Source organism: Notamacropus eugenii, chromosome 6 (genome assembly GCF_028372415.1).
Source record: "Notamacropus eugenii isolate mMacEug1 chromosome 6, mMacEug1.pri_v2, whole genome shotgun sequence".
NCBI classification, from domain to species: Eukaryota; Metazoa; Chordata; class Mammalia; order Diprotodontia; family Macropodidae; genus Notamacropus; species Notamacropus eugenii.
In genome coordinates, this window is record NC_092877.1 from 222,183,700 (window position 1) to 222,255,788 (window position 72,089).

Here is a 72,089-nt window from a genome sequence, read left to right on the forward strand (position 1 = left end):
TTCTCAAGTACCTATTAAGAGAACATTGAAAATTGCTATTATATGCTGACTCAGTAGAGTGTACAACATTCCTTTTCTCTACCTTCTCCCAGCTCCCAGATGTCATTGTGATATGTCTTAGTTGATTTGCACAGGAAAGTTATATTAAATTTTCAAATTATCTAATTATATTGCTGATCTTATATTAAGATATAAATAAAACAGAAAGACTAGCCTGATTTATTGATATGAGATTCTTCAGTGAAAATGGGAGAAAGTGCAGTGACTAAGTATCAAAATGACCTGTGACCAAAAAAAATAAAAATTATTGCAGTAAGTTCTGCCTAGAAAATGGCCATGAAACCTTAAAAGTCATGAGAATAGGCTAGTCCTCAGGGCTCAGTGTTATAATCATGGACAAACCAGTAACACTCAAAGCAAAAGAAGCCAGGAGTTTAAAAGGTGATTATTTTCAAATGGGATACCAAGATGCAGGCACTCTACAGGAATCCATGGAAGAAGAAGACTCTGGGAACTACAACAATGGGTAGCCAGATGTTCTCTCCAACACGTTCTACCAATTAGAAATTCACAATCTCCTCCTTTAAAACATAAACACTTCCTAACAAGTTCAAGTCTATCACCTTTTATTTTAATTAGGAAATGAGATTTTCCCGCCTTCTGTTATAGTTCATTGACATCTTTAGAATGGGCTGATGTCTTTCAACACCTAAAGAAAATGTTACCACTTGCTAGCCCCAACGTGATTGCCATATTTCTTTTCCATAGTTCTAGGACACCTAGGTCTCTAGGTGTCCTAATCTACCTTGCACAGAATGTAACAAAATTTTGGTAGTTTCTGATGCTATTTTTATGCAAAAGATAGAAAGATTTTTGTCTGAATGATAGTAAAATTAGATGGATTTATAATGAATAAAATGACTAGACACCAGGAATAGGCATTAATGATTTGATATTAATAATGATGATAGTTAACATTTATACAGTACTTTAAAGTTTATAAAATTCTTTATAAATATTATTTCATTTCATCTTCACAAAAAACTTTGGGGGTTAACTTCTATTATGTTCCCTCTTTTACAGATAAGTCATAAAGAGGTTAAATAACTTGCCTAGAATCAAACATCTAGTTAAGCATCTGAAGTTAGATTTGAAGTCAGGTATTCCTGACTCCAGGTCAAATGCTCTAACTTTGCACCAGCTAGCTGCCAACTAGGTGTCAACTTGTTATTTTGATGTCAACTTAGAATCACCCAGGGGTCTAGGAGATCTACACTCCCCTTGGTACTGTTAAACATTTTTTTAAATGAATTAGATGAAGGCAAACATCAAATTCACAAATGGTCCAAAGATGTTAAAGCCAGAATCTAACATTTTCAAATGGCTAAAGCTAAAAAAGATGAAATTCAGTAGCAAAAAAAATGTAAATTCTTACATTTGGATTAGAAATCACAAATTCACAAGTACAATATGGAGAAAGAAAGATTGGAAAGTAGTTTGTCTCTATAGGAGACAACATTGAGATTTTGCCTTCAAAAAATCTAATGCAATCTTGGCCTTTGTTGAGAGTCAGTTTCCAGTAAAAAGGAGGTGATAGGCTCATTGTACTTTGCCTTGGTCAGACCTCATGTAAATCATTGTGTTCTGTTCTGTTTGTCACATTTCAGGAAGATTATTGATAAACTTAAGAGTCCCCAGAGGAGATTAATCAATGTACCCAAAGGTCTTGAGTAATATAATATCATCAACGTTTGGTTGAAGGAACTAGCGATATTTACCCTATAGAAGAGCAGAATTGTAGAAAATGTGGCACTTATCTTAAAATACATAAAGATCCCATTGGGGGAACAAGGTTTCAATTCATATATCTAGCCCCAGAAGGCACAACTTGCAGCAAAGGCAAATTTAAGTTGTTAGAATAAACTTCCAAATAAGCAGAGTTATCCAGAAGTAGAATGACTTACCTCATGAGATAGCAAAACCCACCCTTCTTGTTTGAGACCTTTGATCAAAGACTCATAACCACTATTTTTATTGTTGTTGAGCAGGTTTTTTTTTTCACATACACATTAGACTAGATAGCAACTGATATCCTTGCCAATTATAAAACTATGATATAGTGGCAGAAATGTTACTATGTCAATAATGCAAGAAAAAGAAATTGATGGCATAAGCATGTGGAAATGAAGCACAATTATTTCTATTCTCATGTGATATGATGATTTACTTAGAAAATCCCAGCTAACCCACCAAAAATTAATTGAAATAATGGCCTCACTAAAGTAGGAAGATAAAAATAAACTCATAGAAATCACCAGCTTCTCTATATATTACTAACAAATCTCAGGAGAAACAAGTGGGAAGAAAAAAAGTCATTCAAAGTAACTCCAAGGAGTGTAAAATATATGAATTTTAACTTACCAAGGCTCACATAGGACATATATATAAATAGCTAAATATATAAAATAGCTATTGTGAAATTAACGAAAGTTTAAGTAACAAAGAAACATTAATTGTTTGTGGTTATAATGTTATAATAAACATGATCATATGATCAAAACTAACATGTAGATTTAATATTCCATGAATCAAAATACTAAGGGATTTCATCATAGAACTGTAGAAAAAAAGATTATTTGGCCCAGATCTCAAGGAAATTTTTTTTAAGATATGAATGAAGGAGACCTGGCACAATGAGGTCTCAAACGATGTTATAAAACAAAACATCATACTTACTTGTTACTAGCTAAAAATAGAAAAGTAGAGTCATGAACACAAAGTAGATAAGCTGAATCTGCAAGAAAATGAAAGGAGCACGGTGTTTGATCAATCTTGGGTTTTATGGAAGTCATCTTTTTGGAGAAGTAGAAGAGCAATAACTTCTCATCTTGTCTCAATGATAACTGCAGTCTTTGCACACCGGAGGATTCAATAAGGAGAAATTTTATTATGAACCTGATTCTGACTAGACAGAAGGAATTAAGAAGGGGGAAAATGGAAACCTTGTGGGTAAGTGACCATTCTGCTTTAGAATTTTTACAGGAGAATTCAGCCCCAGAGGGATGAGAAGCTCTCAAGAATGAAATTCTAAGGAAACAATTATAAAGAGAAAAAGGGAAACAAGTTTAAGGAAATCAATAGGTGAACTCACCAAGCAACTCACATTTTAGAAAAACAAACAGAAAGTAGAAGAAAGGGCAAGTAACAAAGGAGAAGTACAAAGCATGTCGTGGTTCAGCTAGAATGGTGTGAGCAAGACTAAAGATTTGAAATAACCTGAGGTTGGAGCGATAGGTTAAGAGCAAAGAAGAAGGCTATGGAATGTTAGGAGAAAAAGAAGATAACGGCCAATCAGGGGGTTGGGACAAAGACAATAGAATATGGAGAGAAGGAAGAACTACTCAATTCATATTTTTCTCCTGTTTTCTCTTCTAAAGATAATAATTTTTAATGGAAAGGACAAAATTAAATGGCTAAGAGGGCATTGTTGCCAATAATAAGCCAGGTTATAATAATAGGATCTGGTTGCCTTTGATGAGTTTTGACAACCAAATCTGGATGCATTGTCTCCAAAGCAAACCAAAAAAATAAAAAAAAAAACCCAAGCAATTATATGTGTGGTTCGATACCTTCTTCAGTATATATACTCTTACTCATTGACTTAACATTTCATACTGGGGCCCTCATTATTCCACAGGATTGGGTTTGTGATGGAAAAGAGGAAAGTAGGATCCTCCCATAAATAATCTTTTCTCTCTCTTAATCATCAGTTTCTTGTTTTCTAGGAGTTTTGTCACATATGCCTCTGAATGCAAGTTTAGAAATCTTCATAAGATTTGCTAAATTCCAAATTCAATTCTTTTAGCCACATTGAGAGTCAAGAAGTAGAAATAATAAATAGCATAGTTCAGTTCTCGATCCCATCTTTTCTTGTCTCTTCCAAGACTTTGTCCCACACATAACTAGGCACCCAAAATATGTGTATATGTGTCCCAAACTCCTCTTTTCTTCCTGACCTGCTTGTGTCGTAAAAGGGCATAGCTATTACACTAGTCACTCATCGTCAAAAGCCTCAATGTTTTGCTCTTCCTCTACCTTAATCCCTGTATCAAGGCAGTTTGTAAACCCAAAGCCCACCCACCTAGAGATATTTCACTTAATTTCACAAATTTCACTTAAATAAGTGGATTTTTTTGACTAAATTTCTCCTCACATTCTATTTCTAAAACATTTAGATAAATTTTGCTCTAATGTCTTGATTTTTTTGTTGTCATTCTCATATTTTGATGGGAGGAAACTAGATGCCTCAGTGAAACATCTGGACCCAGAATCAGAAAGATTTGGATCAAAGCCAGCTTCAGACACTTACTGGTTGTGTGACTCTGAGCAAGTCACTTAACCTCTATTTGCCTTGGAGTCAGCCAGTGACTCAGTGGATAGAGCACTGGACCGAGAGTCAAGAAGACTTGTGTCTTCTATTCTGATAGGGAAAACAGGAAAAAAGAAAGATTTGGGCTAGATAATAGCACATTTAAATGTATTCAAATAGGATTGAATGCCTAACTCAAAAAGCAATTATCAATATTTTAATGTCAACTTGGAAGGATATCTCTAGAAGAGTGCCTCAGAGATTTGTGCTTAACCCTGTGATTTCTGACATTCTAATCTGTGATTTGACCATCATCACAGAGAACATCCTTATTTTCCTCCAAGTTTTCAAATGATGTAAAGTTCAAAGGAAGAAAGAGCTCATATTGAGGATCCAAAAAGATCTTGATTGAGTAGAACTATGGAATTAATTTAATGAGATGAGATTTAATAAGAATAAATACAAAATTTTTCACTGGTAGTTTTTTTAAATGACCTCCATAAGTACAAGGTAGAAGAAGGTATGGTGAGAAATCAGTTTGCCTGAAAAACAACTAGGCATTATAGTGGACTGACTGCAGATCTACTTTCCATTAACAATATGATGATAGCACAGTCTTGGGGTACAAAAAGAAAGCTGAAGTATACAGGAATAAAGAGATGCAGTACCAGACTATACTTTTATTGAGGCCTACACTTGAGGAAATACTTTAAAAAGGCAGGAAGCTTTCAGAGGAGATCAACTAGGATGTCAAAGAGACTTGAGTTCATGGCCTGTCCAATTCAATTCAATCCAAGAAGTATTTAAATTCATGGACTATCTGCAAGGCACAGAGCTAAGAACCGGAAATACAAAGGCAAAGCTGTAGGGGTAACTCTGCCCTTAAGAAGTCTGTATTCTAACATAGTAGGCACTTAAGAAATATTTGTTGATTGATGAAATATAGGCAGGAGAATGCACAGAGATAAATACATAGATCTGATACTACAGAGAGTGAGAGAGCCCTAACCCCTAGGGGAATCAAGGAATTTTTTTTTCTCCTGTTGGAAGTGGAACAAAACCTGAAATTTACAGGAAATCAGATGCTCTAAAAGGAAACTATAATGATGGACTACATTCAGGCATACTTCCTTTTATTGCACTTCATACATAATTTTACCAGCTGAAGGTTTGCTGCAATGCTGCACCGAGCAAATCAGCCATGTCATTTTTCCAACACACAGGCTCATGTTGGTTCTCTGTGTCACATTTTGGTAATTCTCACAATATTTCAGACTTTTTCATTATGATCATATTTGTTATAGTGATCTACACTCAGTGATCTTTGATGTCATTATTGGAATTGTTTTGGGGCACCATGCCCCACTCTCATTCAAGATGGCAAACCCAATTGATTACTGCTATGTGTGTTCTGACTGCTCCACTGAACTGACATTCTGTCTCTCTCCCTCTCCTTGGGCCTCTTTATTCTCTGAGACACAACAATACTGAAATAGCCCTTCAATGGCTTCTAAATGTTCAAGTTAGAGGAAGACTCAATCGATGCAGCAAACATTATTGTTGTCATATTTGAAGATATTGCCACAGCCACCTCAACCTTCAGAAGCCGCCACCCTGATCACTCAGCAGCCATCAACACTGAAGCAAGATGCTCCATCAGCAAAAAAATCTGATTAGCAGGTGGCTCAAATGATAGTTAGCATTTTTAGCAATAAATAATATTCATAAAATTAAGTTACATATGGTTTTTAGACATAATACTATTGCACACTTAATGAACCACAATATAGTGTAAACGTAACTTTTATGTGCACTGGGAAACCAAAAAACTTGTGTGACTTCCTTTATTGCAATATTTGCTTTATTTCTGTAGTCTGGAACTGAACCCATGCTATTTCCAAGGTATGCCTGTACTAGGCAAGTGGAACAACCTGTGCAAAAATATGGAGACAGGAAATGGAATTTGGGGATATCAAGTAATGCAGATTGACCAGAACATTGTGTTTGTGAAGGGAAATAATTTAAAACAAACCTGGACCCATATTGTTCAGGGTTTAAATGCCCAGATAAGAATTCTATGATTTATCCTAGAGGTAAACGGAAAGCACAGAAGGTTCCCAATCAGGAAGTGATAAGGTCCGACTTTTGTCAAAGATTGTTTTGGCAGCTGGATAATTTGAAAATCTTGGCAATAATCTACACAACGTAATGAGGGCCTTGAAATAAAGTAAGTGCAAGGTAAAAGAGGAGAAAGAGATAGATGCAAATGATGCCATGATGACAGAATCAGCAAAATCTGGCAATTGATTGACTATAGGAAGGTACGGAAAAGTGAAGAGCCAAGAAAATCGCTAAAATTATGAGCCTATGAGGCTGAAAGACTGGTAGTACCTTCAATAGACACAGGGGAATTTGGAGAAAAGGGAAATTTTAGGAGAAATACACTGAATTCCTTTTTTTTTTTTTTTTAATTAATTTTTTTATTTTTTTAATGTTTAACAATCACTGCCATACAATTGCGATTTTATCCCTCCGCACCCACCCCCCACTACCTCCCTCCCTCCCCACGACTGCATACAATTCTGTATAGATTCTACATATACTTTCCTATTGAGTATATTTTCACTATAGTCATGCTATGTAGTCAGACTAAGATAAATGAAAGAATCCGTATAACAAATCAGAACATGATACACAAACAGATACACATACACAAACATGATCTGCTACATTATGTGAGTGACTTCCATATTTCTCTCTCTGAGTGTGGAAGGCATTTTGCCTTGAGGTCCACCATTGGGATTTTTTTTTTTCAGAAGTTCTTGTGTTATTACAAAAATCTAAGTCTACCAGAAAAAACTCTCACACACTGTGGTTGTTGCTGTGCATAAAGTTCTCCTGGTTCTGCTCCTTTCACTCAGCATCAGGTCATATAAGTCCTTCCAGGCCTCTCTGAAGTCTTCTTGTTCATCATTTCTTATGGCACAATAGTACTCCATTACATTCATATACCATAATTTATTCAGCCATTCCCCAATTGATGGACATCCCCTTGACTTCCAGTTTTTGGCAACTACATAGAGTGCTGCTATAAATATTTTTGTACATGTGGGACCCTTTCCCATTTTTATGATCTCTTGGGGATATAGTCCTAGTAGCGATATTGCTGGGTCAAAGGGTATGCACATTTTTGTAGCCCTTTGGGCATAGTTCCAAATTGCTCTCCAGAATGGTTGGATGCGCTCACAGCTCCACCAGCAATGAATTAGTGTTCCAACTCTCCCACATCCTCTCCAGCATTTATCATTTTCTTGTTCTGTCATGTTTGCCAATCTTATAGGTGTGATGTGGTACCTCAGAGTTGTTTTGATTTGCATCTCTCTAACCAATAGTGATTTAGAGCATTTTTTCATATGATTATAGATAGCTTTAATTTCTTCCTCTGAAAATTGCCTGTTCATATCCTTTGACCATTTATCAATTGGGGAATGACTTGTATGATTATACATTTGGATCAGTTCTCTATATATTCTAGAAATGAGGCCTTTATCCCCGAGCTTAGCTGTAAAAATTTTTTCCCAATTTACTACATCCCTCCGCATTTTGGTTGCATTGGGTTTGGTTGTGCAAAAACTTCTCAGTTTAATGTACTCAAAGTTATCCATTTTGCATTTCATAATGCATTCTATCTCTCCTTTAGTAAAGAATTTTTCCCTTCTCCATAGATCTGATAAATACACTATTCCTTGCTTCTCCAGTTTCTTCATGGTATCAATCTTTATACCTAAATCATGTACCCATTTGGACTTTATTCTTGTGTACGGTGTCAGGTATGGGTCTATGCCTAATTTCTGTCACACTGTTATCCAGTTTTCCCAGCAATTTTTGTCAAACAATGGGTTCTTATCCCAGAAGCTGGGGTCCTTGGGTTTATCAAACAGAAGGTTGCTATATTCCTTGCCTACTGCATCTTGAGTGCCAAGTCTATTCCACTTGTCTACCTCTCTGTTTCTTAGCCAATACCAAGTGGTTTTGATAATTGCTGCTTTATAGTACAGTTTAAGGTCTGGTAGCGCTAGGCCACCTTCCCAAGCATTTCTTTTCATTAGTCCCTTTGATATTCTGGACCTTTTGTTTTTCCAAATGAATTTTGATATTATTTTATCCAGCTCTAGAAAGTAATTGTCTGATAGTTTAATTGGTATGGCACTAAATAAGTATATTAATTTGGGTAGAATTGTCATTTTTATTATATTAGCACGGCCTACCCATGAGCAACTAATGTTTTTCCACTTACTTAAATCTGAGTTTATTTGTGCAAAAAGTGTCTTGTAATTGTGTTCATATAGTCCCTGGGTTTGTTTTGGCAGGTAGACTCCTAAGTATTTTATACTGTCTACCCTAACTTTAAATGGGATTTCTCTTTCTATCTCTTGCTGTTGAACTTTGTTGCTAATATATAGGAATGCAGAGGATTTGTGTGGGTTTATTTTGTACCCTGCAACTTTGCCAAAGTTGTTTATTAATTCAAGTAATTTTTTACTTGAATCTCTGGGATTCTCTAGGTAAATCATCATATCATCTGCAAAGAGTGATAACTTAGTTTCTTCTTTGGCTATTCTAATTCCTTGAATATCTTTATCTTGTCTAATTGCTACAGCTAACATTTCTAGTACCATATTGAATAATAGTGGTGATAATGGACAACCTTGTTTCACCCCTGATCTTATTGGGAATGCATCTAGCTTATCCCCATTGCATATAATGCTTGCTGAAGGTTTTAGATAGATACTGCTTATTATTTTATGGAAAGTTCCCTTTATTCCTACGTTCTCCAATGTTTTTAGTAGGAATGGATGTTGTATTTTGTCAAAAGCTTTTTCTGCATCTATTGAGATAATCATGTGGTTTTTGTTAGCTTTGTTGTTGATGTGGTCGATAATGCTAATAGTTTTCCTAATATTGAACCACCCTGTAGTCCTGATATGAATCCTACCTGATCATAATGTATTAATCTCGTGATAAGATGCTGTATTCGTTTTGCTAAAATCTTATTTAAAATTTTTGCATCTATATTCATTAGGGAAATTGGTCTATAATTTTCTTTCTCTGTTTTGTCTCTTCCTGGCTTGGGTATCAAAACCATATTTGTATCATAGAAAGAATTTGGGAGGACTCCTTCTTCCCCAATTTTCAAGAATAGTGTATGTAGTATTGGAATTAACTGTTCTTTAAATGTTTGATAGAATTCGCTTGTGAATCCATCTGGCCCTGGAGATTTTTTCCTAGGGAGTTCATTGATGGCTTGTTCAATTTCTTTTTCTGAGATGGGGTTGTTTAAGTATTCAACTTCCTCTTCTGTTAATCTGGGCAATTTGTATTTTTTAAAATATTCATCCATCTCGTTTAGATTGTCGAATTTGTGGGCATAAAGTTGGGCAAAGTAGTTTCTAATTATTGTTTTAATTTCCTCCTCATTGGAGGTGAGTTCATCCCTTTCATTTTTAATGTTAGTAATTTGGTTTTCTTCTTTCTTTTTTTTGATCAGATTAACCAAAGGTTTATCAATTTTATTAGTTTTTTCATAAAACCAACTATTGGTTTTATTTATTAATTCAATAGTTTTCTTTATTTCAATTTTATTAATCTCTCCTTTGGTTTTCAGTATTTCTAATTGGGTATTTACTTGGGGATTTTCAATTTGTTCTTTTTCTAGCTTTTTCAACTGCAAGCCTAAGTCATTGATCTCCTCTTTCTCTATTTTATTTATGTAAGCATTCAGAGATATAAAACTTCCCCTAATAACTGCTTTTGCAGTGTCCCATAAGTTTTGGTATGTTGTCTCACTATTGTCATTCTCTTGAATGAAATTGTTGATTGTTTCTATGATTTCTTCTTTAACCCAAGCCTTCTTTAGAATTAGATTATTTAGTTTCCAATTGGTTTTTGGTTTCTCTTTCCATGGCCTTTTATTACATGTAATTTTTAATGCATTATGATCTGAAAAGGATGCATTGATTATCTCTACCTTTCTGCACTGGATTGTGAGATTTTTATGTCCTAGTACATGGTCAATTTTTGTAAATGTTCCATGTACCGCTGAGAAAAAGGTATATTCCTTTCTATTCCCATTTAATTTTCTCCAAAGATCTATCATATCTACCTTATCCAGAGTTTTATTTAACTCCTTAACCTCTTTCTTGTTTATTTTGAGGTTGGATTTATCTAGTTCAGAGAGGGGGAGGTTGAGGTCCCCCACTAGTATAGTTTTGCTATCAATTTCTTCCTTCAACTCCCCCAACCTCTCCTCTAAGAATCTGGATGCTATACCACTTGGAGCATACATGTTTAGTAATGATATTGCTTCATTGTCTATGGTGCCTTTTAGTAGGATATAGTTTCCATCCTTATCCCTTTTGATTAGATCTATTTCTGCTTTTGCTTTGTCTGAGATTAGGATTGCTACTCCTGCCTTTCTTACATGAGCTGAAGCACAATATATTCTGCTCCATCCTTTGACCTTTATCCTATGTGTATCCCCCCATTTCAAATGTGTTTCTTGTAAGCAGCATATTGTTGGATTATGGCTTTTAATCCATTCTGCTATCCGTCTCCGTTTTATGGGAGAGTTCATCCCATTCACATTCACAGTTATGATTACAATCTGTGTATTTCCCTCCACCCTCTTTCCCACCATTTGTGCTTTTAACTCTCCCGTCTCCCTTCCCCTCCTCAATAGTATTCACTTTTCTCCCCCTCCTCCTGCAGCCTTCCCCTCCTTCTTTTAGCCCCCCTCTCTTTTAGTCCCCTTTACTCTTATTGCTTCTTTCCTCCCTTTTAGCCACCCTCCCCTTTCTTCCCCCTTCCCCTCCTACTACCTATAGAGCTAGTTAGGATTATCTGCTTAAGGTTATTGTTCCCTCCTTTGAACAAATCAGATGAGAGTACCTCTCAAACAATGCTCATCTCCCTCCCCTCCTTCCCTCTACTATGGTTTTGTACTTCTTCCTGTGATATAATTTGCCATTTTCTGCTTCCCCCTTTCCACACCTCCTATTACATTCCCTTCTCATACTTAAATCATATTTTTGCCATGACATCATTTACTTTATGCCCGTTCCCTCTACATATATCCCTTTTATCATAATAGCTGCACAGTTCTCAAGATTAACAGGTATCATCTTCTCTTACAGGGAGGTAAACAGATTGCCCTAATTGAGTTGCAAGTTTTTGTTTTTGTTTTTTCCCCTCTGTTTACCTTTTTATGATTCTCTGGAGACCTGCATTTGAAGATCAAATTGTCTATTGAGTTCTGGTGTTTTGGTCAGGAAGCTCTGGAAATCCCTTATTTCATTGAATGACTTTCTCCTTGCCTGAAATGTTATGCTGAACTTTGCTGGGTAGTTGATCCTTAGTTGAAGTCCCAACTCCTTTGCCTTACAGAATATTGGGTTCCAATTCTTTTGATCTTTTAATGTAGAAGCTGCAAGGTCCTGTGTGATCCTGACTGTGTGACCTTGATATTTAAATTGTTTCTTTCTGGCTGCTTGTAGTATTTTCTCCTTCACTTGATAGCTCTGGAATTTGGCAACTATATTTCTTGGGGTTTTGAGTTTGGGATCCCTTTCCAGTGGGGAACGGTGGATTCTTTCGATGACTATTTTGCCCTCTGAGTTTAGTACTTCTGGGCAGTTTTCCTTGATGATTTCCTGGAAGATATTGTCCAGACTCTTTTCTTCATCATGGGTTTCTGGCAGGCCAATAATTCTTAGATTTTCTCTCCTGGATCTATTTTCCAGGTCAGTTGTTTTTCCAATTAAATATTTTAGATTTTCTTCTATCTTTTCATTCTTTAGATTTTGTTTGACTGATTCTTGTTGCCTCATTGAGTCATTAGTTTCTACTTGCCCAATTCTAATCTTGATCGTATTGTTTTCTTCAGTTAGCTTTCGCATCTCCTTTTCCATCTGGCCAATTTTTCCCTTTAAGGAGCTATTTTCTCCATTTAATTTTTGTACTTCTTTTTCCATTCGACCAATTTTCCCAGTTAGGTTTTGGGTTTCCTTTTCCATCTGATCAATTTTCCCTATTAGGTTTTGAGTTTCCTTTTCCGTTTGATTAACTCTTCCTTTTAGGGAATTATTCTCTCCAGTTAATTTTTGAACTTCCTTTTCCATTTCTTCAGTTTTCTTTTTCAGATTGATGTTCTCATCAGTGAATTCTTTTTTTATGGTTTTAAAATCATTGGCCAGTTTTTCTTTTATATCCTTCTTCAGACGTTCCAGGTAATCTAGTTGTGCTTGCGAGAAATTCATAGTCCCATCTGAGGTTTCAGATGGAAGTACAGTCTCAGCTCTGACCTCTTTGGTGTTTGTGTTTTGGTCCTTATCCCCATAGAAAGATTCTATGGTTTTTTCACTTTTCGTCTGCTTTTTCCGATTCATGATGTTGGCTGAGTGTTGTAGCTTTTGGTTCTTTCAGTCAGAAGATACAGATCTTTTAAGTTGAGTTGATGTTTGTCTAGGCTAAAAGCAGGCTTTTTTTTGTTGTTGTTGTTTCCCAGATCAGCCCTGGGTTTAGCTTGATAGGTGTGTGGGAGGTGTGGTCTGGTCTCAGGATATCTCCTCAGCTGGCCTGAGGCAAAGGCAAGGTCCGGGGGATGGTGATCCCAGCTTCCCTATTGTCTTCCCTTTTCCCCTGGAGGGCTGGGGCACGCCTAGAGGCTAATGCGTGTTCCCGCCCCTCCTGGGGCTCGTCTCCCGGGCTGCGGCTTGCTTGGGTCTCAGTGCGAATTTTTCTCTGCCCTGGGTCGTCTGTCCCTCCAGATAGCCTCCACCACGGTAGGAAGAATCCCCCTTTGCCACCTCTCCAGCCTCTGGTGTTATGAGACCACCCGCCCCCTTCTGCTGCTCCCACTGATCCAGGATCAATCTGGGGAAGAATTTTATGGTTCCCTCACGGTCATGGGGGGGGGGGGGGGGGGGGAGGGGAGAGCACTTACTGATCACTCCGGCATCCCAGCTCCTGGATGTTCAAGTAGTGACCCACTGAAGTCCCGTCTTTAGGCTGAAGAATTCAAAGGCTGTTGCGCTGATATCGTTGGCTCGGCCTGGCTTATCTCCTGCTCCGCTGGTCTCGCCCGCCACTCTCGGGCCCCTCGGGTCGCCTCCCCACTGAATTCCTTTTTGAACATGCTGAATTTGAAACAGCTACAAAATCATGTAGTTAGTGTCCAATAGTGAGTTATTGATATGGGACTAGAGCTCATTGGAGAAATTTGAGTATTGATATAAAGATAGGTAGATTTAGATCTATAGATTAGATATATTCATAATCTTTGAGTCATCTATATCAAAATGATAATTCAACCCATTGGAGTTAGTAAGAAACAATTGAAAGAATTGGGAATATGTGGAGGAGGTGGCACCTTGAGATGTGGTGAAGGTTGGGATTTCTGTTGATTGTCCTCTGTTCTCAAAAATAATAAATGTTAAATGATGGATAAATAATGGGTGGGAGCAGAGATAATAGTTTTCTTCAAACATTCAGAAGTCTGTCACGTGCAAGGAAAACTAGACTAGTCCTATTTGGACCCTCACCTCTGAGGAGTCATTTAATGGATAGAGAGCAGGTCTCAAAACTGGGAAAACCTGTTTTCTGTTACTGACTGTGTGACTGTAAGCAAGTCATTAAACCATTCAGTGCTCAGTGGAAGACTATAACTTTCAAGAAAAAGACCAAGAGAGTTTTCTCCCCCAGAAAGTCATTCCCTTTACCAATATATCACCATTTCAGCTACTATTCTTCTTACTATTTAAGATGATGGATACAGTGCCTAATAATTGTAGGCTGCTTGACTATGGGATTACACTTGTTAAGCCAGATGTCATAGTTTAGTCAATATCTAGACTTTCTTCATTAACAATTTCAGATGTCTTGTTCTGTTCTAGGAATGTCTGAAGAACAATTTTAATCACAGTATACACGCATGTGAACAGAAGACTTTTTGCAAGGAATTAGATCAGAAAAACAAGAATGGTAACAACATATGGACAACAAGCACTATGAACAGTGGTTAATAGATAAAAATAGGTAGATTTAGGCTTTTTGTCAAGATGAGTAACTAATAACTAGAACTCTCAAAAAGCAAAAAAGGCTTCTGCTGAAGGCCTTCAAAAAAGTCTATGGGATCACTTCTTGGGTATGCTAAAGAGATTCATTTGCTTATTTGCTTGGGGTTTATTATTATTATATTAGGTATTACTTCAACTAGGTTGTCTGTAAGGCTCCTTCCAAATTAGCAATTCTAAATATCTGCGATTTCATAGTGTATGTCAGGATTTGGAGATACAAAGTTCAACTAGTCCCATTCTCTCATTTTATTGATGAGTCTAAGACCAAAAGATGAGATGTGATATGTCCAAAGTCACAAAGATAATAATCCAGAATTTGAAACCAGACCTTCTGGTTCTAAATACAATGTGCTTTCTAGTATACTACAATGCTTTATTTTTCATAAAGTTGTCACATTCTTTGGAGAAATCATTAGTTCTGTTTCAATGTACATGAACAAATTTGTTCTAAGTCATTTTTCCCAGCAATCTTTTGAAGTATTTCCAAGAAATAAAAGCAGAAACATCTCAGATGTCCTAATAGGCTCAAGAAGAGATTGCTTGTGTAGTCTAAAGAAGTTTTTAATTTCAATCAAGAGAAAAAATTAGCACCCAACGGAGTAAAGGAAAAAGTACATGAAGTAAAGGTGCATATTGCATATTGTCTATTTAATATTCAATTACATATTTGCATATTCTGCAAGTAATTGGCAACCCAACAACTAACAAGCATCCTGAGCAACACTTAAAACCCAGTTCACACTTTTATATAGAGCTATTACCATATCATTAAGATGTTAACATTAACACAGACACTCATGTGAAAACACCTTACAGTAAATATATAGTAGCATTTATACTCATCAAGAGTGTGATTGGTAATATGGAAGAATTAAAATATTTGCTATTTTAATCACATTAACATAAATGCTTTTGAAAGGTGCGTAGTCCAATGGGAGGCAGAATCTGTTTTCGATTATAGTGTGTGTAAATTTAACACAGCACTGGAAACACAGGCAACATGATTTGTCAAAGACATTTCTCACAAAGACCTCTGAGGGGCCCTTGCGAAGTCTGTCTTTCGTGTCATTGGTCCCTTTCCGTCCATTGTCCTCTACCTCCCAACCAGAGGACTTTTAAGCAGCCTAGGCTCTTCTGGTCAGAAGAAACAATGTGATAAGCCTAATTTCCATTAAGGAGTGACTTCATCCACTATTCTTCCCAGGAGAATTTACATTTTCAAGAGAAGAAGGCACCATTTAGTCCAATGGAATTACTAGTTGCGATGTTGTGCAATTGTGCATTGACTTGAGAATTAACAGAGGACACTTCTGATCAGGCTAGTCTTTTTTGGTATTCCACAAACCACACCACATCAGTGATTTCCTACACCATGTTGGGTTAAGATCCTGAACATTTTACTTAAATTCATTTCTGACTCATTTGCTCTATTACTAAAACATGAACAGCATTGGAATGAGTTCTAAACCTAAAATTTGAAGGGCTAGGTTTTGAGCCTGAGCACTACCACCTATTTGTCATGTCATCTTGGGCAAGTCAACTTCAAATCCCTAGACTCAAATACCATTTATATAAAAAGAGGAGGCTGGATATGGTAATTTCTAAGATCTCATTTACCTCTGACATTCTGTGATTCTGTGAATCCTAAGACATTAAGGTTCCTATTCCCTACAAGGAAACAATGGAGGAACTGATAAGTTGCTTTGCAAAGCACATTCAGATGTTAATATGAAATCTGTAGGATTATAGAACACCTAAGAACCAAACACTATCTCCACCCTGTTCAGTCCATGGCCTGATCCTGTCTGGTAAAACTATTGATTTTACTTAAAGTGTAGGTTTTCACAAAAAGGCATTTACAACAAGTATTCCATTTGCTAAATTGAAACCATATTATACAAAAATAGGTATTTTTGATTAAATCAGGAAAAACTTAAAAGTATGTCTTTGATTATGGGTTTGCAAAAGTATAGCATCATTACCATAATTTCCATATTTGAACATGAAGCAAATGTACATTTTGACTTGTTAAAATGAGCATCAGGAAACCCAAAGCAATTTAAATAGAGACATTCTCCTACTCCCTTGTCATTACTTTGTAATTCAAAGGTCAGGGCAACAAGCATGAATACATTTCAAGTCTAATATAAACATACAATACTATGTATGTCTTTTTTTTTCTCTTAGCATCATCTTAGAGAATGCACTCTTTGTATTCAATTATTGCATTGAAAAACCCAAGTTAGTACTTTGCAAACTATAATGCATAGCCACAGCCTTCTGAGCATTCATTTATTTGTCAGAATCAACAATTCTGAGACTCAAGAAGATTCAATATGATTGTTCAGTTGACCATATTGCAAATGCTAAAGACCTACTATTTGCCCTGACCTATATTAGGCCCATACAGTATCAGTAAGACATCATATATGCTTTCCAAAATACATCCTAATTGAGATAAGAAGGGAGGCAAAATAGTCTTACATGAAATAATGAACAAACAAGGCCATTCTTGTCATCATACTATTAAAGGACAAAATTCTTTTTCACAGATTAAAAATAGCACAAGAATTCAGACAAAGGTTTGATAACATTGGTCAGAATTCATATGTGTGGAAAAGGTGGCACTTTGAAAGATGGTGAGGGTTGGGATTTTTGTTGTTTCTCAAAAAGAACCTTGACATCAGGAAGCTGATGATATGACTTACAAATGAATTGGATTTAAGTGAGGGAGGGCTATGCAAGGTCATTAGCCTCACTTTCTCCTCTGGAGCATCTGGGTCCTGTGGCTAGATATAGATCAGGATGATAGACTGAGGGGAAAATGAGATCTCATTTGAATTTTGTTTCCCAGTGACTTTTTTACTTCTATTTGCCTCTGAGGAGTGGAATAATGGATAGAGAGCAGACCTTAAAACTGGGAAGACCTGTGTTCAAGTGCCACCTCTGATATATACTGTGTAACTGTAAGCAAGCCACTAAACCATTCAGTGCTCAATGGAGGACTATAACTTCCAGAAAAAGATGCTTACCTGAATTGATCAAGAGAGCTTTCTCACACAGGAGTTTATTACCTATACCAATAAATTACAATTTTGGCTTCTCTCCCTATCCTTCTTAATATTTAATACAATGCATATGGTACCTAATAATTGTAGGCTTCTTCATTATGTGATTACACTTGTTAAACCAGATGGTATAGTTTAGTCAATATCTAGACTTTCTTCATTAACAATTTAAGACGTCTTATTTTGTTCTAGGAATTTCCAAAGAACAATTTTAATCTCAGTATCCATGCATGAGAACAGAAGACTTCTTGCAAGGAAATAGATCAGAAAAACAAGAATATCAACCACAACACAAAAATCCATCCATCTTGGCCTTGATAACATCAGAAAGTTGAGAAATGTAGGGAGTTAAATTTGCAGACATCTGTCTGGTAGAAGTGTTCAAGCATATCTTGGAAAAGAGGCGAGAACTAATAAACCACCAAGCTGATCTCATCCTAAATATACATTAACTTATGAGGTGTTAACAACATGGGAATTAACCTATGAAATAGCTACTCATTTTATTAAGCTAAAAGTGGCAATATGTGTGAGTTTTTCTTAACAGAAATATGAAATTTCAGATGCCAAAAGACAATTAAATAACTACTGAAATTAGTTTTATAGAGAGGGCATGGCCTACTTAATGGCAAGACCCTTTTAAAGTTCAAAATACTGGGTCAAGAACACCAATTTCAATCCAGTTTCTTCCACTACCTTATTTGGTAGTTGCCTAAGAGCTTAAATTTTGAAAATTATTAAATGGAGAACAGTGAATTTCCTTCATGCTAAAAAAGTGTCTTCTATGATGATTTATTTTTTCTAAATGCTAGTTATAGCACTTTTTCTAGAAGGTTGGAGTTCTCATTCATCTCCTGAGGCAAGGAAATATTGGATTTCTTCAGGACATGAAATTGACTGGAAAAAAGAACCCAGAAAGGAAAGACACCGAGAGGAGTTGGAATGCAGTGTTTCCCCTACCCTCATTCTTCTCTGGTTCTTGGGAACACTCTTAGGCTTGGACCTCTGAGTTCCTTCTACTCATCCATAGTGCCACCTAGGGTTACATAGTTATCATATTTAGGTTTTGGTTTTAGTTTTTCTCTAAGACATGTTCTTTTCAAAAGAACTTCTTACTGTCATTTTTTCCTATTATCGTCATTTCCTCTTATTCTCTGTATCTCTGCCCCCTACCCCAATCTTGAAATGTTTCTCTTCAATGTTTCACAAGGAAAAGCATTTAAGCAGAGCCTTTCTATATGATTACAGTGTCTGCCCAAGTATCACACATTCTATATTCTTAAGTTCCACCACTTTGCTGAAAAGGAAAAAAGGGAGCTTATCTGTTTTCTAAGACATGTATTCTTCATAACAATTGCAAGTAACTTCTTTTTAGTGGTGTTATAATTTACACTGTTGCTTTGTATTGTTCAGTCATTTTTTCAGTCATGTCTAACTCTTCATGACCTCATTTGGGGTTTTCTTGCCAAAGATATTGGGATAGTTCGCCATTTTCTTCTCCAGCTCTCTCTACAGATGAGGAAACCAAGGTAAACAGGGTTGAGTGACTTGCCCAGGATCGCACACTTAGAAAGTATCTTCAGTCAGATTGGAGCTGAGGAAGATGAGTTTTCCTGACTCCAAGTCAGCCCTCTATCCTATGAGCCACCTAACTGCTCAAACAATATTGTAGTTATGTGTTAGCTATTTTCTTCATTCTATTTCCTTTTTGTACATCACAGCATGAAAGTCTTTTCCTCTTTTTCTGTACTTCACATTCCTCATTTCCTACGGCATAATCATATTTTATAAAACGAATATGCCACAATTTCTTCTGACATTCCCCAAATAATGGGCATTCATTTTATTTTCAGATTTTTGTTGTTGCAATGACTTTTTTATTACATATATGGAATATTTATTTATGTTATTGAACCACTTGGGGTATGGACCTACTACTGAGGTTACATGGACAAAGGACTTCTTAGCAAAGTACACACTGTTTTCTATTATGGTTGAACTAACAGCTCCACAGCGAGTTTATATGTGTCTTCCCACAGCCCCTCCAACAAGGACTGTAAGAATTTTGCAAGATTTTTTTTCTAATTCTGTAATTTTTCAAGAATAATATTTGCCAATTTGATAGGCAGCAGATGAAACTTCAAAGTTGTTTTAATTTTCATATCTATTAGTGATTTGGAGTAATTTTTCATATTGTTGATCCTTTGCATTCTGATTCTAAAAGCTGTTAATATCTGTTCACCACCTAGTTATTAAAAACAATCACAAATTCCATAGCATGCTCATCATCATCGTCATTTAAAAAGATCCTATTAATGACCTCCTTGTTGTTTCACAAACAAGATACTCCATCTCTGGGTTCCCAGTATTTTCTCTGGATGGCCCCCATACCTGGAATGTTCTCATTCCGAAGTTCTGACTCTTGGCTTCTATTTTCCTTCAGGTCTCACCTAAAATTCACCTTTTGCAGGAAGCTTTTCCCATTCAATCCCTTTTAATTCTTTTGCCTTTCTTCTGATATTTCTTATTTATCTTGTATATAGCTTATTTGTACACACATTATGCTTATTGTCTCTACCATTTACATTTTGAGCTCCTCAAAGGCAGATATGATCTTTTGCTTCTGTATCCCCAGCACTCAGTACAATGTCTGGCACATTGTAGTCACTTAATGAATGTTCATTTACTGATGGATTCCTTTGTCTATTTTTCAAAGGGCTATTTTGCTATGAGGCAAGCATGGCTACAATTCAAATACTTTGGGGCAAGGGAGGGAAGATTTCTAAGGCTTAACATGGATCATAACTTTCAAGATCTAAAAGCTATGTATGGGGGAAGAAAAAGGATCCTAGTAGTACCCTCTTCTCCCTTCATCAGTCAATAGAACAAGTAGTGCCCTGATGTTTTCCCTGATGGAAGTTCAATAGGAAAATAGCAATCCAAAAAAAGCTGAGAATTTCATCTTAGCTGTTTCACTCCATGAATCCTCTTAACTGCCTGGATACACAGTTCTGTATCTAAGGAAATCTCTCCCAAGAGTAACATGGGTTAAACATTTGACCTGGGCTTCCTCTTTCACAAAGATATACTCTTGCACCTGGTCTAAAAAAGGAAATCAAATAAAAATAACATAAGAACAAGAAACAAAACCACACATTAGCTTTTAAAATTATGAAGCAAATCGTTTATTCAGTACATTTTCAGGAAAATGCTGATCTTAATGACTTCATTTTTTAAAATCTGGATATGATTTTAGGTAACATTTCTGGGGCAAAATGCCAAATGTACAGAACTCTTAAAGACACAGTAAAAGCTTGAGAAGCACCGAAAATGCAATTGGTTCGAAAAAATGGAAAAGTCATCAACATGAAATGTCCAAAAATTAACTCTCATATTTCCTTGGTCTGTGGACTTAATAATAATCCTTCAATAAATCTTGTTTTCCTTTAGTATAACATTTTACAGCCTGTATGAAACTGGTAATCACTTCATCAACTTAAAAAAAAGTATTGGAGTTAGAGGGGTGAGGTGTCCAGTTTGTGATTTTGTATATCTAGAGAATTCTCAGCATGGAATGTCCTTCTATCAATGAAGACCAGCAACTATTTTGTAGTTGATCATCCTAGAGAGCTGCCTAGGGCACACTGAGATATCAAGTGCCCTGCCTGGTATCTGTTATATATCACAGTTAAGACAAATATTTCAAACTCCAAAATTTATTATTTGTCCACTTAAGGCTGTACTCCATTCATGCTCAAATATTCTATGTAAATCCTTATTCAAAATACATATTGATCTTTATGTGTTTAGAAATATAGTTGTTTGCTAACTACTAATAATTTTAGACTCATTTAGAAAGCTTCCTGCTTTCATTCCACTCAGTTATCTACCTTTAGGCTACCTGATAATTCACAAATGCCATCATAAGAGAGAGAGTAAGGCAAAAAGGATCAAACACATCTATCCATTCCGTTGGCTACTAGGACACCTATGGCTAAAGTTTTGATGAAATATGAGGTAGATTTTATTTCCTAATGTGAAACTTGGACATTCTTTGCATTTAAATCATCCATTTCATCTTGCCCAGAGTTACCCAGCTAGTAAATGTCTGAGGTCCAATTTGAGCTCATGTCTTCTTGATGCCAGGCTTGGCATACTATCCACTGAATCATCTAGCTGTCCTTTCATAATTTGACCTTCAGTTGATTTTAATTCTTTTTCTTGATTTTAATTCTTTTTCAATAACCCTTTAATTAATATAATTGTAATTGCATTGTGATCAGTAAAAGATGTATATAATATTATTTTTTCCTCATTTGCTCATAAGATTATCATGTCCTAAGATATGATCAATTTCTGAAAAGAAACTGTAAACAGTTAAGAAATATATATATACTCCTTTCTATTTCTATGTAATAATCACCAGAGGTATATCATATCTAACTTTTTCTAAAATCCTATTAAAGTCACTATTTCTTTTTTTTTTATTTCTTGTTTTATCTAGGGCTGATAAGAGTAAATATAAGTCTTCTGCTATTATAGTTTACTGGGATACAAGGGCACTCTCAAGGTGTCTCTCAAGAACTTTGGAATTGATTGTGTGACATGAGAGACACTGGCATAGGACCACTCAGCACGGAGTGCCCACATCAGAAAAGATGCTGTGCTCTGTGAGTAAAGCAGAATTGAAATAGCTCAAAGGAGACATTGGATTCACAAATTTATAGTATTCACCCCAAATGTTCACACAGACTATCTGTGCCCAATCTGTGGCAGAGCGTTCCGAGCTCATATTGGTCTGATCAGTCACAGTCAGACACAGTGAAACTTGACTTCATCATAGTGATGTCATTTTGGTCCTCTTCGAAAAGGAAAGACAACAACCAACCATATGTATGTATATGTATTTTTTAATTTATACAAATTCATATATACATATGTTAAGCACATAATTTAAAACATTTAACAAACTTCACATATGTACATCTATTTGAGTTTATTTTTCTTTTCTTTTCAATAGGTAGAGGGCATGTGAGAAAAAAGGTGATAGTAACATTAATTGGGCAGCTAAGTGGCACAGTGCATGGAGCTCTGGCCCTGGAGTCAGGAGGATATGAGTTCAAATGCAGTCTCAGACACTTACTAGCTGCGTGACCAGGGCAAGATTCACTTACCCATTTTTGCCTCCATTCACTCTTTGATACAATGAGCTGAAGAAATAAATGGCAGACCACTCCAGTATTTTTGCCAAGAAAATTCCCATAAAATAGGGTCATAAAGAATTAGATAAAACTGATCAACTACACAACAAAAGAGAAGTGAGGGTAGTACGGTTATGCAATGCTACATGAACTTTCAAATGAGATCACTGTATTAATAGTATTAATTATTGTGCTTTGTTACAAGAGACAGTTTTCATTAAGTAGGGGACATCTAAATGTTTATAACATGAAAATAGAATATTGATAAAACTAAAAAAATTAAAAAAATTAAGGTGGGTTTATTTTATCATGCTATATTATGTTTTATCATTCCATATCATGTTAAGTTATGTCATGGCATGTCATTTTGTTATGGATGATTGTTATGTATTCTCAGTGTGGTTTTGAAATTACCTTTGCATATTAAGCATTCATTTTATCCCTGTCACTCATTTCCAAAATTGCGAGGTAGAAATAAATGATGCCAGAACTCTGATAACTATATATCTATTTATATCTAGAGACAGATAAATACACTTGAACATATATGCATACACATATGCCATTTTCAAATGATAGTCTCTCTGTAAACTAGAATAATGAAGATAGCCAAAGAAAAATCTCTTCCTTCCTAAAGATATCAACACTGATAAAATCTGGAAATTTCACTGAAGAAGGTGAGTTGGAAATAGGAATATTCAATAGGAATGTTTGAGGACCTAAATGATCCAGTTATAGTTCAAATTTCCTATCTCATTCACCAAACTCTGATGGCAATTGTCAACCTTTCACTTCTCAATGTCCTTTAAGGACTGTCCATGAAATGTCCTCCTTGGATTTGGTTTTATTAAATGAAATTTACATTTTAAGATCTTAATCCTCATCTTCTATTTATCCCTCAGAATATTTGCTAACAAAAATATTATGTGTGCATACACATACACATGTACATATGTATGGGTCTATAAATATTTGTGCATACATGTTTAAATCATGATGAATTACTTTTCAGTTTTGCAGGGTGCTACTAATAGTCTACCAAGCTGAGCATCAGAACTTGTCCACAACAAAAAAAGTCTTTTTTGTGTGTGATTAATGATAAAAAAGTGATATTTTGTGACTTAATTTTTCACCTAGCTTCTCAGTGTTAAACTATAATATCTGCATCACAAAAATGATCGATATTCTTAATCAGAAGTACTAGGGTTCTCATTAAGTTCTCATTAAACTTCTACACCTTAGGTATAACCTTGAGAAGTACATTAGACACTAATGAGTATATTCTCTCGTTGCACGCATATAACTCTTACTAATGATAATGGAAACTGCATGCATGCAAGTAAGCAGAAAATACACAGATTAACTCTAAAGGCAATGCTGAGAAATCATTTTAGCCCAACCTAAATTTTAAATTATTTTTGATAAGACAACTAAATAAGGTTATGTTAAAAAATAGAAAAACATCATAAAAGAAAAATCTAGAGATTTCAAAATATTGGGTAAAATGAAATTGCACACTAAAAAACCATCTTGCCAACAAATGGGCATGCTAATATTTATGTTAAGAATTATTCACTTAACAGGTACTCTTTAAAATTGATTGTAAGTTTTTAACCAGTAATATTATTGGAAAATGGATTGCTCATTAATCAAATTTTTGTTTGTTTTAGTGCTTTTTAGTTTGGGTTATTTTGGGTTTTTTTTGTTGTTGTTGGTAGCTTGTTTTAGTGAGGGGTTTTTTTCTAGACTCAGAGATTCTTTGGAGTGATAGTTTTATGGGTCACAAAGGAAACATGCTGTTCTAGAGAAGGCAATAGATTTAGTCAAAAGGCATGAGTTCTAATCTTTGTACTGTTACATCTTGTTGGACCTTGACCCTTTAATTCTCTGGACCTCAGTTTCCTCTTCTGTGGCAGGAGAGGTTTGGGCCAGATGAAATCTGAGATTCTTTCTAGCTAATAAAAGTTTCTTGATCTTAAAAGTAAAAGTGTAGGGTTTTATTTGTTAAAAGGCCTTGTATTCCTTTTCTTGGGACTTCAAATATGACTATACATATTAGATAAGTAAGTTATCTTTATGTGGTGGAAGAATTAGATTTGTTCTGCTTGGCCTTAGAGAACCCTAAGAAGACTAATCTAATTTGGGTAAGAGAGGAAGAAATGCACGTCAAAGGTTAGTATCCAATAGAAGGAAAAACTTTCTAATAAGTAGTAGAGGCCAATGTTAGAATTAACCGCCTCTATGGAAAGTAAATCTTCAAAGAGGGAAAAGATGAATTCAGTGAAACATAAGCTCTTTGAGGGCAGAGCCTGTGTACCATTTTTTAATAAAAAAATCTCTATACCTATATAACCTGACATCGTATCTTGAACAAAATAGTGAATAAATAAATTTTTGTGGATTAGGTCAAAAGTTGTATTCATTATCCAGGCAGAGATTAGATAAAAAGACCCTTGAGATTCTCTCCAATTCTGAGATTATATTATTTTAAGATTCCATAAAATCAATATCAAGCCTATTTTAAAAAACTGAACTGTACTAAAAATTTCATAATTCCTCTGGATGATCAGTCCTAGAAATCAGCCACCTATAAAGAGCTTTTTCCTGTTACATTCTTGTATCTTCATTGAATATGAACTACAGAGGTTCACTATCTTCTTAATAATCCTTCACCTATGTGAATAGATTTTTAAAACATGAAAAGAATTGTAGGAAATGATCTAATCCATTCTTCTGTCCATATTATAAAACTGATGTGTCACTTTTAAAGAAAGTTGGTTTTTTTTTGTCAGTCCTATTTTGTCTTTATTATAATGAAGTGCATGTGACAATAGCAATGGACATCTTTGTTGAAAATGAACCAGTTTTTAATTTTTACGACATATCATTTCTAAGAACTTTGCATTGCTCAAATCACTAGGATTGCATTTTTCTATTATCATCAGTAAAGGAAGGACTTAGCCTTCTTGGGTGTCTAGCCCCATCAAAAAACACAAAATATTTCGGGAAGTTGCAAGTTAAAAAGGGCCTTCCTTCCAGTGCATCTATGGAAAATGACAAGAAAAGAAATCCATGTGTGATTTCATCTTGAAAGAAGATCTTTCTCATTTCACATTTCTGCATAAAATCTGCCTAGATCACTGAGAGGTGGTGGTGCCAGTTAATAATGGAAGGAGAATATATTTCATTGCCTTTATGAAGAACTTCAGCTGGGCTACTCAATATGCAGAAGGGAGACTGTCCTTTCTTTGGGTTATCATTAAGAAATTCATGGCCCAGGCCATTACTACACTTACCAGAAGATAGATTTAAGTCTTCTGGCCACTGACACTCAGGATGTTTTGATGCACTCTCAGTATGTGTTCAGTCTGTGAAGGTTGGCCAAGTAGAGGAATGTTAAGACTTTGAATGATTAGAAAAGAGCTCATAGCTACACTTGGCATATATGTAGATATCTGACTCAATGAGAAACCTCTCCACTGGAGGAGATGCAAAAGGACATGAAAAGAGCATCAGTGTTGACTCTGGCTCAAAAAGTGCAGAAGTTACGGCATTAACCAGGCCAATGTTTTCTTTAAAACATCATAGTTTTATACCACTAAAGTTTGGTAAGTCACATATTCCTTGAAGTCTAGAATAAATGGATTATAACAAAATTGTCTATAAATTGAATTTCTGTAAAATAAATATTATTTTCTTGCAGACCTTCATTGCAAAATTAGAGATTAATTCCTATAGAACAAAAATCTTCAAAGAATTGGGTCAATGGGATGATCAGCCTCAGGCATATTAGGAAACTAGAATATAAAACCAATGCTATCCCTGCTAGGAGTTGTACTCTTTATTTAGAAGGTCATTTTTTCTTTTAGAATTTTTCAGACTCCCCAATCTCCTGTAAGCCTCCTTCAGGCCCTGGGATTACTACCCTGACTGGAAACAGTAATATCTTACATTTGAAGTTTTACAAAGTGCTTTTTTCCCTATGCCCTATACGGTATGGAGTTGAAGCATCATCACTACCCTCTCACTGAGGTTTAGGGAAATCAGATGATACACCCAACGTCACACAATTTATACCTATATAGGTGTTATGCTATGCTGACTTCAGTATTCTTTCAGCTACCCTATATTTCTACTAACATACCAAGCTACAGATACCATGTTCACACTATGCAGGACTATGTTCCCCACCTTCTTAGTGGTAGGGAACAGGGCCTGAGAGCATTGGACTATAATGTGAAATATTACCAGTAGGTGCTGCTGTCTGACAATGTACAATAAAACCTTTGGCCATCTGGAAATCTCAGTGAATTCAGCCACACTAGATAGTCAAGGTTTATGGACGGTCAAATGTCTGGTCCCTTGAGCACTATGTTTTTAATGAGGTATTTTAAAAAATGACAAGCATTTAAACATAACATGCTGGACACAATATGACCTTTTCTTGGTGACTTGGGATCATCATTATGTATGTCATTTTTACAGTGATTTGCTCAGAAACAATTAAAGAAAGTAGGATTTTTTTAACTAACACCAGATAAACCCTGACCTTGATGTTTTCAATTCCTACACTGTAAATCTGTATTTCTATGTATCTGACAATAGGGGCTCCTCTCTCCTACAGTCTATTGTATCCTAATTTGGTCTCTCTATTCTTATATAGACTTGGAAACAAGATAACCCAATTTGTTAGAATTGTGTCTAAACTTAAGAGTGAGTTTCCTAGAGATATTTCCATAAAGAAAGCACATAGATGTGGTCACACATATTTTGACTGGACAGAAGTCTTCCTTGCTTTTTCCTAAGCTTTAGTTTATGTTCTCCATAGGGAAGGTTAACATCAACCCAACCTATTTGTAGGTCAACTGTTACTCTACTTCACATCAAAGACTCCTCCTACTCTTAGAGTAGTGGGTATGACCTCAGGACTACATTTTCCATAACTCTTGGGGCCCAGCATTCATAGTTCATTGGGAGAAATTTTCTGGACTATTATGGTTCCAAAGATGCTTTAAGTAGTCATACTGTGTGTTGTTTTCTCCAAGAGAAGACTGATTAGGACAAAACATGCCTAGAGGCAAGAGTTTAAAAAGAGGGCTTACCAAATAGCACAAAGGAGCACAGGAGAAGAATGATTCAGGCTGCATTTGGACAGGAAAATGGAAGAAAAGACCACATGGAGCAATATGGGCATGATATGCCCAAACCCCCAAGTCTTGAATGAATCCAAATAATTCTAGAACTCAGGGGAGAAGCTTCAGCAAGATGCTACTTACCACAAAACATCAGTTATTCTTCAGCCTGCTCCAAGAAAATAAGGCATGTCAAGAGGTAAGTAGCATTATAGCCTAATTATTTAGTACTGTAGCCATTAAATCTGAAGTGGCTATGTCCTCCCACCATGTCAGAGAATCAGATGAATTTTAGGGAATTGTCATAGGATCATAGATCTAGAATCAATAGGTCAACCTATGATCTACCTAATTGACATAATTATATATGTATATATATATATATATATATATATATATGACTCAATCATAATTAGACAAAGCTTAATGTGCACATATAGGGGCAGCTAAGTGAGGTTATAGATAGAGCATTGGACCTGGAGTCAGGAAGAGCCAAGTTCAAATCTGACATTACACACTTAATAGCTGTGTGACCCTGGGCAAGTCACTTAACCCTGTTTGATTCAGTCTCTTTATCTGTAAAATGAGCTGGAGAAAGAAATGGCAAACCTCTCCAGTATCTTTGTCAAGAAAACCCCATGTCATGAAGGGTAAGACACAACTGAAATGACTGAAAAATGACAATATAACCTTAGGTAACAAAGTGGATAATATCTTCAACAGTGCTGTCAGATTATCAGATGTCATTTTATGTATATAGATATGTGCACAGGCACGCATGCACACACACACACACATACACACCAGTTCTTCTGATTTCTAGTATCAAATTCCTAGCTTCCAAAACATGATATTTTCAAAGCCAAATTTATTTGTGGGGATGCATAACAACCAGAGGAGCTATAAGCCATAGGAGCATCATTGGCTCTGCCAGTTCTTCATCTACAGAAAATATGATGGGAGGAGATTATTTTCCTGTGGATGCTCTAGAGATAATTGATGAAAGAAAAGAGGAAGCATATGTGGGTCATATTAGGTAGGCACTGAAGTCCTTTCCAACTCTCAAGTTCTCTGATTCTGTGACACTATCTGATCAAATTCATTTACCATCACAAACAGAAATGGCAGTCCTGGGATTGATCTACACATATATTTTAACTAAAGAGTCTGCATTTTTGAATATTTAACATTTGGTCTTTTATTGTTTAAGTCCACTCCAATGATATTTTTATTTTAGCATAATGAAATATATAGTTCCCTCAGGATGGACACAAGGTGTCGCCTGCCCCAACCTAAAAAAAAAAAGGAATACCCAATTACTATTAAATTGTAGACCAATCAACCCGTAAGACATTTCTTTTTAAATTCTTATTAACTTCTTCCTCATTGAAAATAGAACTGGGATTCCCAAAATATTATCTGTTATGAGGAGCAAGTCAAATCAAAGAAGTTTTTCATACCCACTGACTGTTATACCATCTCATCAGGAAAATGGTTAAGAACAATTTTTAACTATTTGCAGGATTCATCCTCATTGGACATAAGCCATTGATGGGCCAAGCTGTACAACCTCAGTGTAGATCCTAGACCATAAATGGTTTCCTCAAAGGCTGCGTCAAGTCACTACTGAAAAACCCAAGTACACAGGAAGATTTTCACAATATAATTAATGTCAATGCAAAAGCCTACTAATTCTTCCCAATGCAATAGTTCTTCCTGGCTCAAATCCCTTGTCATTGCAATCTGTCCTCCACAGAGCTGTGAAAGTGTTCTCCTAAAGCACAGGACTGACCATGGCACTAGCCTTAATAAACTCCAGTGATTTCCTTCACAGCTACAATAAAATGTAAACTCTTCTATTAGTCATGTACAAATCTTCATAGCGTACACCCAACTTACCTTTCCAGGTTCATTTTCTAGCCCTCCCCTTTAGGAAATCTATTGTCCAGCCAATTGACTTCATTATTCCTTACGCATGATCATCCTACCTTCCATCTTTGTGATTTTGATCTGGCTGTACCCCAAGCTGACAATGTGTTCCCTCCACCCCACTGCTTCTTAGAATCTTCCAAGCTTAGCCCAAGTTCAGACTCCTACCTGAAAACTCTCCTGATCTCCTCATCTGCTACTACCATCCAATAAACAAAATCACATGGCTTATTATACAGTTACACATAGTTTTAATAATAATAGTTAGAACTTATGTTGCTCTTTAAGATTTATGAAGTACTTCATAAGTTATCTTTTTTGATACTCTCAACAATCCTTTGAAGGGGGTATTATTATTATCATTATTACCATTTTATAGATGATGAAATTAGGTCTGCGTAACACCAAAGTGAAATCATTCACTGTTATGAATAGGCTCATGTATTTTCAGGGTAGATTTGCAAAATATAATATACTGTCTTCCTCAAAGGCAAAACCAAAATATTTGTTTAGAACACCACTATTAGAATAACAGGATTTATTTAAGATTTAGTGGGGTACTCATCACTCTCAATCCAGAGAGCACCAACATCTTAAGCATTCTTTCTTTCAAGCCTCCCCACAAACAAATTCCCCTAGGCAAGTTCCTCCCTCCACTCTTTTTCCATTGGGCCAGCTCCTCCAATAATGTACTCCATGTGACTCGACTCAGGCTGTGTTATAGCTATGAGCTGGGCCATAGCTTAAAGCAATTCACATAGGCCTGTTAATGGACAGGGAAGATCTTCCTATTCCATTAACATTACAGCGTGAGAAATGTTAAATGGTGTGTTCTGGGTCCTACAGTGCCTGAATAAAAATTTCAACTCAGGTTTCAAGCAAGCTCAAATGTAAAAAACGACTGTGAGAAATATTTGTGGCCAAAGAGTAACTTCCTATTCCTGGACCAAAAAGACCTTTTCCCTTTATAAGAATTCTTTACAGAGTTCCCCATGGGTGCAGTTCTCCCTTAGGCTCCAAGCCATTGGATCCTTTATGAGTTCATATCCAGCACTTCTCTCTTGAGTGATTGTATCTGTGACCATTTCCAAGTGGTGCACCTGCTGTCAGCTTCTACCAACTGCTCATACTGCCCCTGGAGGTCTCTGCTCCTGATTCAGGCTTCTAGTGTGACTTCTGAAGGCTTTGATGGGTCTCCCAAACTCAAACAAATTCATTCCATCTCCATCATTCTAGTCACTGCATGATAGATTGTAATGACCTTGAGGGCAAAGATCATTTTATTTGAGGCTTTGTTTCCCCATTGCCTAAAACTTTGCTAGGCACTCTGTGGATGCTAAATAAATATTTGCTGATTGACCAATATGAGGAAAAAAGTAAGCTGGCATCAACTAAACCATAATTAAAATAATTTCATTTAGTTGGTTTTCTCCAAAATTCAGATGATCAACCTTAAATGACCCTATTCCACTGAGTGGTTCATTTGGTTCTTCAGGTATGTATTCCACAACTAACTCATCCTTGCATGTCCAGCAGGAAGCAGCTCTTCTGAATTTTGTTAACCATTCATTCACTAAAGTTCCTTCATGAAAACGGTAATTCATCTGCTTATGTCTGTTCCAAAGATTTTTTTGTGCTAGATTCGCTCTTTTCCATGTGTTATAAGATATTAGGGTCTCAAATAAGGACTGATATAATTATATAAGAATATATAAGCTAATTTGAGAGGGAAACTGTTGATTCTAACACAGGTTGTCCATATGTTGCTATTATCTATTGGCCAGTATGATTGAGAACACAAAATGCTAATTCCACAGCTATGTACATGACTGGGAAGAGGTGCCTAAAGAACCTTATATTGAATTGTAATTAGGTGGGGAATATCTTCATAATCCCTGTATAACCTACTAGGAAAGACAAATTTGAGCACGCTCTAAGGCAAGGGTGGGGAACCTATGGAGGCCACGAGACCACATGTGGCCCTCAAAGTCCTCTGACTGAATCCAAACTTCAAAAAACAAATCTCTTTAATAAAGGATTTGTTCTGTAAAACTTAGACTCAGCCAAAAGACCATACCCAAGGATCTAGAAAGCAACATGTGACCTCAAGGCAGCAGGTTCTCCACCCCTGCAAGTACTGGATACTCATGGGCTAATTCCTCATTCCATTTATATTTATTTTGCATTTATTCTGTACATTATTAACTATGCACTTGTCTCCTGCCATAGAAATGTCCTTAAGAGTAAGTACTGTTTGGAGAGCAATCTGAAATTATCGCCAAAGAGCTATTAAACTACCACTACCCTTTGACCTAGCAATACCATTATTAGGTCTATTTCCAAAGATGATTAGGGAAAAAGGAAAAGAACCTAAGTATTCCAAAATGTTTATAATAGCTGTCTTTGTGGTGGCAAAGAATTGGAAACTGAGGTGATACACATCAATTGGGGAATGGCTAAACAAGTTATGGTATAGGACTGTGATGGAATATTACTGTGCTATAAGAAATGATGATCTCAATGATCTTTAAAAAGCATGGAAGGATGCACAAAATAAGGAAGAGCAAAATGAGCCAACACAAGAGAATATCATATATGATAACAGCAATAATGTTTTAATAATGACTTTGAATAAGTTATTTTGACTATGGTAAATACACAAATTAGCTATGAAGGATATGTAAAGAATGATGCTATTTGCAACTAGAGAAAGGAGTGATAAACAAAAGTATGTATAGAATAAGTTTACACATATATACCTGCTTGTGTCTTTTGGTGGCTGTCTCTAGGGCAGGGGAGGGGGAGCGAAGAAGATAAAAGAAATTTAGATGATAACTTTGTTGGTATTTAAAAGAAAAAGCAATCTATACATAGCAGATTTGCAATTTCAAGTGCAATCATCTTTTTATTACACTATGTTATAGAAATGCTTGTTTTATTCCATAAATTAAAATTTTTTTAAAGACTAAGGATTGTTACGTTGTTATTTTTCTATATACCAAACTCTTAGCACACTGCCTAGAACACAGTGGATGTTTAATAAATTTGTTTGAAATTTTGTTTTGAAATTTGTTTGAAAATAAATTTTGCTTATTGTTTGAATTATTAACTGTCAGGAGACAGAATTAAATTCAATGCATAGTTTTAGGTACTAGTTCATCATTAATGCCTGATGAGAATTCTTATCTCTATCTTTTTAGATGATCTTTATTCCAGGTTAAAAAAAAACTTCATTTGTGTTCATTTTCAGAAGACTCAATTTTGTAAGTTACCTCAAACCCTTTTGGAATTCAATTCAACTTAATTCAATTCAAAAAGCATTTACGTTCAAGGATGACTAGCACCTCTGGTATGAGGGCTTGACAGGCCCTTTTCAGGGATGCTTATCCATCTTTGGTGTCCACCTATCATCCACCTATCATCTGTGGCTCCAAGAAGCTATAGTATGTGCAGCAGCCACACTGTGCTAAAACTGTCTTAGCAGATGGGCTAAATCACATTGGAGCTAGCCAAATAGGCCATAAACCCATTAGTGAGTGAGGGGAATTTCTATCCCAAGAATGGGAACACTGTCCCCAGCAGAATGGGCAGATGAGAATAATTTATTCCAATGGCCATGAAGGCAGCTGAAGTAGGCATTGTGGATTCCTTAGAACTTGGTCAGACTTCAAAGCTACCAAGGTCATCATTCACTGCAATCGTGAGCCATCTCCAGTCACCCTGAATTTTGCCTTACCACTGGACTTTGATGACTCTGAAAGAGAGAGTGAGGCAGATAACTTTGTTCAACTCTGTTTCATTTAGATCCAATTCAGAGACAAGTCAAGATATGACTGCATTATGTCTTTCATCATCTTTGAAAACTAAGGAGGAATAACAACTATGTGATAAGCACTATGACAAAAGACGAAAAGAAAAGACCATTCCTGCCCTCAGAGAGCTTGTATTCTATTGAAGGGAAATGGGCAGGGGGGAAAGGGGGAAATATGTACGAAGTCATTTTCTTTTAGGGGAATAGAAATCTTGGAAACTGCTAAAGGATAAATTCTAAATAATTTGGCACTGGATGTTATTACAGCAGTGATTTTATTTTGGTTATTTGTTTTAAATATTTATTGGCATCTTTCTGATATCATTTTTAATATCATATTCATTTCTGGAAATATTATTGCTCTACCTCATCCATCTTAGAATTTAGCTCTCCCCTTGCTCTATATTTTTGAAAAATGAAAGATGGACAAAGAAAAAAAGAAAGAAAAACAATCAATCCAAACCACTCCATACATGCAATGCTTCTGACATCCTGCCTTAGTAATTCTGCTAAGAAGGAAGGTCTTATCTATCATTATCTATTCTCCTATTGACTTTTCAATTACTCAGTTTATTTCTGTGTTTTAGTAGACTTTTTATTGACATTGTTATGGTAATTTTGTCTATTATACTCTCAGCTCTGCTTATTTCATTTAGTATCAATTCACATAACTTTTTGCATGTTTCTCTGAATTTTCCATATTCATCATTTATTATTATATAAGGATATCAAATTACATTCCTATATCACAGTTTACTTAGTCATTCTCCAATCATTCTGCTTCCAATTTGTTTTGAGTTCCTAGCTGCAATTGTATGGGTTTATCCAGTCCTTATACTGAAATGAGTTTCTTCTATTCTACAAATTGTCTTTTATCTTGAAATTGCTAGCCTGACTCTGGCCATCATGAAGTTTGTAGGTTACACAGGTCAATTACTGTGATTCTTTGCATATGTCAAAAGCTTATGCACATCCAACTAGCCTTAAATATGAAACTATACAGCTTTGTTGGTAGAACATGTTTTTCTTTAGTCTCCCAACTATTATGTATACCCCAGTGGAATGCAGTGATTTATAAGTTTATGATAGCCCCATTATACAATAAGAACTAACCCATTGGGGGTTAATGAAAGATCGACTAGAACATTATCAAAGAAAATCAAAGAAGGGCTCTGTGGACTTTTCATATGTCCAAATAAACTTATACATGAAGAGTATAATCTGTAACAGAACTTTCTGTATATATTCCAGTGATCTTGGCCATTTGGCATTTTCACATTTTCTATATTTCTTTTCAAAATATATCCAGATGAGCATGTTCCAAAGTTATTAGCATCTTTAACTCTTAATAATTTACTGATTGAATTATAGCTACGTTCTGCTGTAAAATTACTACCCATAGCCAATGGCAAATGACAAATGTGAATAATATGAGTTAATGTCAGGACTTTGAACATTCTCCCATCTGGGCAAAACATCAGGTTTAGTTTATGAAACATGCACTAGGAAATGGAAGGACGAGGTGATCTATACTTAATGGTCACAGTATTTAAGTATGATTTCATTAGAATTTGAACTCAGTCATTTCTGCTCAAATGCAAATTAATTTTCACTCTAAACATTTCATCTAATTTTATTATGAAAAAGCATCACAACATTCATAATATCAAGTAGCAGTTTATTGATTAATGAGTGAAAGGAATCCGATGTGTTTGCAAAAAAAAATAGCAAAACATGGACTAAATTATTAGTGAACCAAAATGAACTAATACAGATTAATGGTGTGGAATATATTCATTAGAGCATCATAGATAATTAGCATTGGAAGAGGCTTTAGAGATCACCAAGTCCCAACTTTCAACCAAAGAGGAAACCTTTCTATACTCTTCTGACCAAATGGTTAGTTAGCCTTTGACTAAACTCTTAGAGTGACAGGGTACTGCCGATTACTGCCGATTTGGCTCAAATTGCTCAAAAGATCTTCCTTGTCTGTGTCTCTGTAACTTCTACCTCTTCTCCATAGTTAAACCTTCTGTACCTGACTAAACTTAACTTCCTTTTCCCATGATGGAATATTATGCATCTGAAAACAGCTTACAGTCTCAGAACTGGGCAATGTACTGCAACAGAATACCTGGTTGAGATTTGAATAATGAATCTGTCATTAACCATCAGTCTCACTTTGGAAAAGTCAATGAAATGCTTTAAGCTTTGTAAAATGAGGACCTTGGAGAGGTCCTTTATAACTCCAGAATACTATTCTAGAATCATGCTGCCATCTCTTATCTAAGCTTCGATTCTTCATGCAATATGGTTTCCAAAGTCGTCGTCATCTTTGTCACCAACTGCTTCTCCAATACTCCTATTAAAATGCAACATCTAAACTTTGATGTCGATGCTATCATCATTTCTGTAACCCTGTCAAAGAGTAATTAGCTTTTGTAATATCCTTGTCACCCTATTGGTTCATGTTAGCTTGCTGTCAACTAAAAATCCCAAGATATTGGTGATTTAATACTATATTCTTTTCAATCAAGTTAATTTAATTTAAGATCCTGCCTTGCCAGCTTTTCTTATCTACACTATAGTGTTTTCTTTCTTGAGATCTTATCCCAATCTTTTTCCTTAATTGGAATGAAAATTGCCCTCAAAAATTCGATTATCTAAAAAAAGGAGAAAGTAACTATTTGTGCAAAAATATTTATAGTAGCTCCTTTTTTGTGGTAGCAGAAATTGAAAGGACATTTAATTGGAGAATGGCTGAACAAGTTGTGGTATACAATCATAGTGAAATACTACTGTGCTGTAAGAAATGATGAGCAGGATGATTTCAGAAAAACTTGAAAAGATTTACATGAATGAATGCAGACTGAAGTGAGCAGAACCAGGAGAAGATTGTACATGGTAACAGCAATATTATATGATGATCAACTATGAATGACTCTAAGCTACTCTCAGAAATACAATGATTCAAGACAGTTCCAAAGAACTCATGATGAAAAATGCTGTCCACATCCAAAGAATGAACTGATGGAGTCTGGAGATCAAAGCATATTATTTTTATTTTATTTTTTTTCTGTGGATGGTTTGTTTGCTTGTTTTTATAACATGACTCATGCAGAAATATGTTTTGCATAATCTCACATTTATAACCTATATGAAATTGCTTACCATATTAGGAAAGTAAGAGGGTAAAGAGAGAGGGAGAATATTTGGAACTATTTTTTTAAAAAAGTAAATGTTAAAAATTGTTCTTACACGCAACTGACAAAAATAAAATATTATTAATTTTTTTCAATATTTGATTGTCTCAGGATAATAAGATTTAGGACTTTAAAATAGTTTTCTGGCAACATGACACAAAAACAAACAGCACATAAGGGACTGGACCTCCTCCCTCAGGCTTCTAACTGCAGTCTGACAACATGACCAACACCAATGGAGAAGTCTTCTTGGCTGAATTAAGGCTGTAAGTTGATTGAACATCTTTTCCCTGCTTGGAATGTCCTTCTTCTACTGTGTCTAAGTAACTTACCTCTTGTAACTTTCTAGATGGACTGTGAGTGTCTCATTTCATCTCAACTTCAAACCTGAGGTAGTAACCTGGCTTATTCAGACTTGGCCTTTCACTGAAGCCAACTAGTCCAACTTTCTCATTTTATAGATGGAGAGAATGAAGTTCATAGAGATTACATGATTTGCCCAAGTTCGAATAGGTCACTAAATGATAGAAAGAAATTGGAGCCAAGAGCCTCAGAGTCTACATCCAATACTCTTTACATGGTCCCACTGACAGTAAATGTTAGAGCATGCATGTGGAGACAGGTTTCCTGTCTGCAACTCCAGTATACTTTCCAGTGTTGCACACTGCCTCTATATAAATATGTATGTGCATATATTTCATACATATATTTAAGTGAAAGAAACACATCATTATTTTGAGTCATAAGGTTTGGTGATTCAAAGAATTGGTTAGGACTGCATCAAACTGTTTTACATTAGGAAACAGATTCAGGTCTGGATCAGATTGCCACTGATTTAAAAATGTTGCCAGTTTCCTGCCTGTTAGTTGGAGTGTCTACATTCGCATTGGCAGCAGCTGCATAATTCTTAGGAGATGAAGTCTATGATGTAAAAATCACCACATTTATTAGTAGTCTCAGATCATAAACCATGAGCTGAGTGGGTATTAAAATGAATAACCTCTCATCCCATTTGCAGGTCAAAGGTAAACATCCAGAAGGGAGCGTTTGGGAAGCTGTTCAAGTCCTTACTTCTGGACAAAAGGTTGTGAAGCATGGGCTCCCTTGTTCATCCAAACATCAATATACTCTATGACTTTGGGAGATCGGTTCTTAACAATGAAGGAATATTTCAAAACTAAACTCCGACTTAATAGACCAACTCAAGGTTAATTTCTAAAGGGGTATAATGAAAATTAAACCACTAAACTTTTAATTGTCCTCCACTAGTAACAGAGACTAAGCAGGAAAAGAAAGTCTATCCCTTTTCTTTGGAAGGCAATGTAGTGTAGTGGAGAGCAAAATGAACTTATAATATTAGGACTCACGTTTAAATCCTGGCTCTTCCTTTTATTAGCTATATAACACTGGAAAACTCACTTAACTTTTCCAAGGTTCAATTCCCTCATCTGTAAAATTAGGAAGTTGGAGGGCTTGAGACAGTAATGTGAAGGCCCTAGCCATGTGCAACTCCCTTGAAAACACTTTATCAAAGCTTGAAAGAGGTGCCAGATGAGGCAATGATCAATAAAAGCTAAGGGAAAGAACAATGAGCCTCTTCGTCCATTCCAGGTCTATTGTGAAGATGGCTAAAAGCCTGAGGGCTCTCTGAGAGGGGAGTTTGAAAAACTGTTGTCCATTGGAGAAGAAGGAGGGGAAGATAGTTGGGACAGATGGGATCTTGCCCAGGGTCCTCTTAATCATGGATATCCCTTCTTGCTCCAGGTCTGACTCCCTCTACCTTTTCTCTCTGCTCTGGAGGTTTGAACACTGGGTTTTTGAAATCTGATTTTAGCTAAAGTCCTGAAGCCAGAAGGATCTACTTCATGAACTGTTGGACCCTCGACAAGGAATAGGATCAGATTCAGAAGACACCATTGCCAACATAGACCAGGAGAATACATTTTATAAAGGGTCTTCCAAGAAGCCTAAAACCATCCCACTTGCACTTTCCCATCAGAACCACAGAAGAGAATAAAGCCATACCTAACTGATGACTGCTTTAGAAGAAATAGAAGAAAATGGGACTTAGAAGAGTACACATGTAAGAACACCAGGAAATAGAGGGGGGAAATGGAGACAAAGAGTAGAGCTTGATCCTATACACCCTACCCAAAACAATTGCTGTTTTGGTTCATCCTTCATTTCTTGAAGGTGACCAATGACATCATTTTATGGCAGGTGCCTTAACTAGTAGGTGAATTGGATTTAAGTGAGGCAAAGTTACACAGTTGTCTGCCTCACTATTTCTTCCAGAGAAATCTAAGCCCAGCAGGGAGACAAAAAACCACGATGACTGGTGATGGTCCAGGATGCAGTGGATGAATTTAGTTTCTTCAATATCTAATCAAGCTCTAAGTACTTCATAGTGCCTGCTTCAACCACCTTCAAGACTGTTTAAACAAATTGTTCTCATCAACCAGTTCTATTAGAAGTGTTTACATACTTGGGGTAGACTCATAGTTTGGAGACCTGTTCAGTTACCCATAACCATTTAGTCTGTCAAGGCAGTTTCATGAGGGTGTGGTCACTGGTCATGTTACAGCTTCTTGGAGCCACAGGTGAGAGTTGCATGACAGGTAGACCACAAAGGTGGATGAGCAATCCTGAGAAGAGTTTGACAAGCCCTCTCACCAGAAGTCCTGATGTGAAAAGACAGGACCCTAGTTCTCCCTGAATACCTCATACTCCCTAAAGATATGTGAATGCATACACGGATACAGATATGGATAAATATAAAATATATACTTTTTTTATAAACTTCAAAAAATCCATTGTTGATCAATATGTACTGCCTATATATTTACACAAAAATATCAATAATATGCATATATGTGTCAACAATATGTATTCATGTGCAAACATCAACATATATATTCACATATTTATATATAAACATTAATAAGAGAAAGAACAAATCAATGAATTAGACATGCATCATTTTTTAAAAATTAGAAATTAATTTTTAAAACCCCTACCTAATATTTAAAAAGTGGCAATTCTGAAAATTGGAAAATCAGTGTTTTTTTTTAACTAATAAAATGGACAAATGGCTAACTAATGCAATGATAAAAAAGAGAAAAAATAAATTATAATAATTAAAAGTTTAAAATAACAATTTACAACAGATGAAGAAATTTTTTAAAAAATATTAGAACCTCATTTGACAAAGCATAAAAGAACAGAACTTACAAATTAAATGAAATAGAATTATTTACAAAAACATAAAATACCTAGATTAGTAGCACAAGAAATAGAGATTTTAAATAATTCAGTCTCAGAAAAAAAAGCAATTGAGCAAGTCACAAACGAACTCTCCAAAAAAAAGAAATACAATCAAATGAATTTATAAGTGAATTCTATCAAAGAACTTTTAATCCTGATATTACCTTTATTATTTATAAACTAGAGGGAAAAGGTACTATCAAATTCTTTCTGTGAGACAAATACAATCCTATTATTTAAATGAGGGAGAAATGAAAACAGGAAAAAAAGCTATATGCCAATATCACTAATAAATATCAATATAAAATACTGAATTAAATATTACCAAAGAGACTATAGCAACATATTGATAAGGATTATTTGGGGTGGGGGGAACAAGCATTTACATAGTGCCTACTATGTGCCAGGTACTATGCTAAGCACTGTTACAGAGAGTATTTCATTTGATCCTCACAACCAATGTGCAAGGGACATACTATTATTATCTCCATTTTAAAGTTGAGGAAATGGAGGCAGAGATTAAATGATTGCCCAGAATCCCACATTTACTAAAGTATCTGAAGGCAGATATGAATTCAGATCTTCCTGATTCTAGGTCCAGCACTCTGTCCACCAAACCACCAGCAACTCATGTATTATGACCATACCTGTATGGATTCCTGTATTCCTATTCAGGATTGATTCATTATTAGGATAACCATATATAAAATAAACTATATTAATAACAAAAGTAATACAAATAGAATGGTTAGAACAACTTAAATAGAAAGATTTGGACAATATCGAATAAGTTATGTTAACAAACAAAGTGGACCTTTCCTTAAGATTGCAGTTTGTATCCATCTAAAACCATGAGTTAGAATTATATGTATGTAATCAATACAAAAACCAAGAAAAAAGGACAGAAAAGAAATTCTATTCAAAATAGCTAAGGAATATCTAAAATATCTGGAAGTCCACCTTCCACAGTAAACTCAGAAATTATGTGAATATAGTACCAAATACTGCAAGAATAAATGAAGACTTGATGAAGATATTAGCTACTCACTTTGAAGTTCCATCTCAGACCTGTCATATTAGCAAAGTTAACAACAAATAAAAATGACAGATGTTGAAGGGGCAGTAGGAAAATAGGATAAATAATGCATTGTTGGTGAAGCTGTGAATTGATCCAGAGGCTATTCTGAAAAGAAATTTGGAACTATGCACAAAATGTAACTGACTGCATACCTTTTGACTCAAAGATATTAGTGTTATTCCAAAGAGCATAAATATTTTGGCCATGCAATAGTTAAAATTATGATTAAACTGAGGCACAAAAGTTCTGAGCAATTTATCAGTAAAGTGCAAATCTAACGATAAAAAGGATCTCAGCTTCCACAGTAAGCTGAGATCCCTAATGATAGGGATAGTTTTCTCTTATAGGGTTTTTGGGGGAGTACAGAATAAAGAGCAGAACAGGGTAGCTGACATCATGACATTACTGAGGCTCAGGGAACAACATGATTGGTTGGAAGTTTCCTAATGGGGGCTAGTAACAACCCCCTCCTTCCTTCCCTGTGACTAAGAAATAAGTGTTCATGGTTCAAGTCCTCCTGAAAAGTCACTGAAAATGGCCCAGACTTTTTGAACCAGGCATTCTCAAAAGATAGCTTAGAGGTGTAGAGATATTAGACCCAACTCCCTTATTCATATACATTCTCCACGATCAGTTAGATTCCTTGAGGGCAAGGATAGATCAACGATTAGGAGAGCAGGATTTCTGGAAGTCATTATAGACCAGCTGATTCTGAACCAAGTTCAGAGACAGAGAACACAGGACAAAAGCAATTAACTGTAAATAGGATTGATAAGACAATCTTAATCTTCCCAGCCACATAATGAGAAGACAGGACTCTTTGGGAAAAGACCTGATATTGGGAAAGTTTGAAAGCAAAAAGGGAAAGGGGATGACAAAGGATGAGATGGATAGATAATGTCATGGAAGCAGCCAACATGAACTTGGAAACACTTTGGGATAGTGCAGATAGTTGAGATAATGCAGAAGGTCCTAGAAGGTCCTATGATCAAAGAGGTAATAAAGAGTCATTCATGACTGAACAAGTATAACAACAAAACCGAAGGAATCAAAGAGAGAAAGGACCTATCTTTACAAAAATATTTACAGCAGGTCTGTTGATTAGTAAGTAACTAGAGACCAACCACGAATTGGGGAATGACTAAACAAATTATTATATATCTATGTAAAAAAATACTATTGTGATGCTAGAAAAAATGTTAGGGATAGGTTCAGTGAAACCTAGGAAGATGTATATCTATTAATTAAGGATGAAGTAAGCAGAGCAAGGAGAACAGTGTGTATGATAAGGGAATTGTAAGAATGAACAATTTTAAAACACTTAAGAATTCTGACTAACACAATGAAGTACAATTTCAGAGAACTGATAATGAAGTGTTACACCCACCTCATGACTGAAGTGTGATGGGCTAAATACGCATAGGGAACATCCCTTTTTGGACTTGAACAATACTGGAATTATTTTTGCTAGACTATGCATATTTGTGAGAAGAATATTTTTTTTTTCCTTTTTGTATCAAGTTCCTTCCCACAAGGGTAGCTATGATATTTCCATGAAACTAGAATAATAGGCAAAGCTTCCAGAAAGGACCAGAAAGCCAGTGTAACTAAACACATTGTTGACCATCAATTCAAAGAATTTCCTTGTCCAACCTTAATTTTAGCTGCTGTTTAAAAATGCCAGATTTTTCTGCTTTTAATTCTTTCTCAGAGGTTATAACTTTCCTCAGAAAAACCTTCTCTTCAGGTTTCCAATAGCTGTATACAGTTTGGTCTGCTAGCTACTATGATATCACAAGGGTCCCCTAAAAAAACAAAGAATTTGCATCTCTATTGACATATCCTTGAAACCTTACTTTACATCTGCCTGGCTTACGGTCACCATGCTTCAGCATATTTAGGTAATTTCTGAATATTCCTTGTTTAGCAGTAATTCATTTATCAATCAATAATCAACAGGTATTTTGTGAGCACTGAACTAACTACGGTCTATTACAAAAAAAGATACCCTCCATAATTCAAAATAACTAACATGCTGATTGAGAAAATATGGGAGACCTAAACTATCTGGTGAGAAAAGACTAAGAGGCAATGAATCTCCCTGCTTATCTCCTTGACATCCACACCTTTGTATAAACATCCTAAACTAAGGCAGCCATTAATTATCTGGTGACAGAATGTCACAAGGCAGTGAGATCCCCTATACACTGCATTGATTCCTTTTATCTTAGGTAAACATCTTCCAAATTACATTTTTATGGCTACCAGCTATTGAACCTATTGCAATCTATTCCTTAGTCCTAGATGGGGTCTGGACATTTATAGACCCCCTGACTAGTTCGTTGGATGAGGATGCATGAAACAAGATGGGCACCAGGATTAGTCTCTAATATCTATAAAACTCATGATTCTTACCTGTGACAGTTGAGCTGCAGTGATTTAGATCTGATGAAGTATTCAAATATCCGCACCAATTGTCTAGGAACAGAGATAAGAGCTTAGCATAACCTGGTTGTACCAAGTCTGAGGGCAGTTTCAGGGCCCTGATTGAATTTTTTTCCTCTTCCTGGTATGACCTGAACACAGTCTAATGGTCCAGGAGTGAGGAACCTGTGTCCTTGAGGTCACACGTGGCTCCTCAAGTGCTACCCTTTGACTGAATCCAAACTTCCCAGAACAAATTCTTTTATTAAGGGAATTTGTTCTGTGAAACCTGGATTCAGTCAAAGGGCTGCAGTTGAGGACTTGGAGGACCACGTGACCTCGAGGCCGCAGGTTCCCAGTCCTGACTTTAACCCAAGACTCACTGACCTCCTTGCAGCAAGACTGCTACATCTTCCTCCCTTTGGTTACTAAGCCTCAGTGGAATTTTTTGCCCTCAGTTTGTCTCCCGTTGTCCTTGACATATCTATGCTGTGTTCCCAAGGTACCTCCAGTTTTTCTTCTTGTTTCTGTTCTCTTAATATCTAGCATTTGTATTGTGTGTTGAGGTTTGCAAAGCCCTTTGCAAATATCATTTCATTTCATTCCTGCAACAACCTTTGGAAGTAGGTGCTATTATTATCCGCATTGTATAAATGAGGAAACTAAGGAAGACAGAGAGTAAATGACACGTCCAGGGACACACAGTAAATGTCTGAGGCAGGATTTGAACTCAGGTATTCTAGATTCCAAGTTGTGCACTTTTCCATTGTGCTCCCTAGCTGTCTCAAAGCTTAGGAAAGAAGACAAACATATGATCAATTCTATTGAGAAGCAAAAGAGGTACATAGAAAATATAGCTTCCTACTTAAGGTGGAGATGTGGGGAGCTAAAAAGGTTATATGTGCTCTCAGCTGACCATTTTTGCATTGCTGTTTATTTTTGTTATGAAGGGTCATTCAATAATTGGGGGAGATTAATAACAAAATGACCATTTAAAAAACAAAAAGTACTAATAAAATATCTTAAAGAAAAAATTGAGCAAGATGTATTATTTATTAATAATGCTAAACATTTTAATCACAGTTCAGTATGTTTTACTGTACTTAGTCTGTGGATAGGGCAATTGGACCCAGCATGTATTCAATTTCACTGAATAGTTGTCTCGATTGAAGTTACCAACCTCCACACAATGTCCTTATGTTCAACCTTCCCTAAAACCCTCCAGAGAGCCACTTCAAGGCTCACTTAAGAACTGCCAGGATGACTTGACACACACACAAATTGTTCACATTTACTACCACCCTCTGAGCTTCCACAAAATCCTTTCATTTATTAGATACTACTGAGAATTAAGATTCTCTCTCTCTCTCTCTCTCTCTCTCTCTCTCTCTCTCTCTCTCTCTCTCTCTCTCTCTCTCTCTTCCTCTATCTCTCTCTCTCTCACACATTTCCTTTACCTCTCTTCTATCTGGACTACTAATAATTATAAGAATTTAAATTTCTAATAACTGCTAGTAACTATCAACACCAAAAATTTTCCAGACTTCTCCCACATTGTATACCAAATTCCCTCCAGATTAGGATCTGGACTCCTAATAATGATTAACATAAGCACTACTTCTCTGTAACTTGCTTGCTATTGGCAGGTTGCTTTACAGAACCATCATCTACTCACCGTCTATCTGATTAAACAGAACTCTACAGGACAAAAAGATCTTTGACTCAGGGTGCAAACATCTGAGAGTGGGACACATTCTCCCTTCTGGCACATGATTCCTCCCCAGTAGGGCACAATCCCCATACCCTTGTAGCAACTTCAATACCTACACTTGTCCTCTTTTTTTCTCTCTCTGTGCCACCCAATGGCATAATCATGACGCCAGGATGCCATCACTATATTGCTGCTATCCAATGACCCTCCTGCCCCTCTCCTCTACCTCCCCTCCACAAAAAAAAGAAAAATCTATAGGAGCAAAATCCAAACATCTACTCCCCTTCTCCAGATACCTCTGAAGACAGCCTCCCTCCCTGCTACTTTGGCCAAAAAGGGGAATATTTCTAGTTACAGCCCTAAAAATTAGTAAAATAAGGCAAAGAAATATCAAACCAATAGAAAAAAAAACTTCATAAAGTGAGAGTAAACATGCTATATGACAGACAGGAAGTATCAAAAAGATGTATGTTGTAGTGGTAGTGGTACTGGGAATTAAGGTTCAATAGATAGAGAAAGGTCAGTTAATAACATGCCTTGGAAACTAGGCAGAGTTTGAACTTGGTTTTAGGCCATTTAAACTATCATGAGGTCTGGAGAAGAGGAATGACATGAAGAAAAGGGTATCTGAGGAAGATTAATCTAGCAGTGGCAGGTGGGGTGGATGAGGAGGGAAGAAAGCTCAGAACTAGGCAGGCAGGGAGCAAAGAAAGCTTGAACTACAGAGCGAATGAAGAGGATAGACCATTCCCTGTAGGATCACTCTTTTGCTGGAAATGGATACATTCTAGATCAGGATATCTTAAATTTTTTCTCCTTGAGCAATCTGATGAAGCCTACGGACCCCTTCTCAGAATAATGTTTTTAACTGGATAAAATAGAACACATATGGTTACAAAGGAAATCTATTACACTGAAATATAGTTATAAAAATGCTTTTTAAGTTTAAAGACCCCAGGTTAAGAACCCCCTAAGCTGAACCTTTCCAATAGCAACCTTCTCTTGCCAAGTAACATTAAACTTGTCCCAGGTCTATGGACTTCCCTATCCCTATCTCAACATTATTGGCCAATTTAAGGCTAATATGGTTGCAGGGCTGGGGGGAGGACAGTTTTTTGTTTTGTTTTGTTTTTTGCCATTTGAACACAATTTTAGTACTGATAACAAAATGTGTCAGGTTGTTTGAGAAAAAAATGCATCCAAGTGTCTTCAGTCAATAGCTTAGCACACCTATTGATCTGACACTGCCTACCACGGCTCACTTCCCTTTGATTTAGTGAACTGCTGTATGTGCTTTTTAAGTGACAACACAGCTGAGGAATAACTATAAGAAATGCCCGGGAAAAAAGTAACTCCTTCCAAATATTTTTTGACAGCCTGAATTTATCTCTAGATGGCAAAGGAAATAAAAAAGCCAGATGGGTTTTTTAAAGGTCTTTGTACCCACAAGATAGAAGGATAAAGGGGTCTTTTCAGGCCTTCCATTCAGGAAATGACTCTTCCCCTAAGTGGAGGAAAAAAATTAAGGTGTGTGTGGGGAAAATGGGTATGTGCGGGGAAGCATAAGCATTAATTAAATGTCCTAATTTCCTTAAAATTAAAAAAAAAAAACCAGCCTCTCAGAGAAGTTTGCTTTAAACACCATAACTTGTTCAAAGTCTTTTCAGCCCTAATTGAATAATGATAGCTACTATGAACATTAAAATCCTGTATAATTTTAAAGCAGAGAGCATCTTTATGAATGTTTAAAATGAAATAATAAAAAAGGGGTGAGGGGGCTGATGGAAAAAGGTTGTAGATATTTAAATGAAGTATTTTTCCTGGCATAAAAAGCCCATGCACACATGATTCTGCATTGAGTTTATATAAAACATCAATTCTGGAAAAGGGTGATAAAAACATTTTTCTTAAAAGCAGTTTATCAGATCCCCTCCAGGACTGCTAAATTGCCTTTCTATTCTCAATAACATGACTCAAAGACCTCAAAGCCTGCATAAAAGCATGGAACAATTCATCTCAGGAGCAACACCTGATAGGAGAAAACAGGATTTCCAAATCAATTTGTCATGATCCAATATGGATTAAGCAGTTTATTTGCTTTGACATTTCTTATTTGCTAAGTGCCAGGACGCCAAAGCAATCCTTCTGTGATACATACACAGAAGAGAACATTTACTATTATTTAGGTAGGGGGATCTTTATACAGCCTGCTTCCTCCACAGAACTCATTTACTCATTTGAAAAGAGAAATGCCAAGCCTAGCGGCCTGTGGGCTACCCGAGTCTTCTTACCTCAGCTCCCGAGGTCTTTGGTTGGCCAAACCGGATGCGCATATGAGAGAAAGGACGTTCCAGAGTCGAACAAGGGTTGAGCTTTATTTCAGGGATTCAGTTACAAGTGCAGGGGATAGGGGGAAGGAGAGAGATATCTCCCAAAGAGGCAAAGATCTACAATAAGGGCTTAGGAATAAAAGTGTAAGTGGGGAGAGAGGGGGAGGAGGGAGAAAGAGAGAGGAAAGTGAGGAGCCTAGTAAGCTCACACGTGGTCCTTCCCCAAGAGAGTTTTTCAGGCTTTCCTGAACCTACTTAAGCCCTTTGCCCATAGTTTACATATCAATATCAAGCCTGTTAGGAGACAACAGGTGTGTCCAATCCGGGACAACCTCGAGAGCAGGGAGGCTCCACCCATCACGTATCTCCCGGGAAGAGGCGGAAATACCCGAGCTAGCCGAGCTAGCTCAGTCTGACCTTCTCGAATCCCCGCTGTTCATGGAGGGCCTCTTAAGACTCTAAGATTTAGAAGTCCCACTTTTACCCGTCCGAGACCGTCCACACGGATTTGAACTTCCAGTCCTCACAGAGAAACATTTTGAAATTGGTGACGCATGTAGTTTTACATGATAATAATTTAATCCTATTATTTCACTGTCATTACTGAAGTCTTCCTCTATGTACCCTCTGAAGACAAGAAAGTCCTCCCAAGACTGTGTACAAACCACAACCACCCAGGATTAGATGCGACAACACCCATGCTTGAAAAGAACTCTTCTACTGACTTTAAGTAGAAAAAGGGAGAGAAGCGGAAAATTTAATGGGACTGATGAAAAAGGAAAGTACTTGGGAGTAATTTCTGATTCCAATTTTTAATTCTTTTTGATTGCATCCATGGTCAAATCTGGATGAGGATGGGAAATAGTTTTATTCAAAAGTATACTGAGTTTCTTTGTCTCTTCCAGTTCCCTAGAGTCTGATTTAGTCTATTTCTCATGACTTTTGTTAATGCAATTTTTTTTAACCTAATAAGATTTATCTATTGTCTTGAACACCTTCATCATCTTACTTTCGGTCAGTATTGTAGGCTTCAACAAAGATGGAAAGAATGATGGAATCAGGGGACATGGGCTCAATCAAATTCCATTTCTGACATCTCATTTTCCTCATTTGAAAAGTAAGGGGTTGGACTTGTCAAGATATTACTTGTCAAGCTCTTTTCTAGAGCTAAGGCCCAAGAAGTAAACAACGCCCTGAGCTTGGCATAACAGCAATTCTTGGCACTCTCCCTCTGGATGATCTCAGCTCCAGTAAAACCCCCAAATTGGGACGCATGGTTTCTCTATTTTCCAGGAGATCCTGGCCTGAGAGCTGGGGTTACAGATGACATGTTGGCAGCAGAAAGTGATCGGTCACATTTCCTTACACTCTTAATAGTCCCTGTGCCTCTAACTGCTGAGTGAACCAAACCAGGCACTGCACTCCCAACCCCACCATAATAATTCAGATACTGTACCCCACTGAACAAGGCTCTATAACACAAGAATTGAGACCATCACAAGGCTCCACAATTTTAATAACTTAGAGACTGTTTCCATAGGACTCAAAAATTTCCCCAAAAATTGTATTGTCCCAAAAAATGTCAATAGAAAGAACTCCTTATTCAGGACCTAAGAATGATTGTGCTGGATCCCACCTTTTTGTGTTTTTTTAATTAATTTATTTCTTTTCAATTATCTACCATCACTTCCATATATCTTAGATATTCTCCCCTCCCTTCCCTACCTTCCCCGAAATGATGTGCAATCTTATATAGGTTCTACACATACATTCTTATTAAATACATTTTCATCTTAGTCATGTTGCATAGAAGAATTAAAATGAATGGGAGAAACTATGAAAACAGAACATAAAACAAGACAAAATTATCTGATTCATTTTGCAATCCAATTCCATAGTTCTTTCTCTGAATGTGGAAGGGATTTTGCCTCAAGAGTCCATTGGGAATTTTTTAGGTCCTTGCATTGCTGTGAAGGGCTAAGTCTACCAGAAAAATTCCTCACACGTTGTGGTTGTTGCTGTGTACAAAGTTCTCCTGGTTCTGCTCCTTTCACTCAGCATCAGTTCATATAAGTCCTTCCAGGCCTCTCTAAACTCTCCCAGTTCATCATATCTTATAGCACAATAGTATTCCATTACTTTCATACACCACAACTTGTTCAGCCATTCCCCAACTGATGAACATCCCCTCAATTTCCAGTTCTTGGCCATCACAAAGAGTGCTGCTATAAATATTTTTGTACATGTGGGGACCCTTCCCAATTTTTATGATGTCTTTGGGATACAGTCCTAGAAGAAGTATTGCTGGGTCAAAGGGTATGCACATTTTTGTAGCCCTTTGGGCATAGTTCCAAATTGCTCTCCAGAATGGTTGGGTCAGTTCACAGCTCCACCAACAATGAATTAGTGTTCCAACTCTTCTACATATTCTCCAACATCTTTCATGTGGTTTTGATGTTTAAAAACCCTACCCCTGTCATAAGCCATAAGCCCTCCTTCTCAGGAGGATTTCTACTTGCAAACATTTTCCTCACTTTGAAATTAAACTTGTTTCATTCCTGACTCTCCTATTTCTAGCTTTCTTTGCTCAGCTCTGGGCACTCATAAGTTAGAGGCTGGTTCCATCCAGTTGACAGACTAGATGGCTTAGGACATCCATTCTAGCTCCAAGTCTATGATCCTATGGCTATACCAACTCTGTGTCATGAAGTATTAAAGGTAAAGGGAAGTAGGAAATAAATTTAAATGTATTAGGAGAAATGGAATTTAGAGGGCCAAACATCTACCTCAATTCAGAGTTAACGTGTGTGTGTGTGTGTGTGTGTGTGTGTGTGTGTGTGTGTGTGGTAGCATCAGAACACTGACCAAGATGTTAGGGTTATCACTATAGAACAAACATGTCTAATATTTTCTGTTCTTGTTTTTCTGTTTTTCTTTTCTTTCTTTCCTTTTTTTTCTTTTTTTTTTTTTACATTGGGAGAATCCATAGTCCCAGTTTGGGGTGGTTATTTTGCTACCAGTATTATCTTTTATTTCTATGCACCTAGGCTCTTTTTTTGTTGTTGGTTGTGGTTTTTGGTTTTTTTGTTTTTAATATTAGGATTAGCAACCATATTTTGGTTGTCAAGGTCTTAAGCATGTTGTGGAATTTTTATTTACAATGTGCCACCAAAGAAGATTAAATGTCTGGCAAATTCCAGTAGCTGGAGTGGGTCTGCCTTTTAAAAAGAGGACACATTCCAAAGTCAATTTGTTTCCAGTTTCGAAAAATCAATTAGGCACATACCCATGGGTGAATGCCATTTTCAGCCTGGTGATCCAACTGAGGGGTTGAATTAAGAATTCTCACATATCTAAAACAACTCTTCTGTCCTACCAACCAAATGATGGGCCTGTTTAATGGATCACACTAATGTGTCAGTCCTGTGCCTGGGCTTCTGGGTAGTCTGGAAGGCCTCCCAGCACAGGAAATGGGCAAGTGTATAATGCCTGGCTTTTAGTAAGTGCTTAATAAATGAGAGTTGATTGAATGAATAGAAAGAAGACAGTTTGACTTAAAAAAACAAAAACCTGGAAGAGGAAATTTAGTCACTACTCCTCAGAAACCAAAGCTGCGTATTAGAAATGAGAAAATGGAATGACAGGACCTAGGACCCAACAACATGGCTGTAAGCAGGAAAGCATGGTCAGGAGCCAAAATTAGGATGACAAAAAAGGGTAGAATGAGTAAAGAAACAAGCTGGAAGAAACAACTGTAGTTGGAAGTTAAACTAACTACATAATAAAAATCAGATTGAAAGCAGAAAGCAAAATTATGAATCAAGAAAGGTTAGAACTACAGAACAGCAAAAGACAATATTTAATTAAGAAGAGCCTCTAGTTTTTCTTTCAACTGTAAGATCCTTTGTGAGCAAAGACTCACAAGGATTTTTTTTGTCTTTCCGTTGCCGGTTCCTAGAACATTACTGGGACCATAGTAGACATGTAATAAATGCCTGTCAGCTGATTGGTTGGTTGGTTGACTGAGTTGCCATTCTCTTATGGCTTAGAAAATGCATCCATCTCTGATGCTGATAAGAGGACAGGTTAAAAAAAACCACAACTGGAAGTTCCATCACCCATGCAACTCTATGTATGTGTGCGTGTTTTCCATCAAAAATAAATACGCAAACAAAATATTATTTCATTTGCCTGGAAAGGAAAGCTGCATACAAGATTCTGTGGTGTACATGTGGCCTGGTTGGCAAGGGTTTATAGAGGAACAGCTTTTGGGAGGTGAATTACTTTGTTTTCAGGCCCCCTCCCTCCTACCCCCAATGTCTCCATGCCGCACTAGATTGCAGGAAATTGGAAGTCAATACATTAAGGTTCTTTTGGCAGTGTTTTCTAAAGTTGTTTGTTTAGTGCATTTTTAACCTTGTTTGGAATGCCCCCATCCTTCTCTTTTTAGCTGAAGCATAGAAAAAATTTTGCGGTGAGTTGTGCTAGAGAAGTAGCATGGTATGGGGTTGGAAGGCTGGTGTTAGAAAGTATTGTGACATGTAACCTCTAAGTGTCCCCAGGCAGCTTTCTAAGACTATAAGTTATAGAAGTCTTATTGACCTGCATAAGAGAAAGGTGTTTCCAGAAGGGGTGATGTCACAAGTTCAGACCCCTACCATTCCAAAAAGAAATTATTACAGTTGATCCAACTAAACTTTTAACTATCTTGTTAAGTGATTGTGCCATATATTTCTATTAATAACAACAAAATAATCACTTTTTTTCCATATCAGTCAGTTTGAACTCTTTTTATTTATCATTTCAGAGAGTTTGGTTTTCCTTGGGGATAAATTTAGTCCAAATTTGGTCTGAAATTTAGAATTTCAATCTAAGAAACTCCCAGTAAGGAAATTTCTCTACCAATTAAGAATTGCAAGGTACAAAATACCTCTTCTACACTTTGTAAACTTAGAGGGCTGCTTGAAGTGACTTGTCCAGGCTACATAACCAATATGTCAGAGGCAAGACTTCAATCCAGATCTTTGGATTCCTTGCTTGAGGGACTCTACCATTACTGCCCTTAGAATTAGTAATTTCCAGTTTACAAAGTGCTTTGGTCACAATAACCTTATGAATTACCTAATGTAAGCGCTATTCTCCTATCTACCACCACCACACACTCCCTACCCCAGATTTTAAAAATGTAGAAATGAAAGCTCAGAAAGGTCATGATTTACAACTAATAGCCAATGGAGCTGGGACTTAAATTCAGGGCTTTGTACTCAAACAGAGCATTTTTATTTTAATCAGGCAAGGTTAAGTGACTTGCCCAGGGTCACATAGCTAGTTTCTGAGGACAAATTTGAACTCAGGTTCTCCTGACTCCAGGGCCAAGGCTCTATCTACTGTACCACCCAACTACCCTGTATTCTTTTTAATGCACTCTGAGCACCCAAGTATACAGAGAAAACACAAAGAAAAGTTGAGAAATATCCAAATTACTAAATTCAAAAATGCATACTATTGCTGGAAATGTGGAGACAAGGTAAGCTCCTCTGGGGCAGGAACTAATTCATTTTCATTTTAAATATTCCTATGTCACTGAATACAGCTTTGTAAATAGTTGGGACTTAATGTATGCATTCTTGTTTGCTTAGGCTTTTTATTTTTAAGGAAATTTGATAAATCCTTAAGCTTGAGTAGTTAATTAGAGAGGTAATGTAGCTTATTGGATAAAAGCCAAACTTGAAGTTGCCCTTAAAGTCCCATCTATTGTGTTAGAAACTTCGATCATTTAACTTCTCAATTCCTGAGCAACTAAGACTGTAACTTGCTTAGGAGATATCTCTTTGCATCAAAGGAGGAAGTTTATGGACAAGGAAATCCTCAAACTAATGAAATCATGAATCTGAACTTCAAATATGTTTACGTGTGTGCCTGTATAGGTGTATCACTGGTTATCCACATGGATCAAAAAAGCACTGGAGAGAGTTACTCATCATTTTACCTCCTATATCTCTGAAGGTTCAGTCATTGACTTACAATGAAAATAAAAATCAAGTTGTTTTATGCCAAGTGTTCTGTGCTTAAACAGGAAAATTGGGCTGCAAAACTGAGAAATTATAATATAGATCAGATTACTGTAGAAAGCAAATCAGGCAAAGTTGTAGCCTGAATCTTCTAGCTCAATAACCAAACTCAAGACCTACATTTTGTAAAAAAAAAAAAAAAAAAAATTCTCAACTTTTTGCTTCACTTTACCTGTGTAGGCATAGATGAAAAAAAATATTTTCCCTTTTTTCATTAAGGTCAAAAGGTCTGAGAACTTGAGAGTGAGTCTGAAATTCATCTCTAGCCTATTAGTATTATCTCTTCTTATTTGAGAAATTTTAATCTGAAATTTCCTCTTTTTTATGTGAGTTCATTATACATTGGGGAATCTGGATGAAATAGATTCAACATTTGCTTACCTTGTCCCAGGAATGCCGAGATTGCTTCTGGGAGAGAGTATCTCAGAATAGAAATTCCATTATTTTCCATCTATCACCAAGATAAGCACATACTGCAGAGACAAATTCCCAATCTAATTAGTCATTATTCTGACATTCTGTACCTTAAACATAGATGGATTTCATGGCATGTTAGATATTTGCTAAAACTGGGCTAAGCCCCTTCTTTCTTTCATTCATTTCTTCTTATTCCAAAACTAGATAGGCGTTTCACAGAAAATCTTTCTGCTTTCTCTTAACCATTCCTGAAATACACATTGTTTCTCTGAACCATTAGAGTGAGAGAAGCTGGTCAAATATTTCAAGTAATGATTTTTATAAATATTAAAGTTCAAACTCTTTATTTATAATAAGACAATACAAAATTTCTTTCTCAACTTTCATTTTCTTCCTCCTGGACTTCTTTCTCACTCCCTGCAATATTTTATACGGCCTTCCCCTGTTCTTCCTTTTATAATTATTAACCTTATCCATTGAGTATAACTTCCTGAAATCTCCCCTTTTCTATTCCTTTTCTCCTATCCTCTCATGCCTGACACCCCAGCATATCTGAAATGGCCAACAATTTTAATTAGCAAATCCTAAAATTGGAAGAACTTAACACACTTAGCTATCCCTTGCTTCCGTCCGGGTTAAAACCTAGCATGGTCGATGAAATATCGTTGACCTTCTTTCTTAAAAGGATCTTCATCGTCACAGTTTTGCTTACTGATCTATTCCAATTTCTGGTCAAGAAATTCTTTATATCCCGCTCTCTCTGTTGTAATTTAAATTCATTTCCTTTTGTATGATCCTCAGTGGAAATGGAGAACAAATGATTCTAATTACTACAAAGGACTTCAAGATAATTATTTTTCACCTTAACCTCCCTTTTACCAACCTAAAAAGATCAACCCTTTAACTTTTTCCTGATTAGATCTGGTTTTTATGTCTTTAAAATTATTTTTTTTCTATTCTGTCCAGTACCTTGATAAAAAACAAAATTCAGAGACAATAAATTAATATACTGAATACTGTTTTAATTCAAAATATAGGAGGAAAGAGCAAAATAGAAATTTCCCAGTTCTTTCATGGTTGTTAATTCCTCATATCTCATTTGTTTTGATAACTATTCAGCCTTGCTGACTCATCCTCACCTTGTAGTCCACTTTGACTTACTTGACTGTGCATTTTCCTTCCATAACTCTATCTAGACAATCTTTCCCTATCTTGTATTTGTGTTCAGTCATGGTCTCTTGCACTTCCTCTGTGTTTAATAGACCATTTCTCTAATTTGTCAAGGCTACTTTGAATTCTGTTCCTATCTCCCAAGGTGTTAGCAACCCCATCCAACTTAACTCTATCTGAAAACCTAATGAGCCAAGAAAAGGGAGAGAGGAAAAAATTAAGGCAACTGTCTCTCTTCCTGTCACTACAAAGTCCAGGGTATAGTTAGAACTGAGAGACTCCAAGGATCAAGTGAGTTGGTAAGATCAAAGATTTAAAGCTGGGAGGAGCATCAGGAAACATCCCATCCAATCCCATCATTTTACAGTTGAGGAAACTGAGGCTTAGAGAAGTTGATGAAGGTACCCAAGAGAAATAATTGAAAGTGGGGGACTTTGGAAAAAATCCTGCCTCCTCTCCCTACCTTCTCACACTTTGGATAAAATATGATAAGAATAACAAAATGCTTGATATAATAACCATGAAGTTGAATGTGACATTTATTTAATTTTATCTCACTTGTCCTGATCAATTTGACCAATGTTGAATGTCATATATAGGACATCAAAATCAAAAAGAGACTTAGAGATCATCCAGTTCCTCCCATTCAATGCACAATCTTTCTACAATACCCCTAGCATTCATTGAGTCTCTTCTTGTGTTTGGCAAGTGATGGTAAAGTATTATTTTACAGAGCAGCCCCAATTGCTAAAAAGTTCTTTATTGAAATAGACCAAAATATTCCTCTTTGTGACTTCTATACACTGATCCTACCTTCCATCCTGAAGCAATATAAAATAAATATGATCTCTCTTAAATATGAAAGACTTTCACCCCATAAGTCTTTCCTTAACCTTTGATACAGAGAAAAATGGAGAGAGCTTTTATTACATGCTTATTACATACCAGGCACTTTACTAAGTATTAAGAATATAAATACAACTAAACATAGGATATGGTTTTGATTCACCTCACTGTACTTACCACACTCCCCTGAAGAGAAGATGTGATCCCAAAATTTCAGAGTTGAACGGGTCCTCAGCAGCCACCTAATCCAACCAGAGCCCAAAAGGAGTCCCTAACTACAATATACCTGACAAGCAAAATTGAACTCCTGAGGAACTTTTAAGGAAGTTTTACCTTTCTCAAATCTAAGTCTACCTCTGTCCAACTCATCCCTCATTGTTCCTGATTCTGCCCTCTGTATCCTAAGAAAACAAGTCCAAAGATATTTCTACATGATAGTCTTCCAAATACTTTAATACAGCTATCAAGTCCCTACCAAGTCTTCTCTTCTCCAGCATAATCAGTCCCTCTTCTTTTAACAAATTCTCATTTGGCATGGAATTGAGGACTTTTGTCATTCTGGTTGATCTCTTCTGGGCTTTCTCTGGCTAAAGAAAGTCTTTCATAAAATGTGGGGATAGAACCAAACACAAAATATACTAAATTTGGTTTAACCAGATCAAAATACAGTATTTTATATTCCTGAAATCTCTGATTCCTTTTGGCGGCAGCTAGGTAGGGCAGTGCATAATGCACAGGGCCTGGAGCCAGGAAGACTCATCTTCCAGAATTCAAATCTGTTCTCTGACACTTACTTAGCTGTATGACCCTAAGCAAGTCACTTAACCCTATTTGCTTCAATTTCCTCATCTATAAAATGAGCTGAGGAAAAAAATGGCAAAACACTCCAGTATCTTTGCCAAGAAAACCCCAAATAGGGTCACAGAGCCTGAAGTGACTGAACAACAATAAAGATGTTGATGTAGCCTGAGATCACATTTGTTTTTTCAACTGACAGAATATTTTCAATCCACTAAAACCATTCAGATCTTTTTGATAAAAACTAGTTATTAGACATGTCCTCATATTTACAAAGTTGTTTCTTCAAACAGGAGTAGATTACTCCAAAGTTTTAGCCTGTCCTGTCAAAATCTTTTCAGATCCTATCTCTTCATTCCAGTGAATTAGCTAAACCCTTCTAGCTTTGTGTCTATCATCTTAAACCTGATAAAGATACCATCTCTGACTATAACCAAGTCTCTTATAATGTTAAACAGAATGGGTTTGAACATATTCCTGGAGTCCTCTAGTACAGACTTCCTTCCAAACATACATGGAACTGCTATTCACTACTCTTCGAATCCAAATCCATCTAGCTGTATCATTACAGTCTCTAGTTTATTAATGTACCTCTTTAAAAACTGTATTCCAGGATAATATGTAATGCTTTAGCTGTGGCCTAACCAGCACAGAGGATAGCAAGATTATTATGTTCCCAGTTTTGCACACTATATTTGTATTAACGTAGATTAAGATCACATTAGCTTTGGTGGATGCCATATCACACTGTTGTTTGCTTACATTAAATTTGCAGTCCAATAACAGCCTAGGCTGTTTATTTTTGCATGAACTTAGATCAAAGCATATCTACTCTATCTTGTATATTCAGGATGAGGTAAAATGTTATAAGCACTGTATTTTTTTATAGGAAGAAATTAAAAACAAAATCAAATTCTTGAAGAGGACACGATATTCCATAACATGCCTGCTTTAAGCCTTAATTTTCCATTTGGCTAAAAGCACTGTAATCTTTAACTATATACAAAATGTTGTTATTAGATGCTGGTGATTTAAAAAAAAACATAAGGAAATAATACACAGTTTATTCCCTCAAGTAGCTGACAATTCAATTAGCCATATAAGGTATATATACAAATGAAATATGTTGCATAGTAGAATCTTGTACACACTCAGAAGGGACCCAGGAATGGTAATATAGTCATAGACCTAGAAAAGACATAGCAGTATGGGTCATATGGTCAAACTAGCTCTGATTAGTAGGCAGACCTCAGAAGGCATCAGGTTCAATTCCCTTTTATATATGAGGAAACAAATTCAAAAAGTTAAGTAATCACATAGACTCAGTCACAAGACTAGTGGATATGAGAAAAAATTAGAAACAAAGCCCTCTGCTCCAGAGCCAATGCAATTTTAAATGTAACCTAGTGACTTCTTCCAACCCATTCATTTTACCCATGAGGGCACTGAAGTTCAGAAGACTGCTTTATCCAAATCCATACATGTAGTAAATAGAAGAGCCACAACTTCAACTTAGGGCTTGTGATTCCAAATCCAGTCCTCTTTGTATTACACTAAGCTATTGCTTATGGGAAAATTAGAAAAATGAAGAGGATGGGAAAAATTGAGATCACTTTCTGTTAGGAGGATCAGGGATGATTCTATGAAATCTGAGTGATGGGTTAAAATGTTGGATGAATTTCATGCAATTGAATTGTCCTGGGGGATGATAGGCAAGTCAGAAGGACAGAACTAGGCAAGAATGGTCAGTACGGTAGACAAGGTTGACTTGAACTCAAATTATGTGGAGAGTACATGACGAGAGATTAGGCATGACTTCTAGTTTTTGACATTGGGACTCTGCAGATAAGTGCAGAGAAAAAGCAACGGATTGTTTGTAGAGAAAAATATGATAGAAGTGAAATCCCAGGCCAGGCTGGCGCAAGTTATAGAGTCAAGACAGAAAAGGAAAATTCAAAGTCATGGTGCAAGTCCATTTTAGTCAGAAAATATGGAATAATCATGCAGAAGATCAGGCAAGGTTTGATTTAAGCTGTTCCAGGTGATAGGAGACTGAAAACTGTAGAATAAAGGATAAAATAAAATGAAAGCTTTACCCAAACCAGTCATGGTTAGGTCTATACCAGGGTGAGAAGTCAAAAGGAGTCATTTATTCTGATAGTGTTTTCTTGGAAAGTGCAAGAATTCAATGGAAATGCTAAGCATAGTACTCATAAGCATGTCTCCCACATCCAACTCATCCCCTATATGGCCACCTGCTCTGGTTCTACAGGACCCTTGATCCACTAGGGTCTAGAGGTCTTCAAATGAGTTATCTTTAGCTTTTCAGTTGTTGTTCAGTCACATCCAGCTCTTTGTCACCACCTTTGGTGTTTTCTTGGCAAAGAATACTGGAGTAGCTTGCCATTTTCTCCTCCAGCTCATTTATGAGGGAACTGAGACAAACAGGATTAAGGGACTTGCTCAGTCACACAGAGCTTGTAAGTGTCTGAAGCCAGATTTGAACTCAAGAAGGTGTCTTCCTGACTCCAGACCCAGCAATCTATCCACTGTGCCACCTAACTTACTGGATCCCAAAGTCCTCTGATCCACAGACTAGAAGACTATCTTTCAACAGAGAAGGATCCTTGGATACAAGAGGTGTCAGACTGTGGGAGATTTGGAATCACAGAAATTTGATTTTTAACCCTGACTGTGCTTCCTACTTGTCAAATCACTTCATCTCAACCCCCTCATTTTCAATTTCCTCATCTAAAAGATGAGGGAGATAGGGAGCAACCCTGAAGAAGGGTTGTTAAAGGCTGGATATCTCACTTCTCACCAACTCTGTCCCACTCCTCATGCCAAATAGGGCTTTCATCTCTACCAGTAAGGAGAGCATCCCATACAATGGGCTTTGGGACAGGGGTGTAAGGGCAAACAAGTAGAATCTTCTGCTGTTTGTGTTTTACTAAAAGTACCACTGGATAATGTGATGAGGGAGGATCTTTCCCATCTATTGTAGGGCCTGGAAAGATTTGTAGGAAGGTCCACACCTTTTGTTAAAGAGGCACTGATTCTCAAGGGATGTGATGCTCTCTGGCTCTAAAAAGTGTATAAAGACTCTGAGGTGCGGGTTTTATTTTGGAGCTTACTGACTGGAAGTATTTATTTGGCCAGATGAGGACTCTGGGAAGCTGCTAAGGAGGCCCCCCCACTCCAGTTTGAAAAACCCAGATGTCGTGCTTCCCTCTCTGGCAACTCTGGTCAGATATTTGGATCTTTCTGTTGCTGGTCAAGGAGAAGAAGTGATGTCTGCTGACTTTTGATTTCTCTGTATTTTCTTTCAAGTTCAGGGTGCTGACTCCCCTGAAATAGGTGAATGATATATGTGCTTGGTTAAAAAAAATGATACATGTGTTTGATTAAAGTGATTGTTAACCCCTCAAAAGCTGTCTTTCTTTTTATGAATGCAGATCTACGAACATTCATAGCAGCCCCCGCCTCTTGTATGTTGGGATCCTTACTGTTACAAGGGGTTACATAAGTAAGACTAAAATCAAAATATAATTGCCTAGTAACTCACATGCTAGGCAGATGCAGATGCCTTATATTTGCCTAAAGAGCCCTCCACATTATGTTGTCAAAGAGTCTAAACATGACCTTTATTTTTCACCAATTCAACCCAGTAAACATCTATTAAACACCTGTTAGGTGAAGGGAATTGTGCTGTGAGGCTGAAGATACAAAAATAAAAGTGAAATATGGAAAAGAACTTCAAGAGGAAGAGATCACATGAAACAAGGATCAGAATAGGTCTTTTTTGAAGGAGGGAGCCCCTGTGCTAGTCTTGGCAAAGAGCCAGGGGTCCATTTTTGTCTTCATACATTCCATTCTTAGTGCATTGCCTGGAACCTGGCTGGGCCTTCATAAATGCTTGTCTGATTAATTAGTTAGTTAGTTAGTTAATTAATTAATTAATAAGGTTGATTCATTCAACTCTTAAAGAAGGTAAAGATGGAAAGAGAAAACATTGGAAGTATTGTTTATTAGGTCCATATTCCAACTTTACCTTTACCAAAGTAGATCACAAGAAACATAGATCCACTTCTCAAGGGAGATTTTTCTTAAGCTTTCCACACTTGATTATCATTAGAATAGATCTCTGAAATATTTGCAGTTATGATTAAAACCTTCAATAACATGCATACATGAATCTAGTCCCTTGGGGACAGTACTAAACCATTTATACAGAACTTTTGGAAAACATGGTCTGTGAAAGTTGGGAGTTCCCTCCCTTTCATTGTAGTTGTTCAAGCAAAAACTACATCAACACTTGCTGGATGTTCCACATTGCAGCTTGGAATCTTTTCCAAGTATGGGTCAAATTCAATAATTTTTAAATCCTTTCCAACTATAAAATTCTGTGACTCCTTGATCTATATTGCAGTCTAATTAGTAAAGATCCAGAAGCATATATTACTCTCATCCCAGCACCAACTATGAATAATTGTGGGACCTAAATGGTTGGAGCATATCAACAGTGTCCTCTAATGGAATCAACATTGGAAAAAAGATAAAGTTAGGAACAGTCACTTTGGGGAATGGGATAGAGTAACTTAGGAAAAGAGTAAAGTAGCAGAGGAGATATCATGGTATAGGAGAAAGAGTACCAATTTGAAGCCAGAGGACCTAGTTTCATATCCTTGCTATATTACCAATTACTTGTGTGATCTTGAGAAACTTACTCAATCTCTTGGGGCCTCAGTTTCCTTATCTGTAAAAAGTCAGTCAATAAACATTCTTTAAGTGTCTACTATGATTCAGGCACTATGTTAAGCCCCTATACAAAGCAAAAGACAACCCAATCATAGGGGACAGCCAGTGGAAAGACATGGAGTCAGGTATTGGAGCATCTTGTTGAAAGAACACCAAGGTGACCATCCTCACTGGATTTCAGAATATAAGGTGAGGAGTAAGATATAAGAAGATCGGAAAGGTGGAGAGAAGGGGGCCAGGTAATGAAGGACTGTAAATACCAATTGGAGGATTCTATATTTGATTTTTTTAAATAATGGGAAGTCACTAGAGTTTACTGAGTATGGTATTAACCCATTCAGATCTATTATGTAGGAAGATCACCTTGAAAGCTGAGTAGATGAATTATAGAGGGAGAGACTTGAGGCAGAGAGAGCAATCAAAGACTATAGCTATAGTTCAGGTGATGCAATAGTGATGTGAAGTGTGCCTGAACCAGGAAGATGGTGGTATTAGAGAAGAGAAGGGGGCAAGTATGAGAAATACCTTGGACATTAAATTAACAGGACTTGGCGACAGATTGGATATGACGAGTGAGAAAATAGAGGATGATATGTGGGTAAATGGGACAATAGTGGAACCGTAGACAGTAATAGGTTGGGGTAGAATGAATAATGAGCTCAGTTTTTGAAATGCTTTGTTTAATATGTTTATGGGACATCCGATTCAAGATATTCAATATGCAATTGAAGAGGCAAAAATCAGAGGCCAGCAGAGAGATTACAGTTGGATAGATCTGGGAGTCATCAGCATAGGGATGAAAAATGAATCTGTGAAAGCTGATGAGATCACCAAGAAAGATAATATAGAGGGAGAAGAGAAGAGAATCCAGGACAGAGTCCTGGAAATTACCTACAATCAGGAAGCATGACTTGAATAAAGATCCAGCAACAGATTTCCTGTTACTAAAAAGCAGTAGTCAGATACGTAGGAGAAGAACCATGATAAAGTAGTGCCACAATAAGAAGAATGAAGGAGAAAAGAGTTACTGAGAGCCCCAAACATTGCAGAGAGGTCAAGAAGGATAAAGACTTGAGAAAAAGTCACTAGATTTGGCAATTAAAAATCACTGGGAACTTTGGAAAGAGTGGTTGCAGATTAATAAAGAGACTGGAAACCAGACTGTAGAAGAAAGTGAGATGAAAAGAACTGGAGATACCTATTGTGTATGGATGGCCTTCTCCAAGAGTTTAGCTTCCAAAGGGAGGCAAGAGATGGCATGATAGCTAACAGTGATGGATGGATCAAGGGAGGGTGTTTTTGAGGATGGAGCTGACATGGGCATGTTTATAAACAAGATGGACACAGTCAATAGACAGGACAAGTTTGAAGATAGATGATACAGTGGGAATTATACAAAGGGCAATCTGCTGGAAAAGTTCAAATGGAATGGGATCACTTCTGCATGTAGAGGGATTTGCGTAGGCAAGGTGAAAGGATATCTCTTCATGTCAGGCAGGGGTGGAATCAGAGATAGTTTTAGAGGCATCTGGGAGACAGAAAATGAGATGAAGTGAAAGCTCTCAGCAAATGCCTCCAGTTTTTGTAAGGAAATATATGGCTAATATTTTGAGAAAATATGGCAAGTAGATGACAAATGAAAGATTTTGTTCTAGATGACTAATGAGATTCAGTTCTAGACCTATAATCAAGAGCTCAGAATAATTTCAAAATTCCATCTCATTTATCATATTGTCCCCATGATGTATTTCCCTCAAAATCCAAATGATTAGGGTGGTCAAGAGGCCATAGGATTCTGAGTCTATTTTGTTTTTTGACTAGACTGTGATTACACTCGTATGGAGAAATCCCACTCTGAGTAGAAAAACTCATTGTACCAATATAGATTAACAAAGGCAGCTATAACTCACGATCTTAGAGGATTGCCTGAGGAGTTGTTACTTGTCCACAGTCATGTATGATCATGACAACAACGATATTAACAATAACAATGTTTTATATCGTCTTTGAGTTATAACAAAGGACTTTACATATTGTGTCTCATTTGCTCCTCACAATAACTCTGTGTGAAAGGTATAACTATTCAATTTTCCCCATTTTCTAAGGTTAAATGACTTGCCCAAAGTCTTGCAGGTGATGAGTGACTGAGGAAGAATTTGAATTCAGGTCCTTCTGACTCTAAGGCCATCACTCTATCCCTATGCCACCAGTGTATGTGTTCATCCTTGAAGAAGGCCATGCCATCAGAGAAATGATGACAAGATTTGCACTTAACTTTGTTTTTTTGAGTGAGAGAGGGCTGTACAGGTCACCAGACTCACTTCTCCTCCAGAGTCATCTGAATCCAGTGACCAGATATTCATCAGGATGACTGGAGATGACCCAGGATGAGGCAATTGGGGTTAAGTGACTTGCCCAAGGTCACACAGCTAGTGAGTGTCAAATGTCTGAGGTGAGATTTGAACTCAGGTCCTCCTGATTCCTGCACCGATGCTCTATCCACTGTACCACCTACCTGCCCCCTATGCCACCTAGTAAGTTTCAGAGGAAGGATATGAACTAGGTTTTCTGAGTCCAAGGTAACCCTTTACCATTACACTAGTTGTAGCAAACTCAGATAGAACCAGGACCACTAATCTATACATCAGTTTGCCTGTATCTGTACATTGACTTATTTTGAAAAGTAATATTATTTATGTTTCATTGTACATTTACTTTAAAATTGCATTTAATACTTTTGCCTAATTACATATAAAACCATTTTTGACACTTTTTCTAAACTTTTGAGATCCAAATTCTCTCCCTCCCCCACACATTTTAACATGGTTTGGACTGCTCTCAGGAGTGTTATGGGAAGTGTGCTGTGCCCAGGCCTTACATCATGCTGACTCTTAAGCTATTACAGAAATAATTTTGCAGATTCTGACCAGTGCCTACCACCCACAATAGCACATCCTCATTCCTGGACTTGCCCAGCCATGATTGGCAATATGTGATAAGAAGGGAAAAGACGATACATTTGGATAGGTAGATCCTGAAAAGAGCCTAGATAAGAAGAAGAGAGGCAGAATGAGGAAAAAGGTTTGGCCATAAAGAAAAAATGAATCCCAAACTTTAAATAAGCTTTCTCGAGTTCCCCAGCTTTTACAAAGGCAACTCCTTGACTGTCAATGAACTTTTATTGCCTCCTCCAATCTCAGCACCAAGATACATAAATTATGATCTTGAGTATATCTATGTTTATTGTTGTTCAATAGCCCTATAGATAATATAACTATATCCAAAATCTCATTTTGCCCATTCCACCTTCCGTACACTAAAATTTACTTAACTGCTATTTGCTTATTAAAAACATAATAAAAATCTTTATAAGAGCATAATTCTAAGGGTAGAAACATATCAAAATATGTCATTTAGGGTTTAACCCAGACCTTTAAATTTATCAGTGTATTAAATTCTCAATCAAGGAAGATCAATCAATGTCCTGAAATTTATGCTCTTAGGGTTGCCTAGGGAAAGGAGAGGCTGAGAAATTGATCAGGTTCACAGCATGCATGTGGTAGAAGGCAGACTGGAACCCAGGTCTGCCTAATTCTGAGACCAGTTCTCTATGAGCAAGAACACTGCCTCTCAACATATGTCAGAGTTATCATAATAGGAATTAAAGATATTAAATGTCACAGGTAGTGTAGGATTCATAGAAATAAAAATAGAATATGTATTCAATTTCTTGAAAATGATGCTTTCATTTTCATTAATTCATTTTCATAAATCACTTTCTACCTTGAAATTTTTGGACATGCCAAAAGTCTACCCTTGCAAACCATGGCCTTCTTCTGTCTTCTAATGATTGCAGTTTTAAATTCATTCATTCAATCACTCAAACAAAGAAATATTGATTATGCATCAAATTATGCCCAAAGCCTAGAGTTAGGAAATGAGAGAGTGAGATTTGCTTTTGGGGATTTCTAATATTGGGGTACTCAAATTGGGGTACTCAAACTGCCATTAAATAAGCCCCTAAATCAATGTTCACAAATTTCATACTTTAGCAAATGCTCCATAGACTTGAGCCCACGATAATATAGGAATACACTCTCTATAGCTCTTAAAAGAACTTTAGTATGGAAGCTGTGCACATCATGGCACTGATTTTCTTAATTGCACTCAAGAGTAAAGTGCAATTAAGAAAATCAGTGATGTGATTGATCCTTCTTGATATGGAAGACTTTTTGCACACTAAATAAAATAAGCTACTAAGGTGAATTAAACACATCTCATGACTTTTCCCCCTCCTTCAAGTCCAGGATTTTTCTTCTTCTAATTTAAGTATATGAAATTATCTTCGTGATACATTTATTATTACTATATAGATAACAGGGCTTGGGGTTCGGAGGGAGAAAGGTCAGGGTGGTCAGCATTATAAAGCACATATGGATATTAAGCTCATGCCCTTTAGAATCTAGTAGAAGGATATAGCTAGCTTAAGAGACTGCAGGAGGTCTGGCTTACCAGACGTGTACTATACTCCCCTCATAGCCACCAGGCTCCTGGGCATCGTCAGGCATCCCATACCTAGGCATACTAGTGGAGACCAGCAGAGGCATCTAGCCTTTTGTGAATTTGGTGCTGCAAGATAATGATCATTAGACAAAAAATTAAATTCTAATCCCAGCTTTTACCAGCAAGGTGACTTCAGTCTGGCAGTCAATCGATAAACATTTATTAATCACTTCCAATATGCCAGGAATTGTGCTGAGTATTGGCAAAACAAAGAAAGACAGAAAAGACAGTCATTGTTCTTAAGGGATTTCCAGTATAATGGTATAGGCAACATGTAAGCAACTATATATACTAAGATATATAAGAGATAAATTGGAAATAGTCATCAGATGAAAGGCACTAGAATTAAGGGGAATTAGAAAAGACTTTCTATAGAAAGTAGAATTTTAGCTGGGACTTGAAGGAAACCAGGGCAGAGATGAGGAGGGAAAGCATTCCAGGCTTTGGGGATGTCTGGAATCAGGAGTTGGAATACTTTGAGGAACAGCAAGGTGGCCAGTATCAATGAATTGCAGAGCACATGGTGGGGTATGAGAAGATTGGAAAATTAGGAAGAAAGGGACCTGATTATGAAGGGCTCTGAATACCGAACAGAAAGTTTTGTATTTGATCCTGGAAGTAATAAGGAATCACTCTAGTTTATGGGGTAGGGCATGGGAAGGAATGGTCAGACCTGCACTTTCAAAAGATACATTGAAAACTGAGTGGAGGATAAACTGGAATGGGGAGAAAGTTAAGAGGCTATTATAATAATCAAGGTATGATGTGATGGGCAGCTAGTACAGTAGATACAGTATCAGGTTTGAAGACTCATCTTCCTGAGTTCAAATCTGGTCTCAGACACTTACTAGCTGTGTGACCCTGGGCAAGTCACTTAACCCTATTTGCCTCAGTTTCTTCATTTGTAAAGTGAGCTGGAGATAGAAATGGCATATGACTCCAGTATCTTTGCTAAGAAAACCTTAAATGGTGTCACAAAGAGTTGGACATAACTGAAAATGACTCAACAGTGAGACGTGATGGAGGCTTATACTAGGATGAGGACAGTATCAGAGGAGAGAAGGGGGAGTTAAGACAAACCACTTCAACATTCTGAGTCTCAGTTTTTCCATCTATAAAATGAAAAGAATAAGCCAAATGACCCTCAACGTCAAAACTTGCTCTAGGATTAATCATTTCTATATGACAGAGTTCCCTCTAACTAGGCAGTGTGGTATAATGGGAAAGAAAAAAAAAGACTAGACTGGAAAATAGGAAGTCTAAGTTTTAGTCACAATTGAGTGTGTTCGTCCTTCATTGCCGAAGAAGACCATGCCATCAGAAATAATGACATGACTTGCATTTGACTTTGTTTTGAGTGAGAGAGGGCTGTGTAGGTCACCAGCCTCACTTCTCCTCCAGAGCCATCTGAATCCAGTGACCAGATATTCATCAGGATGTCTGGAGATGACCCAGAATGAGGCAATTGGGGTTAAGTGACTTGCCTAAGGTTACACAGCTAGTGAGTGTCAAGCGTCTGAGGTGAGATTTGAACTCAGGTCCTCCTGACTCCTGCACCGATGCTTTATCCACTGCACCACCTAGCTGCCCTTAGTCACAATTGTACCACTACCAGGTCTATAATCTCATCCAACCTGTTTCACCTTTACTGTCCTTGACTGTCAGATGTCTATGATCTCATCCAACCTCTGTCAACTTTACTTTCCTTAACTGTTAGATGAGAGACCAAATGATCTCTAAGGTTCCTTCCACAAAAGTATTCTATAATATTTTTTTTTCTTCTGTACTAGTACCAAAAAAAAAAATCACAAATTTAGAGTAACTCTTATATGGAAAACATGGAAATATCTTTATTCCCACTGACAATTCTGACAGAAATGTGGGCAAAAAGATTACATGAGATCTAGCACCTATACATAATAAAACTCTAACCACTGTTCAGTCTTGTTGAAGTATTCCAATAAAGCCCACCACTGAAAGAAGTCTAGACATTTCCAAGAGGCCCAGAGGAGATGTGAAAAAGTGGGTTCAGCACATCTAAAGGAGGAAGCTATCCCAAGCAAGAAACAATTCCTCTTCCTTATTTCTTTTGTAGAGTGTCATATCTTTGACTGTGAGTATCACAGTTCCATAGAGATAAGCTCTATATAAATGTAGATACTAAGGCAATAAAGGAAACAGGGTGGAGTAATAATGAGAATCTGGAAAAAGGTGCTGACCTAAGAAGGCTTCTAACTGCTTTTATAAGGGAATTAGGACAAAGAAATAGACAGGGATCAAGTAATGCAGCATCAGAGAAGGTGAAGAAAGGATGTTTGAATTTCTTGAGGAGAGTAAGAGGGAACTAGTTAAGAGCTCAGAGTGAGGAAATGGCATGGATTGAATGATAAGAGTCTGAGACTGTAATTGGAAAGGCAAGCAGAGCTCAGGGAAGCTTGTCTCAGGATCAAGGACAGCAATGGTGTTTGAAGACAGATGGAAAGGATCCAGATGAAAGACAGAGGTCTGTAATGAGAGAGACTGGAGGGAAGGAAAGGAGTAAGGAGAGGGCAAACAGAGAGGAAGATGGAGAGAGAGGAAAAAAAGATCAAAAATCATACAACAATGCAATTGAGTTCAATGGTCTAAAATATCGGAAAAGTAGAATAACTCATTGATTAAAGTGGACCCCTACATGACTTTATAATGTTGGTGGATTTGAAGGGCTGGAAAAGCTACATAATGGAAAATGCACTGTGCTACATTTTTGCTAATTGGAATCCAACAAAATACCTTTTGGGTGTGTCGGGACCTCTCCTGAGATGATAAAAGAAAAATGTTCACTTGGAACCAAAAGAATTCTTAGAATTTTAGGACAATATGGCTCTCTTCTTGAGTAGTCGGGGTGTTTCTGTCATTTCTTTAAACAGATAAGAAAAGTTGTTGTAATTAGAATCATACCGGAGCCCTGACATTTGAGAAGATATTAAAACTACCAACAGGCACTTATAAATGACAAGAAGAACACAGGAGACAAACACATCTGCTTCTGAATCTGATTAAAGTTTGAATCGAAACATTAAGGCTCAGCAGATAGAGCTAATGCCCTAAGAATGTGAGATTAGTAGAAGACAGACAGAGGGGAAAACACTTTTTCCAATTTCCGAAAGGTTTCAAGGTCTGAACACCTGGTTGCCAAAATAAACTCCCCCCTGATTTCTTTTTATAGCTCCACGTGGGTGACATTTGACTCCTACACGGACCAGGTAGAGCAACCATTTTTGCTGATATAGCCATTATTTCCCCAGGAAGTTGAGTTTTCATGACAGTATAGCTAAATCCAGCTCCAGTGAGCCTGCGATACAACTATGGTTACCTGCTCTGTTGTCACTGATAGCAATGCAAAAAAGAAAAACATTTTAGTTCAGTGCTTACTTTCATCATGGTCACTCAGAAAGTGTAGGGAAGCTGCCTGCCCAGCCTCCATGTTCCCTTTTACCAGGTGGTTCACTTTAGTAATTAATTTCTTGTGATCTTGAGTTGGACAATCTTTTACCCCCATAGGCCAACAGTGTTTGAACTACACCCCTAGACAAAGGTCACCTCCTTTGCTGTACAAGCCAATTACTACCACTCTATTGTCTGATTAGTACAGATTAACCAGATAAGGTCAAGATTTTGAGGCTCATAGTTTTCCTCAAAGGCAACTTCTAAATTAGTCCTAGGAAAAATTTCACTGTCTTGACCTTAAATTTTGAGAAAAATGAAAATCTGTTGAATAGATTGATGATCTAGCTGTGGCAAGGAAATGAGTGTTTGAAGACCTTTTTCAACCCAAGTAAGGTCCTGGTAATAGTCTGCTGATCAATAATAAACAAAAGAAAGCTTCTTTGACAACTCAGTTAAAAAGAGCACTGCCTGGAAAGAAACCTGTCATCTAATTGTTGGCTTGTTGGAAATGGTCACAGAATCACACAGTAGAAGTGGCTCTTCCAAGCCTGGCCCCCACCTAGCGAACTACAATCTGTCTCTTTTTTCACATGGACAAGTTGTCCCTGAAATGGGGAATAAATGCTGAGAAGCCATGATACTATCCAACAACTACTTAAGTTGCAGGTACCTCTAGACCACAAACTGTTAACCTGGGGTCCTTAGACTGTCAAAGTTGTCCATGGATAGATTTCAGAGAATCAGTGAACTTGGATGGAGGAAAAACATTAAATCTTTATTTTCACTAACATCTATTTGAAATTTGGCAATTCCTTCAATTATTTAAAAAAACATTATTCTGAGAAAAAATCCAAAACCATTTACCAGACCATTTACCAAAGGGATCTATGGCACACACATACACACACACACACACACACACACACACACACACACACACACACAGAGGAAGTGGAAAATCCTTGTTTTAGACAAATGCCACAATCATGTCCTTCTCAGGTAATTGCATCATAAAAGTGATAGGGACCTCAAAGGTCATCTTGTCCAATTCCTTCATTTTTCAGATGAAGAATCCAGGTCTCTAACATGGAGCCAACATTACCAATCTTTCAAATGGGACCAATAAGGTGGCTATAAAACTCATTCATATTTCTTTTATAAAAAAAGAAGCATTTTTTTTTATTTCTGGGAGTTGTAAAACATGTTCATATCAAATAGCACAGAAATGCACAGAGAAATGTGCAAATTGAAATCTGATGACAAATTTACAAAGAATGCCCCACATCCTCATATAGTTCAACATTTTTAACAACGACTTTAATGAAAACATTGATAAACATGCTCTAGATCTACTCTCCCACCTCCTGCTAGCAGTGTCAGGTTGGGTCTCCAAAAGATGACTATTATATTTCCTCTGGGAACTAGAATTAAGCCTGTGGGCCAAAGCAGTGTCTTTATAATGCTTTAGCTTACAAGCTTCCACTGGTGCACTTCACCTCATGACCATAATTTGATATCGATTTGCCACATTCAATTAGTTTTGGGAAGGAGTGGTAAATTAAGGTGGTAAATTAAAAACAATTTGCTATAAAACAACCTCTATCAAAAAAAAATCTATTAACATACTCTATCACCATTACATGTTATACATATTATGTCACCAAATGCTGCTGTCCTGGGGATGATCGAAGGACACCAGTGGAAAGATGGGAAATCCAAAATCCTCCAAAACAAGACTCCCTCATCTCCTTTCCCCTAAGCAAATCCTTTGCAAAACTTTGATTAAAAATATGCCTCTCTTGGCTCACTACTTGTTCAAATTTCTAAACTTCTGAATTAATTCCTAGTTTTATACAAGTCTCCCAAGACAAGACCAGATTTTCTTAGCCAATATAAAGGTGCCTCCCATGCAACCATCATTCCATTTCATCCCATGGATTTCATAAAAAACAAATTAACTCAGCCCTTGAGTAAATGAAATATGTTCTCACGCAGTAAAAATGAGTTGGGGTGATTTGGTTAATTTACTCATTGACACTCCCCACACACCCTTATTCATAGATGACATATTTATTATTATTTTCCAAAATTTGGAAAATAGAAAGTTGAGTCATAATTAGTACATTGAATGACAAAATCAGATTGCCTAAAGATCTTGAAAAGTGAAAAAAAGGCTGATTCTAACAAGATGAATTTAATATGAATAATTTAATATGAAAGTCAATGATAATGTGAATTCCTTCAAAAATAGTGTGACTAGCCCACAGGAAGCATAGAGATTATCATGAACTGTGTAAGTTGATGCACCAATACAGCTAAGAAGTTGATGCTATCCATTTTGCTTCATGTCATGTGAATTTCAAATTAATACAACAAATATTCAT

General features: G+C 36.7%; 1 long non-coding RNA gene across 1 annotated transcript; it reads right to left on the reverse strand.

Moving 5' to 3' along the window:
* Nucleotides 1-29,075: 29,075 nt before the first annotated feature.
* LOC140511241 (uncharacterized) lies at nt 29,076-48,030 on the reverse strand. The gene is made up of 3 exons (XR_011969479.1): nt 47,615-48,030; nt 43,604-43,666; nt 29,076-29,195 (listed from the first exon to the last, which is right to left on the reverse strand). It is a non-coding gene; the product is annotated as an uncharacterized lncRNA (long non-coding RNA).
* Nucleotides 48,031-72,089: the final 24,059 nt, after the last annotated feature.